Source organism: Colossoma macropomum, unplaced genomic scaffold (genome assembly GCF_904425465.1).
Source record: "Colossoma macropomum unplaced genomic scaffold, Colossoma_macropomum, whole genome shotgun sequence".
Lineage (NCBI taxonomy): Eukaryota > Metazoa > Chordata > Actinopteri > Characiformes > Serrasalmidae > Colossoma > Colossoma macropomum.
The window spans coordinates 17545550-17606497 of record NW_023494788.1 but is presented as its reverse complement, the minus strand read 5'-3'; the positions used below and the strand labels follow the sequence as shown (position 1 = coordinate 17606497).

The window sequence follows — 60948 nt, the reverse complement described above, 5'->3', positions numbered from 1 at the left end:
TAATCTCGCTTTTCCATCAGCAGAATCTTTCCTAAAGGTACAGGAATTACAACAGCCGTCTTTCTAGATATCCGTCGCTTCTTTCTCCAGTGAAATGTTTAAAAAGCGATTGACTGACGTTCAGGACTTACAAGAGCTTCAGAGATTAAACACATCACATAAAGGAGAACTGCAGTCTGCGTGATTTCCTTTCCCACCCGTATTCCGACAAGACCTGCCTCCAGCGCGAGCTTCGCTACTTTTGCGCCAGGATTGGCTAACATGACTTACTCTTGCGATGGGATTGGCTAGAAGGATTTACTCCTGCGCTCGGATTGGCTGGTGGTTCTCACATTCAAACGACGGATTATTTACTAGCCAGTCCTAACGCAGGAGGCAGTTCTTGTCGGAATACGGGTGCGGAAAAAATAACGCTGTGAGTCCACTGGTCCACGGAGAAACAGTGCGCGGGAGTGAAGACAGAGGAAAGACAGCAAAGCACTTACAGGGAATTTATACACTGGAACTGCTGGCTGTTTTGAGTCCTGAGTGAAAGTCTGGTTGGAATACAGTGTTGTCTTGGCTGATAAGGTGAGTTAAACCAAAATTCCACAAGCACGCTACAGTACGGCATTTTCAAATTGGGCATTTTTAAATAGAGTACCCGTGTTTTCTTTAACTTCATATTATTTGTGTGTTATTCCATCGTAAAGCACACTGTATGATGGGAATGTCTTGTAAATTGCCACAGCTGATTGTGAGACGGCGCCACCTGCACCTTCTTCTCATTATATGAGCTTTAAAGTTGTTCAGTTCAGTAAATGCTGTGGGAGCATGGGGGTGTCAGAGCATTAATGTTGCATAACCCACATCTGTGGAGTGAGTCACTGAAGATTGAAACTAGAAACAGATAAACTTAGGAGTCTTTCATGGCTCGTCTGGTCTGCATCAGTGCAGTGATCTAAGTGGAGGTGCTTGGACCCGCTGCAATACAGTATTGCTATTTAGGCTGCTGGAAAACTCTGACTCAAATATTTGTTGTTAGAATGAATGAGTGTCTCTATAAACATCTGATTGACAAAATAAGTTAACTTATCTGTGACAACAGAATGCATATAGGAAAAAAGTGTGTTCTGTGTAATTCATGGTGTCTTGGATATTTCTTTTACATTCCTTTGTTCTTTTTTAGTGCGTTCATGTCTTCCTGTGGCACAATGGGTAAATGCTGGAGTCATCATCTCCTAATCATGCTCCTTATTTGGACTTGCATAGTGAGCCAGCAAACGACGGACACATTCCCTTTAAAGTTTACGCACTCACTCTACAATGCAACAATATACGAGAATTCTGCTGCAAGAACCTTTGTTGAATGCCCAATTAAAATGGGCATTTTCATACAGGACCGATCTTGGGATATATGGTACAGAATAGAAGCTGGGGACCATGAAAAGCTATTCAAAGCAGAAAAGTATGTTTTGGGTGACTTCAGTTTCCTGCGAATAAGGACCAAAGGGGGCAGCTCAGCCACACTGAACAGGGAGGTAAAAGACAAGTATTTGCTTACTGTACAAGCAATTGAAAGACACTCAGGAGCAGAGGCACAAACCCAAGTGCAGCTTGAAGTTTTGGACGCAAATGATCTCAGACCGCTTTTTTCACCAACCTCCTATAGCATCTCCATTCCTGAAAACACTCCCATCAGAGCCAGCATAGGAAGAGTCTCAGCAACAGATGCTGACACTGGCACCAACGGAGAGTTCTACTTCAGCTTCAAAGATTGGACTGCTATATTCTCCATCCATCCAACAAGCGGTGTCATAACTCTCACAGGCAAACTGGATTACCTAGAGATGCCACGGTATGAGATTGATGTGCTAGCAGTGGACAGAGGCTTGAAGCTCTCTGGGAAAAGTGATGTCAGTAGTACAGCAAAGCTGACAGTGCAGGTACTGCAGTCCAACGACCATGCACCTGTTGTCAAAGCAGTTCCATTAACTCCAAGAAACACCACCAAGGATCCTATTTATGCGTTGGTGTCTGTGGAGGATGATGATGAAGGGCAAAATGGAGAGATAGCCTCTTTGAGCATAGTGGCTGGAGATCCACTCCAGCAGTTTAAGGCCATTAGAACAAGCCCTGGAGGCAAAGAGTACAAGATCAAGGCAAACAAAGAGGTGGTCTGGGAGGGATATGACTTTGGTTATAACCTTACCTTGCAGGCCAAAGATAAGGGAAACCCACCAAAGTTTTCTTCAGCAGTAGTAGTGAGGGTGAAACCTCCATATGAAAACATGGAGGCTCTGCAATTTGAAAAAATGATCTACAGAGTTACTCTTAGTGAGTTTGCACCACCACACTGTCCAGTGGTCATGGTCAGAGCTGTACCAAAACATCCAAATGTGAAGTATTTGCTACAGTATAAGATGCAACAGCACAGGAATCCATTCACTATTAACCCAAACACTGGCCTCATAACCACTGTGGAACCTGTGCAGGCAGAACGTGTTAGCCAGTATGAGTTTGATGTAAGTACTAGCAAAGGACGAGCTTCAGCTAAGGTAGTTGTTAATGTCATTGACATGAACAACAATGCTCCAAAATTTCAACAGTCTAAGTATGAAGCTAGCGTTGATGAGCATGTCCCTGTAGGGACTAGCATTTTAGCAGTCAGTGCAAGCGATGATGACGAAGGAGAGAATGGCTATGTCACCTACAGTATTGTTAGCATGAACAAAAAACCCTTTGCTATTGACTATTTCACTGGCATCATAAGCACATCTGAAGAGTTGGACTATGAAACGATGCCAAGCAAATTCTACCTAAGGGTTCGAGCTTCCGACTGGGGGTCCCCTTTCCGCCGCGAAGCAGAAGTTGTGGTCTTAATCACACTGAAAAACCTGAATGATAACCAGCCTCTCTTTGAGAACATTGACTGTGAAGTAGCCATACCAAGATCCTTTGGAGTTGGTGAGCAGATAATAGTGCTGTCTGCAATTGATGCAGATGATTTAGGAATTGTGAGGTATCGTATAAGTGCAGGTAATGAGAGGGACTTCTTCGAATTAGATCCAACTTCTGGTGTGCTAACGCTTAAAAGGCCATTAAGTGATGGTGGTGGCAAAGAACATCCTTTTCATGCTTTACATATAGAAGCAAGTGACGGGGAGATATCCAGTTCACCCATGCTTTTGAATATCACCGTTGTTAGCAGTTTGAAAGAAATGTACTCAAAGTGTGTGGAAACTGAAGCCCTGAGACGTTTAGCTGAGATGCTTCTCTTTGGCTCTAAACTGCACACTGAAATAGAAATGTTAGGGGAATTTGCAGACATGCATTCTGTTAACAACAGTGTACCACAGTTTGCAGAGTCCATTCCTAGTCAGTTAGAGGTTAGAGAGGACTTTCCAGTGGGGAATAGTGTAGTGCTTCTCAAAGCAACAGATGCAGATAATGGCTTCAATGGGAAACTGCTTTATGTGATATCAGGAGGAAACGTTGACAGTTGTTTCATGATAGAAACAGATACTGGATGGCTCAAAGTTGTTGAACCTCTTGATAGAGAAACAACTGACCACTACACACTTAACATAACCGTATATGATCTTGGTTTACCTCAAAAGTCCTCATCGCACATTTTAGAGATCAGTGTGCTGGATGTCAATGACAATAGCCCAGAGTTCCTAGAGCATGAGTATTCAGTGGACGTTAAAGAAGACAGTGCTGTGGGAACAGATATCATTCAGCTTGAGGCTACAGATAAGGATTTGGGGATCAATGGGGAGGTCAGCTACTCCTTTCTGACCAAAACAGACAAATTTGCCATAAATGAAGAGACAGGGATTGTAACAGTTAAAAGCCCATTGGACAGAGAAGCGAACCCATGCTTTGCTTTGAAGGTTGCCGCTTACGATAAGGCAAAACATGATCCTCAGTTGGTGTCCACTGTGATTCTGAATGTCATGTTAGAGGATGTAAATGACAACGCTCCTACTTTTTCTCCTTCACATTGCCGTGTGAGAGTACGGGAGGATATTCCAGTGGGCACCTTGATCTTATGGCTGGAGGCCCATGACCCTGACTTGGGTCAGTCTGGACAAGTGAGGTACAGCTTGACTGATGATGCAGATGGAAGCTTTCAGGTGGATAAAATGAGTGGAGCAGTGTACCTGTCACAGCCCCTTGACTTCGAGAGGAAACAGGCATATAATCTGACAGCAAAAGCTAAAGACAGAGGAAAACCAATCTCTTTGTCCTCAATGTGCTTCATTGAAGTGGAGATAGTGGACGTCAATGAAAATTTGTATCGCCCGTCTTTCCCCTTCTTTGTGGATTGGGGAAGTGTGAGCGAGGACGCCCCTGTTGGATCTTCTGTAATGAAAGTTACTGCGCATGATGAGGATGAGGGAAGAGATGGAGAGATACGCTATGCCATACATGATGGCTCAGGCCTTGGGGTTTTCACTATTGATGAAGTGACTGGTAAGTGGGTTGTTAGCTCACCCTGAGAAGTTCTGAATCACATATTATGAAAATGAGCCACACATTATGAAATGTGTGAGCTGACTATCGTAGTGCAATTTATATAGTCCATTCATTATGACATTTTGACACAATATAAAGGACAGCTTGCACTTTTGTAGTAATAAAAAAGTTTTGATATGACAGTGATGAAAATATGTGATAATATATTGCTGCTGTTGTAACAAAAACCTTTACTGTTGTATGGTCACTTAATATGAGAAGCAAAAAAGTTCTCAAATTTAATGTGTGTTAATGTAATGAGATGTTTTTTCAAGTACTTTTGGACCATTTCTATTGGTTTATTCATCATGAATTGTGAATTTAAAATCAGTTACAAAGTTTTGATATAGCAATGACAGTATGTTAGGCTCCATTAATCATGGAACTTTTAAAATACTATGAAAAGACCACCCTTTATCTAGTAATTTCATTTATGTAAAGCCAGTCAAAACAGCTATTAAGAGTAAGTTATTCATTTTTCAGCATTAGATAATGCTGAAAACATGTATACAACAGATAATTACACAAAAGTCTGTCCGTGTTTTCAGTATTTATTGTGTCCATCCTTTGCCTTTATTACAGTCTCCTTTCTTTTCAAGATATTTGCTTTTAGTGTTTCAAAGAAATCTAAAGAGATATTTTTCCACACCTGCAAAGTTCAATCTTAGAAATTAGTTACATTTTCTGCTTCTCACTATCCAGGTAATCCCAAACACATTCAGTGATGTTGAATTTTGGTCTCTGGGGTGATCAGTTCATTGCTCTGAGAACACCAGCAGCTTCTTTGTTTGATTTGCAAATGTTCTTTTTATATATTTATTTTTTCCATAACAGCTTTGGGACAGCTACACATCCTTTCAGACTCATAGTGTTGAGTTGTCTTCTCACAGTGGAAGGATGGACAGAAACACCTGTGGATTTTTTTCAGATTTGAAGCAAGAGTGTAGCTGATTTTCTCCTCTCTCTCAAAGATAAAAGCTTTAAGTACTGTTTATATGATAATGACAGTATTGGTGGTCTACCAGGTCTTGCATGCTTGTTTTTTTCGTTTTTTTTCTTTGATATTCCCCTTCCTTATGCAAATGGATTATCTTTTATCTAATCTTCTGAGACATATCTCCTGAAAAATGAGTAACTTGAGGCTGTTTTGACTGGAAATAGGAGTGGTCTCTGACTTTTGCGCAATACGGTATAGACTGATCAGTTATGAGGTATCACAGGAGAGAAGCTCATTTTTGATGTCTTCTAAGATGCATTTTTAGAACATGATATTGTTTCTCCCTGAGGTAAAGAATGATCACTCAAAGGCCAGCATGAGAGGTACTGTAACACCAGAACAATAGCAAAGCCCAATCTCCCTGTAAGCAGACACTGCAGTGAGACATAGCCAACTATAGAGTAATCTTCTGTTCAGCCTCTCAGACATGATAACTGTCCTTTTTACTCTTGTGCAAATTCTACTGATGCCAATTTTCAGTTTCACAGCAAGATACAGTATTGCCCTCACCTGTACATTAGTACTGATTGGAGCTGAAGTAATGCACTGTGCAAGTCTCTCCATGTCCCTGCACCAGTTCTTCAGCAACAGTTAGTCATATCTTAACTGCAAAGTTTGCTATGTAAAACACTCATGGTCATGTGATCAAGTTTATGACTGGGGAGTCAGCATAGTCTCTGGCTTAGTGCTTGATGAACATTTGCTAGCAGTACCTGAACAATGCTTAACATGTAGTTCAATATGTTTCTTTTTGTCTTTGTCATAGGTGTCATAAGGACACAGGAGATACTGGACCGCGAGACCACCAGTCATTACTGGTTGACGGTCTATGCCACCGACCAGGGGGTAGTACCACTCTCGTCTTCTGTGGAGGTCTACATAAATGTTCAGGATGTCAATGACAATGCTCCACAGACTTCAGAGCCTGTCTACTACTCCTCTGTGCTGGAGAACTCTCCAAAAGATGTGTCTATCATGCAGATCCAAGCCTTTGATCCTGACTCCAAAACCAGCGACAAACTGACCTACAAGATCACCAGTGGGAATCCACAGGGATTTTTTAACATTGATTCTCAAACAGGTAGGTTCATTTTTCCACCTATTGCATCTTAGACACAGGGTTAGTTTAAATGTACGAGACATTTATCTATACATTTAAGTGACTTTCACAGACTTTTAAGGTCAGAGCACACCAACCAAGCAAACAACAATAAACACAACTGTCTGATTACTGGGACAACTTAGAATGTTCTCTCTCCATTCACTCTGGTTCATTTGGCTCATCAGTCCTTTTTTGTGTCCTTCTAAAAACAACTCCAAACATTAGAACTTTGGTGTTTATTGCAGAATGTTCGGCCGGTCGGCTTTAACCATTAAGGTTTCTAATTTGATTGCAGGGTACAAACCTATGTACTACATTAGACCACTTAATTGTCAATGTTCAGCTTTCAAAAACTCTTTCCTGTTTTGTGGAGCATTTTCATTATGCAAATTTAAGTCCAGTCTTTTAAAGCCTAGAGACCTGGGAGAGTTGATAAAGTGAGGCAGCAGCTTCCAGCACTATTTTACTATCAGCATCTGCATTTCCATAAGCTGTAACTACAGAAACAAGCAGTTAGCGCTAAAACAAATGAGAAGTGTTAGTGATCCGACACAAAGGAGAGTACTTATTTAGGGTTTTTTTAAACTTCACTGCCCTTTTAATTTTCCACAAAGAGGTAAAAATGAGACCTTAATTGAATTTACTCCAGCTCTGGTACAGTTCACTGAGACAGCAGCTGGGTGATTAGTATTCTCTGAACAATATATAAAATAAATGCAGCTAATTAATTGGACTTGTACAAGCATTCTCAAAACTTCAAATTCAGTTGACATAAAATGCACAGCCTGTGAAGTGTGCTTTTACTTTGTTCCCCTGACAGCTTGTTTTGAGTTGCAGATATAGATCAGTTTATGGCTAGAAAAGTGAGGAATTGCAGCCCAGACTGGATAATACAACTGTAGAATACAGTATTAACGTACTGTGAGAGACCACTCTTCATTTATTTAAGTTCTGGTCAAAGTGGCCATTAAGTATAAGTTATCCATTTTTCAGGAGATATTTCTGAAGAGATCAGATATAAAATAATTCACTAACAAAAGGGAGGGCAACGTCAAAGGACAAAAAGCTATTGAGGGGTCCATGAGCTTGCCATAAAATATGATTTTTTGTATATGTTTCTCTAGCTTTGGGATGATACAGTATACCATGATAATAGATAATATAACAGATAATACCATGTGTAATTGGTGGCTTTGAGTGTCCATCTACATTTTGTGTGAAGCAGGCCAACAGACACTGAGGAAATCACAAAGGACTGACTCTTCACATCGGAAACCCTTCATACTTTATTCAGTCAACATCGGAGACACATGCGAAATGGCGTGCAAAGAGTTTACAGCCGCAGAAGTTGCTGCAGCAGTTTTGGAAAGTAGAGATGAAGATAATGGAGCATTTTGATGTGAAACATATGAGTATTATGTTATGTGCAAGTGCCTCTAAAGGAGAATTTAAAAAGATATGCAAAGGTCGAGAAAATTCCCTTAGATGCCAGAGGGTTAAAATTCAAAGTGAAAATGGGACTCATAGGAACCGTGCAAGACCTCGTAGACCACCAAAACTGTCACCATCAGATAAACAGTACTTAAAGCTTTCATCTTTGAGAGCAAATCAAGCTCCACTCTTGTTTGAGATCTGAAAAAATGCGCAGGTGTTTCTGTTCTTCCTTTCACTGTGAGAACACACTCAACACTATGACTCTGACAGAATGTATAGCTGTCAAGAGGCCCTTGCTGAGAAAAGACAATAGACAAAAAAAGAACATTTCCAAAAAAGAAAAAAAAGCACCTGGTGCTCTCAGAACAATGGACTGTCAGACCTCAGCATCACTGAGTGTGTTTGGGATTACCTGAGTCGTGAGAAGGAGAACATGCAACTTCTAAGACTGAGCTTTGGAGGTGTGGAAGGATATCCCTGCGGATTTCTTTGCAAAAATGGGAAGCAAGCTGAAAAGAAAGAAAGCTATAATAAAAGCAAAGGGTGGATATGGAAAATGCAAAATGGATAACTTGTACTTAAACAGGGGGCAGTCTCTGATTTTTATGACACATATTTATACATTTGCTGTGTGCACTTGCATGTTCATTTTTTGAGGATGCCTTATGTCTTTAAGCATGCTTTTTTGCAATTACACCAAAGATTAAGTACTTTACACTCTTCACACTGATTTACTTTGTTAGGTGCAAAGTGAAGCTGCAGCAAGGTGTAAAATAGGCAGCAGAATGATTTGACTTGAGTGACCAAATAAGCATTTGTACAACTGTTGTTATATAGAAAATGTTTCTGTCCTCATATAAAGGCATATAAAGTAAACTCCAACTTATACAACAACATTCCCAATAGGAGAACCATTATTTTCTCAGTTTTTGTGTATTTTCATTCACAACATGAACACAGTGGAATATTGATTAGTAAAATACAAAAGGTAACAAAAGGTAAAGTGTAGACTAAAATAATATACACTTGGTCTGTAGATCTGGGCTTTTTCAACACATATTTCAGGTTTTTTTTTATCAGTCGACACAACAGTGCTAGGACGGTGCAGCTTTATTATTACTGATTTACTTTGCTTCTGCTATATTATTGATTTCTTAATTCAGCTTACCTATAGTTCCAAAGAAGTCTAAAATCGATGTAAACTTTTTTCTTCGTGCACAGGTTTGATAACGACCACTTCTCGAAAACTGGACCGGGAAAAGCAAGAAGAGCATATACTTGAAGTAAGCCATTAAACTGGAGATGTTTAAAAGTCTATTCACACCGGAGCCAATGTGTTCCCCACTGAATCCCATTTCTCTCTTACCAAGCTGTATTAAGTGTTCTGCCGCATCTGCATAAGAAATAGCTGTTTTAAAAGGCACTTTTCTGCATTAAATCCAGTTCTGCTGATGTGCTGCTGGGGTGTAAATAGAAGAGCTGTAATTATGGGATGTCTTGGGCTGTGTTGATTGATTAAAGTTTTTGAACATCACATTCGATGTTCAGCCACATTTATACTATGCTGAGATGAAAGGCAGGCAGAACTTCGAAACTCAGGTAACATAATTATCTGACTAGTACTTTTGCTGGGAACATTCTCCAGATATTTGCTTGGCTTATATTGATGGACTAAACTAACGATCATATTTGGAGTCTCTGAGATTCATCTCAGCTTTTTCATGTCTTCCTTTCATCCAAAAAGGTGACCATTTCTGACGATGGCATTCCGACCATGTCTACAGTCATTCGTATGGTAGTGAAGGTGCAGGATGAAAATGACAACTCTCCTCAATTCCTCGAGAAGGTCTATAAAATCAAGCTAGTGGAGCGGCCAAAGGCGATCAGATGGGAGCCGGTTTATCGCGTCATTGCCCATGACAGAGATGAGAGTCCTTACTCTGAAATCTCATACAGCATAGAGGAGGGGGACGAGCATAGGAGATTCTTCATCGAGCCCAAAACTGGGCTGATCTCATCCAAAGAGGCTTTCTCAGCGGGAGACTATCACATTCTCACGGTATATTTCTTTCCTTCAATTCTCCATTTTGAAGTGCCAGGGCCAATACCTTTGAGACCTGCAATACTGTGCAAAAGTCTTAGGCATCTGAGAAAATGATATGTAGAACCATTTATTTGGACAAGAAGCATTTATTTATTCAGAAAAAGCTCTAACATTAGAAAAAACACAAATAAACAAATAAATAAACATTGCCTGTCAGTGTTATCTTAGCCATTTACAAAGCTCTTCTCAAGGAAGCATAGGATTTACAATCACCATCTAATACCTAGTTTATCTGATTAATCCTTCATTAAATCAATCAGGTGCTGCTGATGGAATTTAAAAGTTTTAGCATTTAGTGAATGCAGTGAGGTCAGGAACCAGACCTGTGTTCTTCTAACTGTATTCTTCTAACAATGATATTACTTTTTAAAAAACAACAAATCTTGCTACATTTTACTGGTTTTATGTTTATTTTAATGTTAAATAGTGTTTTTACTGACAAACTATTTACTGGGTTTTGCACAGTACTGAAAGTTCTCAAAAATAGAGCTGCCAAAAAGCATTCTTTATAGTGATGCCACATACTCTTAACAAAAAAGTTTCTATGTTGTCCCAAAATGGTTGTTTGACTTGGTGCTATATAGAACCTTTTTTTTAAACAAACCACATACAACAGGTTCTCCAGCATATAGAACAACCTTTTAACTGCGCAAAGAACTATTTAAGCATTCAAATTGTGCTTTGAGTTTTGAGTCATATATGCAGCCCTTGCCTATAATGAAGAACCTAGAAACGACTCCCTTTTTACTATTTTAGAAGATCCACTTTTAGTTTCCAAAACAACTGTTCAATGGATGTTTTAAAGAAACTTTTCTATAAATCAGGTGTATAAGCATGAAGAACTGTTGTAAAGTTTAAAGAACCTCAAAATAAGGTAACGCTTCTATACAAACTCTAGAACTATTCAGCTAAGCTGCTTTTGCTGCTTTCAAGTGGTCTCCGATTTATTGGAAAAATGAGTTTCCCACTTGGAGGCACCGCATGAACACTTATCAAAGTTGGATGATAAAGATGGGTTGTGACATCAACACTGTTTTAATCATGGTAAATTAATGGTAATGGTAAAGTAATTTGTGTAATTAAAGGTGCATGAGACAAAATTAAAGATACATGAACCTCTACCAGTTAAATATGTGAACTACATAACACTGGAACGATTTCTTTTACTCTTTGGATCCGCCTCCCATTCCCACCCCTCGTCAAAAGCACAGTGTAGAATCGATGGTGCTCAGTGTCAAGTTTATTTAGAGTTTGCTTGCCTTACCTGTCATTGCCATGACTTCAGGTTCTAGCAATGACGTCAGATGTTTACTAAGGGTATAGCTTTAGATTGAGATGATAAAAGTATGGCAATATGCTAACATTGATTGCGAGGAGATCAAAATATAACCTACATCTCAATAGACCACATGGAGTATGGTCCTTCTCATAGCTAAAACAACAATTTTACAAGATGCTGATAACAATGAATATCATGACTATCAGCTAGTTTACATCAAGGTGGTTGTGCTTGCTTTCAGAACCTAATTAATACATATAACCATCAAAACAGGGCTACAATACTGCTCTCCCCCGCAAAGTATTGATTTATTCTTCTTGGTAAATTATGATGACATACTGTAGGATTTTTTTTTTTGTCTAATTGAACTAATCAAGTACTCTCCAAATACTTCTTTGTACAGCAGTGCCGTTTGGCATAAGCGAGCTTCAGACTCCTGTGTCCCTTTAGTCCAGGAGGATTACAAAGTTGCAAGCATATAAACACTTGGCATTCGGTTCATACTGATTTGCTACTCAAGTTTGTTTTCTTAGCCATGCATACAGATATGGGAGTGGAGTAACGTGGCGTAGGGGAAGGTCTTCTAAAATGACTGACAGGAGGTCAGCGTAAAAATAGCCAAACCACATTTTATTTCTTACATTTATGTTCAAAGCAGCTACAAAAGAAGCTGTATGCCAGCTGATTGCTAGATTAAATGCAACAACCATTTCACAGTTTTTTTATTTGTAATTTATGTCAGACATGAAACACATGAATGTGAAATCTAGTAAACAACTTCAAAGTTAAAAGCATCTTTTTATTTTTAAGAGTGATTAACCAGTGATTGCAAACACACCATCTTCCACATTCAAAGACAACAACGCGCACCCTCACACACACTCCTCTCTCGCAGATTAAGGCGCTGGACAATGGCCGGCCTCAGAAGTCGTCCATCTGCCGGTTGCACATTGAGTGGATTGTGAAGCCTGAGCCGCCTAAACAGGCACTGGTGTTTGAGGAGACCTCGCTCCAATTCTCTGCCATGGAGAGTGATCCAGTGGGCCATATGGTGGGAGTCATCAGCGCTCAGCCTCTAGACTCTCCTGTCTGGTTCGATATCAAAGGTAATCAATATCATTCTCTCCACTCGTTTGAAAAAGGCGAAGGATAGGATGTAGAAGAACTTAATAATTCTAAATACTCCACTGCTGCAATTGATATGGGTCTTTAGTGGCATAAATGGACTTAACCGCTTGCTTCATTACCTTCATCTCTACCCTGCACTAATCAGCTTTCCTTAACTAAATCTCTCCTCTCTATAATCTCTGCTTTGCTGCTTCGTTTTTTTCCCCCTCTCTTGGCTTTGCGTACAAGAAGACACACACGCTAAAGAAGTGTTTCACATCGTTCAGATGGCTTGTGACCTGAACTGTAGAACAGAAGGTATTTGCTGACGAGTGAATGTCTCACCTCTGCTCTTTTGAGTGCTGTAATATTATTGCTTGTCACATATCCCTCGAAACAATAGTGCAACATTTGCTCTGTAAAAATATGAAAATGAATTCCACAAGATTACTGTGTTATTATGGCCTTCATTTATTGACCCAGTAACAGAATCCATATATCATATTATGCAAAAATGCCTCCTGTTTTTTGAAGAGTGCTAATTTTAGGTGGTGAATTTGTCCATATTGGGAATAACAGGTGGAAACGATGACAGCCGCTACAATGTGGAGAAGGGCAGTGGCACTATCATCATCGCCAAAGCGCTGGATGCAGAGCAGCAGTTAAATTATAACCTAACTGTGGAAGCAACAGATGGAACCAGATCCATCAGCACTCAGGTATTTCGTTCCCTTTGGCACATGCCGAAAAAAGGCGGAAATAATGTGTGCAGGTTTTTATCAGCTGAATAAATGACAGGGGCAGAAAGGGCGCATGGAAATGTTTATAATGACAGGATAATAGCTGTTTTTCAATCTCTGTGCTTATGCAATCCTAGTGCACTTTGTGCTTTTCAGCAAGAGCTGGTTGAGTACAAATCACCAGTGTAATGTAGAGCAGATGCTTGGCAGCAGAGTTTAGGGCTGGCATTGCTTAAACTTTAAAATCATAAGGCATTACAGTGCACAGAGATCACATATACCAGAAATCAATCTCATTTTACAGAGAGCGCTTCTGATTTGATTTACACTGCAGTTTCATGTAGTATTACATGCTTAATTCACGCCTGTGCCCAGCTATATTCCTGAAAGGCCGCAAATATCCACATACATATTCTCCGCAGTGGTTCTCAGTCCCAGTCATGGTGTCCCTGCGCACATATTTGTATATTTACTTTTTAACATTTCCTGATTCACTTAATCAGGTAATTATTGAGTCAGACATGCTAGAGCAGGGATCGGCTCTTTTACTGCCCTTTTGTGGCTTCACAGCAGAATTACATTTTAGGCAAAAATAAAATAATCCCTTTTTGCAGTAAAATAAAGCTCTGCTGAGCGTTCCTATACAGTTTAACAATAAATGGTCTTAAACGATGGAGTTCATGCAGCGTATAACTGCTAATTCACCAATTTTTAATCCTGAAGCTTGGCGCACAGACTGCTGGTCACAAAGCAATGCAGACAGCAATCTCGCCTAGCTAGTAGCTAAAGAAAAGGCAAAGAGAAAGATTTAAGACAAACATTGATAATTTGGAGATGAATGGACATATTTGCATTTATAAGCACTTCAGCTGGATTCCTTATACATTTAATCTGCAACAACAGACTGTCAAACACTAAAAAGTCACAAAGCTAAAGTTAACGTCTTGTTCGAATTGTCCTGTTACATCTTAAATAGTGCAGCAGTAGCATTCTGGCGACTCAAGCGTCATTTAAGGTGGAACGGGAAAATTTAAACGAGATGCTGGCAAATGGGAAGCTGACTTAAGCCTTGCGAAAAGTCCAACATCGAGAGATATTTTACAAGAAACTGTTCCACTTTCGAGGACGAGTTTCCTGCTAGTGATGCGAGAAAAGCGGCTATAGCTGAGCTAAAGCCTAAAGCAGAGTAAGTGGATTTTCACTTGTATTATATTTTCTAGTCTATACTAAGACATTCGCACATACTGAGACATATTTACAGCCACAATGGTAAAATGTTACTTCAGTAAAATGGACATGAAATGTTGTGGCTCCCAAGGTGGTTTGATTTTTGTTAAAAGGGCAAAATGGCTCTTAACATTTGAGTTGCCGACCCTTGTGCTAGAGCAAGGAAAGCTTAGAAATGTGTCTGACATGTTGGCCCCAGCACTGAGATTAAGGACAATTCGAATACTTTAAATTCATCTCAGTTCTTCTAAAGGAATAAGGTCAGTCATGAATACTAACAATAAGTGAAAGCAAAGGATTATTTATACGACCTCATGCTAGTTTACTGGCTGCTGGGTTCTGGTCATTGTTAACCAGATTGGCATGTATTGTTGAGATATTCTTTTAACGTCTTGAACTGCAACGGCCTGGATTCATCTGAAAACAATGGAGATGTTAACAGAACGGTTCAGTCAATAAAGCTAATGATGCTAACAGCGAATAATTGGATGCTAAGTTGTGGTAATTGATGGCTACTAGTTTGTTCCTTTTTTGAAACAACTGCATGGGCCTGTATGTGGGCCCACACTCAAATTCCTTACTCTCAAAACTGTAGAACTTGCATATTAGTTTTTTGTAGTTGAGATTGTGTAAATGATATAACAACCATGTAAATGGTTAGACTGGCTTGGGGGATGTAGCTTTTTGTACAGGCATGATGTCTTCCTGCAGCACCGATTATATTTAACCAGCACAGCTGCATTTCTAGCACAATCTCATCAACATTAAGAAAACAAACGTGGTTTTAATGTAGGATATCACATCACCCTGTATTACAAAGTCCAGGCATGAGAACAGGTGGGAATACTGCTATCTTGCTATGGTTTGCACAAAATAAATCAATAAATGAGCACTTTTTTAACTGGCTAATGAAATGAGTTTTACAGTTACTGGGGGCTATTAATTATCAATTGTCAATTAACCGTCACCAGGCACTGGCCTAATCAAACAATGTGTAGTTAGTTAACTGGGGTTTAACTGGGATTTCGGAGGTGGGAGAGTCCTGTTTTCTTCCATGCGTGGAACTATGTCAACTATGTTGGAACAGTATTGTTCAGTGTATGTGATATTATATGTTTTTAGCACTGATATCATAAAAATTTGTTTAAACAGAGGTTAAGCCTGGTCCTAGACTACACAGCATTCTCAATGGAGATTCTCCATTGAAAGGAAAATGTAGTCCAGGACTAGGCTTAACTCTGCCTTTCACCCAAGGCAAAGGTGCGCTTTGGCTCAGTTCAACCCTTGAACAGGCATGATGTCCACCAACAGCACTGATTGTGTTTATACAGCTGTGAAAGCAATCCTAGCCTTAACACAACATTACAGACTAGACTGAAAAGTGCTGGAGCACACTTTTAAGATTAGTAACTGACTAACAAGCCTGTAGTTTAAGGGGTTAATAATAATCTGATTACTGAAACAGGGTGTGCAAACAGCGAAAACTAAACTTTGAAGTGCTCTGGCCCTCCAGCCTTGATGTTCTGCTCTGCTCTGCTCTAGTTTCAGCCTCAGACGGTGGTTCCTGTATCACACTGGCTTTGTGTTGTGGTCTGTACTCCAGCGATGCAGGCCCTCTTTGTCCTTTAGTGTCACAGTGTGGAGGTAGTTCTCCTAGGGCTATACCTGTATATGTCAGCCGAGGCAGTCAGCCTTATCAGGTCACGGTGCGAGACTCATCTATCAGTGGAAGCAGGCTTGCCTGAGGGCACGAGAGTAATGCGAAGAGGAGTGATGTTTTCGAGGAGCTCGATGTTTAGGCTCTCAGCCTGCCTTTCCCCTTTCAGAGAGCTGTACCCTCCCGGGACCAGCCGCTGCAGTTTGTCATATTGTAATGGGCTCCTTGCATTTGGACATTTTCTAGGCCTGTGTAAATCTTATCTGCAATGTGCAGCTCAGCACAGACAATATTCACTTGGTACTGTTGCTTATCATAAGCAGCCATGCTTTATTTAGTATAATAGTGGATTTTTACAGTGTGCCTAAGGAGCTAAAACAACACAGCACAGTTTATGTCTCTCTTAAGCAGGGCGCCATGGGTTTTGCCACGATTATTCGCTTGAAGACAGAAAATACGAGCGTTGTATTGTTGATGTGACTCCGCAGCACTGTACACTCATACACTGATGTCACATCAAAACCTTGTGTTATTTTTTACTTTATATTGAACATTTCATGATGAATGGTCTAATAGAAATGATCCAAATTGGTCATATGAGATTATGTTACGATAATGACACTATAGTTGTCAAAAATATAGTACTGTGCAGAAATCAGAGACCACTTTTTGTTCATTTAAAATCCAATCAAAATGGCTGTTAAGTACAAGTTCTTCATTTTTCAGCATCAGACTGATAAGTACACAGAAGCTTCAACAACTAAATATAATATCAATTTTTCAGTATTTAGTGCAGTAAAGCTCCACTCTTGCTTCAGATCTGAAAAACAAGACATCTCAACACTATGGGTCTGAAAGAATGTGTAGCTGGTCATCTGAGATGTAGTTTTATGGACTGATGAGTCTAAGATTGGAATTGAAATTACTTCAATCAGGAAATGCAACCAGCTTCTAAGACTGAAAAATATCCCTGCAGATTTCTTTGAAAAACTGAAAGCAAGTCTCTTGAAAAGACCCCAAGCTTTAATAAAGGCAGAGTGGACACTGTAAACACTGAAAAAAATTATATTTATTTTTTGAGGCTTCTGTGTAATTGTCTGTTAAATATATGTTTTCTGCTTTTTTTTCCTGATGCTGAAAAATGATAAACTCATACTTAATGGCCATTTTGACTTTAAATTAAACAAATGAAAGGGTCTCAGACTTTTGCTCTGTACTTAACATTCTTTTACTGTTTATTCTGCCCCTCTAAATAGGTCTTAATCCAAGTTATTGACACCAATGAGCATCGACCCAAGTTTGTCCAAGCCAGGTATGAAATCAGTATTCCAGAGGAGACCCAGCCAGGGATGAAGATACTGGAGATCAGTGCTACAGATAAAGATGAGAAGAATAAACTATTCTACACACTATTGAGCAGCACAGACCCACATAGCCTGAAGAAGTTTCGTCTGGACCCTGGAACAGGCTTTCTCTACACTACTGAGGAACTGGATCATGAGACCATGCATAGACACACCCTCACCGTAATGGTAAGGCAAGAATTCTGCTTGTTTTTTTATTGAAAGAACATTTTTTTTCCATGTTTGTAATGGTTACATTGCCTACCTTGATATTTTACCTCTAACAACGCACAGTGGTTCAATCTCATTGAGTAAATGCCACATTTGAATATCATATCTAAACAGGTCCGAGATCAGGACGTCCCAGTGAAGCGTAACCTGGTGCGAGTGACTGTCAACGTTGAGGATGGCAATGACAATGCACCCTGGTTTACCAGCTCTCGGTACACTGGGCGCGTGTTTGAGACAGCTGCAGTTGGCTCAGCTGTATTACAGGTCACTGCTCTGGACAAAGACAAAGGTCAAAATGCAGAGATCCTCTACAGCATAGAGTCTGGTAAGAGTCAGTTCTCATTCAAAGGCAAATATGTCATCTTGATGCAACAATAAACGAATATCTACTTCGAAGAAGCACCTGAGCAGATTAAGACCTTCCAGACTGTTTTGTGTTGGATATGTGACAAGGAATTATGATCAGGAAATGGCCTAATGATTGCAAACAATGAGAGCAGTAATTACTGCCAAAAACTAATTATGCAGATGAATTACCAGCATTGGCTGTCCTCTCTGGAATATCTAATATAATTTGCTCATGACACAAGGCAGAAATTTGCAATAAGTAGGGGTGTAAAAATGCATAAATGCACTGTGATGCATTGATCTGAAGGTGGCTATTTGACTACATTAACTGGGATGTTAGAATCGATTATGACTGATTATAGTAATACTCAAAATGCACTCAGAGACATATTTACTCTCTTTCTGTGCCATAAAGCACAGTGCAAAAGTTTGAGAACTTCCTTTATTTATTTAATTTCCAGTCAAATGGCCATTAAGTACAAGTTATTCATTTTTCAGCATCAGGAGAAAAGCTGGGTAACATGTTATTTGAAGGCTACTTACATAGGGACTACATAACACATGCATAAGCACTGAATAATGTTTTTATGAAGCAATATTTGAGCATTTATGACCAGCTCATGCTAGTAACCACAAGATGACATGAGATGTTATATGATGTAAATGACACTGCAGTGACATAAGTGACATTTGTTCTATTATGAAGCATCATTTCCAAGTAATAGAAATTAGAAGGAAGGTGTAGTCGAAGTTTATGCCAACACAACTTACACACACAACACACGCAACACAACTTTACTTCAGCTTATGGCATCTTGTGATTACTGACATGACCTGTTCATAAATCTCAAGTAATGCTTTATAAATATGTTATTTAATGCTTATGCATGTGTTATGATGTCCTTATGTAGGTAGCCTTCAAAAGAAGAGTTACCAAAATCTGGAAACATATATTTAACAGAAAATTGCACAGAATCCCCAACAACTAAATATAATTTCAGATTGTTCAGCACTCGGCACATTCAGTTTTTCAAAGAAATCTGCAAACCTCCAAAGTTCAGTCTTAGAAGTTGGTTGCATTTTCTGCTTTTCATGATCATCCCAAATTTAGAGTTTTCAGTCCATACGACTTTACTTCTCAGATGACCAGTTTCATTGTCCTAGTGCAGATTATCTTTTTTGTCTGTTTCCTTTTCTCAGTATTGCTATACATTATTTCAGACTTATAACACTGAGTTGTCTTTTCACAGTGGAAGGATAGAAAGAAACAGATTTTTTTTCAGATCTGAAGCAAGAGTGGAACTTGATTTTCTCCTATGAAAGATGAAAGCTTTAAGTATTGTTTATCTGATAGTGATGGTTTTGGTGGTCTAGCAGGTATTGCACAGTGGTTAGGAGTCCCATATTCTCTATATTTTTAAAGAATCTTTTGAACTCCTGTTTTCTTATTTTCTTTTGACTTTCTTACCATGCCCTTTCTTATGCGATTATCTTGTATCCAGTTTTCCTAGAAAGATATCATTTAGGCATTTTAGATGCACATGATGGAAGAATTTTGTGAGGCAGCTAAGGTGTGTTGGAGTAGTTGCTTGTGTGAATGGTAGTATCTCTTTGATAACATAATATCAGTGGCATATTTGGGAACACTTTTTTTTTGGGAGGACAGTTGTAATTCGGCTTTAAAATTTGGAAGCATGGAAAGGTCAAAGAGTAGTGTGCACAAACAGAGTGGACATACTTATATATACTTATATTTTTTCCTTTAAATATATGTTCTTTTGCTTTTTCCTGAAACTGGAAAATAATTAAAGATGGTTTTGACTGGAATTTAAATCAACAAAGTGGTTGTCTTTGAATTTTGCACAGGACTGTAAAATTCTTTGGCTTTTTTCATAACATAAAACATAAAAAAGCTTGGTATATGTTTTTTTATTGTGAAAATTCCATCACAATGTAAATAGTTCCTGTAGTTGCATCCTGTAGTTCAGGTCAGAGATTTACATCTCTAGAAATAAGACATTTTTTCATCTGTGTTTTCAACACAGTAAATGAAATTTGTATGTTTATGCCAATTCACTAATGTACCATTGATTTCTCTTTGATGTGTCGCAGGAAATCATGGAAATTCTTTCAGTATAGATCCCTTTTTGGGCATAATAAAGGTTGCAGCAGAACTCAGCGGTGACCAGAAATGTCAGTATGAGCTGGAGGTGAAAGCATCAGATAAAGGAGAACCTCCTTTGAGCGCTTTTACAACTATCTCTATCACAGTCACCATTTCTGATAATGCCGAGCCAAAGTTTCATCACAGCCCGATCACAGCTGAGATCAGTGAGGCGGCTCCAGTTGGGAGTTTCGTGACCATAGCTGTAGCCTCCAGTCAGTCATCTGTCTTTTATCAAATCAAAGAAGGAAATGTGAATGGCGCGTTTGACGTCAATCCAAACTCCGGTGCCATTGTCACCCGAAGGAAGTTGGACTATGAGACTCTATCTTCGTATAAATTGACTGTGCAAGGTACGAACATGGCTGGAATGGCAAGCCAAGTCACAGTGCTCGTTCTCATAAAAGACGAGAACGACAATGCCCCTGTCTTCACTCAGACTGAATTTGTGGGGTTTGTCAGTGAGGGAGCTGCACCTAGGAGTGTGGTTCTGACTATTAAAAATACTCCGCTTGTTATTCATGCAACGGATGCTGATGAGGACGCAGATGCCAGGCTTGTCTATCAGATTGTGGAGCCATTTGCTCACAACTACTTTACCATTGATTCTGGCACAGGAGCAATTCAGACAATCAGTGGCCTTGATTATGAACAGCAGAGTGCGTTCCACTTCACCGTGCAGGCCCATGATACCGACTTACCACGCTTATTTACGCGGCATGTTGCCAACGTGACAGTCCACGTCACTGATGTCAACGACTGTGCCCCAAGATTCAGCCAGGATTCCTTTGAAACAACCCTGCTGGTGCCAACATACAAGGGAGTGAAAGTGATTTCCCTAAATGCCACAGATGATGACTCCCTGCCCAATGCCAAACTGCTGTTCTCCATTGTAGATGGCAACATTGGCAGCAAGTTTAGGATTGACCACATTTCAGGGGAGATCTTTGTTCAGAATGCCACACAACTGCGCAGCAGATACATTCTGACTGTCAGGGTTTCTGATGGACGGTTTACAACCACAGCAACTGTAAAAATAAAGGTTCGAGACAACAAAGACCATGGGCTGAAATTCACTCAGGAAGTATTCACTGCCTCCATACAGGAGAACTCATCAGGGAGGGAAACGTTGGCCATTATTGCTACGGTCGGGAAAAAAATGAACGAACCTTTATTTTACTCCATTGTCAATCCAGATGAGAGATTTGATATAGGTCATACATCTGGTGTTCTCTTTACTACCGGAGTGCCGTTTGATCGTGAGGAGCAGGATACATTTGATGTGATTGTGAAGGTTACAAAAGAGCGTAAAGATGCTGGAACTGCCCATGTCCTTGTAAAAGTCACTGTTGAAGATGTGAATGACAATGCACCCTTGTTTGTAGACCTACCCTACAATTCTGTTGCTCAGATGGATGCTGAAGTGGGAACAGTTTTGAGGCAGGTCACTGCAGTGGACAGTGATGTTGACAGAAATTCTGTGATTAAATACCATTTGAAGGGGCATGATGAATATTTTCAGATAAATCCCTCTGGTGAAATCTCTCTGAAGAGGCCATTTGAGCAGGAAAGTCTCAACACAAGATATGTGCTAAATATTATTGCTGAAGATGGAGGTGACCAGGCCCTCTCCTCAACAGCAGAAGTGACTATTACTGTGGTCAACAAAGCCACTCCCGTGTTTGAACGACCTTTTTATAAGGCTGAAGTTCCAGAGGATGTGCAGTTACACGCTTCTGTATTGCAGGTCCTGGCTAATGAGTCTGTTGGACCTCGTACTGTCTACAGGATCTATGAGGGAGACCCATTTGGTCACTTTTCTATTGATTTCAACACTGGAGTCATAGAAGTTATCCAGCCACTGGACTATGAGACTCACCCTGCCCACAGGTTAAGCGTACAAGCAATGGACTCTCTAACTGGGGCACACTCTGAAGTTTTTGTTGATATCATTTTAGAGGACGTCAATGACAATGCGCCTATATTTCATATGCAGTATTATAACGTCAGTGTTCCTGAGTCTGCTATGATTGGTACTTCTGTATTACAAGTGTCAGCTAGAGATTTGGACAGTGGCAGCAACAAAGAAATATTCTATCAGTTGTATGCAAAAAACGGGACCATTTCGGATCACTTCAGAATAGACGGTCAAAGTGGAGTCATCTGGACTACTGCTCTCTTGGACTTTGAAACAGAGCCAAAGCATGAGCTAACTGTGAAAGCTTTGGATGGAGGAGCTTCCCAGCTGTACAGTGAGGTCATGGTGGTAGTACATGTCGTTGATGTAAATGATAACCCACCTGTATTTACACAGCAACTTTACAACGCCACTATCAGTGAGCATTCTCCTCCAGGTCATTTTGTTGCCTGTGTTCAAGCATCTGATGCTGATAGCACTGATACTGGAAAACTAGAGTTCTCTTTTTTATCAGGAAATGAGGACAACGTCTTTGGCATTGATAAGAGCAGTGGGGAAATCGTCATTTCAAGCCATCAAAAGCCAATTGGGGCACAATATAACTTAATTGTGTTCACCACTGATGGCGTTTTCACAGCTTTTTCTGCAGTAAAAGTCAAGGTGATCGGAGCAAATCTGCACAGCCCATCATTTACACAGGATGAATACATTGTTGAACTTCTAGAGAACTCTGCTGTAGGCACACTCGTGACTCAGGTGAAGGTACGTGATAGAGATTCTGGGATATATGGTCAAGTTACACTATTTATTGTAAACGATGCTGCCAGAGACAAATTCACTTTGAATGCTGATGGTCAGATTCATACCGCTGAAAGTTTTGATCGAGAGAACCCAACGGAAAAAGTGATCCATATAAACATACTGGCTAAGGATGGTGGTGGAAAAGTAGACTTTTGCACAGTCACTGTGATTCTCTCAGATGTCAATGACAATGCACCTCAGTTCAGGCTTTCCGAGTATAAAGCTGCTGTTCAGAATGATGTTCCAAGAGGAACGACTGTGATCAAAATATCAGCTGTAGATGAAGATGAGGGGAGTAATGCTGACATCATTTACGCAATCGAGTCAGATATTGGACACTTTGAAATCCATCCCCTTAGTGGGGCAGTTGTCACAAAGGGAAATCTAATCGAGCTAGAAAATGGACTGTACTCTTTCTATGTGAAGGCTAAAGATTCTGGAAGCCCTCCAAGACAGTCCGTTATCCCAGTTTCAATTAAAGTACTTCCTTCTGATTTGCCAATGCCGAAGTTTGCTGAAGAATCGCTTCGGCTGGAACTTGCGGAGGATCTCCCTGTCGGGACCGAGATAAATGTCTTTCAGTCTGAAAGAACACGGCCTGTGATCTATAGCCTTGTAAGAGGAAACACTCCTGAGAGCAACAAAGATGATGTGTTTGTCATCAACAGCAACACTGGAAAGCTAAAACTGGCCAAACGACTGGACTATGAAGCTATCAAATGGTTTCATCTCTCCATCCAGGTCCAGTGCACTGAAGCTCCCTTGGAAGTAATCTCGGTCATAGATGTGAACATACATTTGAAGGATATAAATGATAACAGCCCACAGTTTGACTCCTTCCCCTACCAGTCCTTTCTTGTTGAGAACTTACCAGGAGGGACCTCAGTGGTCCAAGTGAGAGCTACTGATCTGGACTCTGGAGTGAACGGTCTGGTCACTTACAGCCTAGATGAGAATCAAGAGAGCCCCGAGGTTCTGGAGTTGTTTGCTGTGGACAGTGAGACAGGCTGGGTCACGACTGTCACAGAGATAGACAGAGAAAAGAGAAACAGGTACAGAATAGCGATCATTGCAAAAGACAGAGCGCCAGAGATACACATGACTGGCACCACCGTGGTGGAGGTGACAGTGGTGGATTTAAATGACAACCCTCCAGTCTTCACTAAGGCAGTGTACAAAGCCACAGTGAGGGAGGATGAATCTACACCCGGCACCATCATAACTGTTTTAAGCACCACTGACTCTGACAGTGAGGAGGTCAACAGGAGGTTCAGCTGCTTCATCACAGGTAAGGCATGAAATACTGGGTAACAACTTATTGTAGGGCAGTGTTCATAAGCCCTTCATGACAACTGACTTAGATCTACATAAATATTGATCAGCACTTGTTCCAATAGATGTCAGTTGTCATAAATGTTGCATGTTTTTTTTTTACATTAGGTTGTGTCATGACACTTTCTGGGATGAAATAACGCCCAGCACAGTGTATGTCACAGTGACAGTCTTGATAATGAGCTTGTTGAGTCAGGCTGGTAACACAAACGTGAATATTTTCTGTGGCTCTTGGGTAAAGTGAGCTTCATTTGACCATTTATCATTTAAGCTATGTTACATCATAAGCATTCACCCCCTTGGGCATTTCCATGTTTTGTTATCATAGAATGTTGAGTCAAAGTGGATTTAATTTAAAAGAAAAAATAGCCTCTTTCATGTCAATAAGAAAACAGATCTCTGCAAAATGATTTAAATTGATTACAAATTTAAAATACTATACCTAATTGCATTCACCCCCTTTAATATCAGTCTCCTAAAACATCACTGGTGCAGCCAGTTGGTGTTAAAAGTCACATAAGTAGTTAAATGGAGATCACCTGTGTGCAGTCAAGAAGTTCTGAGAGATTGAATTATAAATACACCTACATCTGGAAGGTCCAACTTCTGGAAAGTTAGTATTATGGCTAAACCTACACCAAGAAGAGAAAAGAACATTGCCAGAAATTCTGTGACAAGGTGAATGAAAAGCACAACTCAGAAGGTGGATACAAGAACGTTTCTGAGCCCCTGAAAATCCCTTGGACACTAAATCTGTCATTAAGAAATGGAAAGATTGTGCCACATCTGCAAATCTGCCAAGAACAGGTCGTCCAGAAAAACTCAGTGACCATGCAAGAAGGAGACTAGTGCAAATAACTGCAGTGTCCAAATGAGCAAAGCTTAAAGGAACCTTTCCACTCAGACTTAAGGCTGTGATTGCTGCAGGCACATCTGCTAACTACTATCTACTGACTTGAATAAACTTGAATGACTTATGCAATCAGATATTTTTTGTTTTATATTTGTAATTAATTAAACCACTTTGCAGAGATCTGTTTTAATTCTAGCATGAGTCTGTTTGTGTTGTTCAGTGTAAAAAAAATAAGTAAATACATTGGATTCAAAAATAACATATGAAAACTTCCACGGGGCTGAATACTTTTCAAAGGCACTGTATAGTAAGCTTCAAAGTCAGTTGTTAAATTGTGCTATGTGACTGTATTCAAAAAAACGTCATGACAAAAATCAGTGTTACCTGCTATATGTGTTACATCAACCTGACATCAAAGTTGCCAAAAGCATGATGGTGATGCCTATTGCAGGAAGCTTTCATAAGTGTTTAGGTAGGTTTGTGTCACAATGAGTTTATATGGACTGTTCTACTGAATTAGTTCAAGCTACTAAAAAAACACTTAAGTACACAGACCCTAGATATTTAAAATATTGTGTTATGATCTATTTAAACACATTAATTGAGATAGTAATAAATTAATTGAGATGGTAATAAGTAATAAGTTAAAAAAAAAGTTATGTTTAACAAGCGAAATATAAATTATCATTTATAGAGTACTTTCTATTGGAAGGTGTTTGTCCCAAACCCTAGCCTTTAAATTTCAACCTGTAAAAAATAATGATTAAATATTTTTTCAATGTTGTTTTAAAGAATCTTTTTTATTTCTTTTAAAGTGAAGTTGAAAGATTTAAATTTGTCACAAGTTAAATTTTTAAATTAAAAAAAATGCTGTCCCACATTTAATATGACTACCAAAACACAGAGTTTTAGTCCATAGGCGGAGACTTATTTTAGCTACACCCCTGCATTTTAGAGCAGGAAGTGAGACTGCATCCCTGATGGCCACATGGTGACCATTATTTTAAAGTAAATGTGTCCCAAAATCTGAAAATCAGTGTCTAACATTAAAAATTGTCACTACCGAAACACATTTTCTGCATCTAAGTAAACTTTTTTTGTTCTAATGAAAAACATGAACTTCTCTGTGTATAACTGTTCAAAGCTGTTTGCTTGTCATGTATTTACTAGTGTTTTGGGTTGTGTTCAACATTAGCTAAAATTGTCACTACCAAAACTGTCACTACTGAAACATTTGTTAAAGTTCGGTGGTGTTATGATTGTTTTGTTAGTAGAAGGTTCAATCATTCATTAAAAAATAAACACAATAACTATAGAGGGTCCCTCAAAGCAACAGGATTTTAGTCTAAAGTCCAAGTCAGTAAAAATTTGAAATGTGTTTTGACCTTGAACCAGTTTGGTAGAATGATCCATATAGATGATCCACATGTAGCTTCATGAATACTGCTCTACAGTAAAGTGTTATTGTTATTATGTATTGTATTATTGTGGATGTAATAATGTAGCAGTGCATTCTGACGCATCAATCTAAGGGTGTCAGCTCAGATTTATTAAATTTGGAATGTTTGAATTGATTACAATAAATCAGCTCTATTCATATTGTTGCTGTAGGAATTCCAAAATAGTAACTTTTCGAAAAAAAGGAAAAATATTCTTAAGTTTAACGTTGGATGATGCAGCAATATTTTATTGTAAGTAATTTTGGGCTATTTCTTATCGTCTATTCATTACGAGAGTTTTGCATGATGTAAAAGGGCACTGATGCAAATGGAGTAAATGAATAAAAACAAGCAAACAAACCAACAAATAAATTAATAAACGTAATAGAGAGTATATGTTATATTGTAAAAAGTACGTTCTCAATTTTTGGCCAAAATAAAATTCTTGGGCTATTTTTGAATGTAAAAATGCATGAACAGTTTGGTGTACTGATTGTGTAGATGTGTCATCCTGTATATAAAAAACTAAAACAAAAAATCTAATGAAATCTTATTGAATTGTGATGAAATTTTGGATTTCATTGTGCATTGAATCATTTTGTAAAGAATCATAGTTGAATCGAATGGGGTCAGAGATTTAAACCTGTCTTTTAGGAAGGTTTAAGAAGACTGAAAAGCACTTGACTTTGAACTGGTCCACAGGGAAATAATTCCCCATGCCAAGCACCTTGCATTGTTGCTGGACGTTTGATGCTGCACATAATGAATAAACAGTAATAAAAGAGATGTATGGGGTGAAGTTCAGTAGAGAGAACTTGATTAGAGAAATTCTGAGTCCACTGAGGAATGCCTCATTTCATTACTTTCCCTGTTGATAACTGTTTATCTTGTTGGCTGCAAGAAAAAAGAGCTGTGTCCCAGACCTATTTAGAGCAGTGGTAAATGTTACGCTGTTAGACTTTTAATATCTCTCATTTTCATTTCCCTTTAGCCTGAGGTACTATAAATGTTAAAACTTTTTTTCTGTGTGTGTTCAGGTGGAGACCCTCAGGGCCAGTTTAATCTGGAATATGAGGATGGTGCTTGCATAGTCGTGACTGCCAAGACACTGGACAGAGAGGACAGAGGGCACTACCTTTTAAACATAACAGCCACAGATGGAACCTATATGGCCAGGACTGCTGTAGAGCTCACAGTTCTTGATGCAAATGACAACAGCCCTGTATGTGAGAAGGTATCATTTATAGTCCTCACTTATGAAAATGGTCCTGTGTTGGGCCTGCTGCCAGGACAGCTGTGAGTCATAGCCAAATAAGATAGCATTTCATTTGAGCAGCATGCAAAAGCTGGCCTAACACATGCAGCTGTCAGCGGAGGAGTATTATTTTTTATGCGTTTTCCGATATGTCTCTGGTATTAGCCTCAGCTGTATTGTGTCATAGGATCTGTACGCTGGAACGGTTCCAGAAAATGCCCGGGCAGGAAAATTCATCCTACTCGTTTCAGCCTCTGATCCAGATATCCAGTCAAATGCTGAAATTACATACCGACTTGCAGGAGATGGGGCTGAATCATTCAGAATGGACTCTGCCACAGGTAAAACAGCCTCTTAGCATGCATGATATGTTCTAAAGTACACCGTCGAAAGTCAAAGAGTAGCACTGTCAAATGTTGAAGTGCGCCATGAAGTGCAGAGAAATATGCTAGTATGCTACTGGCATACAGATGTAGAGCCACACAGTTTGATGTTACCTGTACAGTTTTCCTGTAACATTGGTTTAATGGCATAGTATAACCTTCATTATCACATCTTTCAGCAATTAATAACTTTACCATTAACAAACTACATATTATTCAACAGTTACTTCTACTAGTGTTTCTATAGAATTATAGTAGTTTTGTTAATGCTAAGCTAATTCACATGCACACTTTCGGACAAGGCTGAAGTTAGCCTCTTATTTGAATTTTCAGTTCCACCTTAAACAGTGCAGCAGTGCAGCAGAACAGAAAGTTTGTTGCCAACAGAAAGTAACTGCCTCACCTTTAAGGTGGGATGGAAAAAACTGAAAAAAGGCAGTTCCAGATTTAACACAGACATTTAAATCATCTAAAAGACATTACTTTTTACTTTTTGCTGCTTTACGTGAAGCTTGTGACTGACGTATTAGCATACAGTTTACCATGTAGCAGTTTCACAGTGACTCTTTCAGTAGAGAGGCCTGATATAGAGCTGCTGCCACTGTTTTCCATTTTTAACAGCCCACTGATTGGGCTGCCGCTCGTATTCAGTCAGTGACGCATCTAGGACATCCAGAAGGCTTAGAGTGATGTTTTTTCTTCCAAAATTGGTCCTGCATATTAGAAATCAAAGAGTGGTGGTTGATTCTGCTGTCACTTTGTAATTATGCTGATAGTTAATCTAAGGCGTTAGAACTTTAGCTCCAGTAGGCGAGCTTGCTTAGCCATATCTACCTAGATACGTCAGAGAAAAACAATTTCTAATTCACCGTTTTCCACTTTCAAGTGACATTTCAAGAATTCAACCATTTTGTTTCCATCCAAAACTTAACAATGAAACTAAAATAGTTCTAATACTTGCAGAGTCTAAATACAAGCATTATTCTGTTTAATAAAAATTAACTAAAAGTTACAGATGCACATTTCTTTTTTTTAAATCCCAGAAGTCATTAGGCCTTCTCTGCAGGCCTAGTAGGCCCTGAGGGTTCCCCTCCAGTTTACAGCAAACTATTTATGACCAATATTGTCAAGTCACAGCTATTTTTCTGTTGTGATTGTATTGAGTATTTTTATATGTTCTATAATGAATTTGACATATTTTCATATTTCTCTACCAGGCACTCTAAAGACACTGCTGCCTCTTGACCGAGAGGAGAGAGATGTATATAACCTTACAGTGCAAGCAGTGGATGGGGGAAATCGCTCCTGTCAGGTTGACGTTGTCATCACTGTAGAAGATGTTAATGACAATGCTCCTGTGTTCACCTCTGACCTGTACTACATTAGCGTATTTGACAACACGCAGCCTGGGGCATATTTGGCACGTCTACAGGCATCTGATGCTGATACTGGTAAGAATGCATGTTTGACATGATGAATCTCCTAGGTGTTCTCAGGAAACCCTCTTCTTACTTTTTGTTTCATTATTTCTCATTCATAGCTTATAAAAATAAGCAGAGAAATGTACTTTCAAAAATGTACTTTTATTTATTTGAAGTTGATGAAAGGTTAATTTTATGCATGCAGTCATTTAAGGAAAGAAAATCCACATCCATAGATTTTTGCCTTTATGCCATGTTGACAAGGAAATAAATGAAAGACAGAAGTGTCCACTGAAGCTTAAACAGAATATAAATCAAATGAAACAGTACAGTTGTATGTGGACATTTCACACCTAAAAGGTAACACACCATTTGCATGGAACGAACTTAAATATGATACATTTTTATGAGCGATTAACATTTTCTTGTTGAATTTAATATACTGAAAAAACATTCAATGTGACGTGCAAAAGTTTGACCACCCTTTTGAATAGTCACACTCGACTAGTGTTGTTCTTCTGCAAGGTCTCAGAGCTTATTTGACTCATTAGGCCATTAATCAAGACAGGTGTAGACAATTCCAGAGTTTAATAATTATGTGACCCTTCAAACCTCTTTGGATGCTGTGCTTACACTCAACAGCCATGGGCTCATCTAAGCAGCTGACTGAGGATCTGAATTGATCCTTACAAAGCAGGAGGCTGCTATACAATATATCTAAACACTTTCTGCTTGAAATTTTCACTGCCCAAATGTCATTAAACACTAAAGATTAAGGAGAACTGCTAAGGTCAAGACAAGATTTAGAAGACTAAAAAACAAAAAAACAAAAAACAGAAACACTACTCACATACTGGTCAGGTATGCAAAGCAAAACCCCTACATAACTGCCAATGACAGGAAGATTTGGCTGGTGCAGGAATTTAAGAATATGGTAATAACTATAGTCTTCTCAGACAGGTGTTTTTTGGAAGTGGAATTTGTTCTGTTGGTTTCTTATAATCGTAGAGAAAGAAATTGGTGTGCTTGCAGTGCACATATTTGCTTGCTGTGGAGGGTGATTGATTGGAGCAGTTTCTGCTCATATGGTGCTTGTTGTGTGCTGTCTTTTGTTAGGAGAGACACTCTGCTCACAACAGCATTCACGTCCAGCCTCGTCCTGAAAAATAATCTCCCACCGTGTTTGCTTATTTCCTGCATAGTGAGCAATTATGCTCTTATTGCAGTTCAGGTTCAAGCTGAGATTGAGAGGATCACACAAACAGCTCTTTGTCATTTAAGTCTGACATCAGTGTCCAGTCTCACTTGTATAGTTTGTCAAGCACTGAAATTACACCTGGTATTGGTATCAGGCCGATAGCAGCAGAAAATATTTGAATATCAGAGGGAAATAAAAGGAATGTATCAGATCCAATCCTGTAACAAATCTATGCTGAAAAAGCACGCTCACATTATGTGATGTGATGTTGTATGATGTGATGTCTTTTGAATATTAACAGGCCCATATCTTAAATGTTCTTTTTAGTTTAATATTTTCCTACTTATGACATCGGTGGGGGTTGTTGGTTCAAAAACAGTCATAATTAAACTTTACTTGACCATTTTCCAGCCTCTCTTTATCCTTTATAGTTAAACATGCTTTTCTATGACTTTAAGACTGCTATATGAAAAAAACAATAGAGCTGATTGGCTGCCCGCCTTCCACCCAATGACTGCTGGGATAGGCTCCAGCTCCCCCCGCGGCCCAGAAGGATAAGCGACTTAGAAGATCTCTACATCTACACTGGAGATCAAAATTAGAGAACAACACACAATTTCCTAAATGTCAAGGTCACTGTGTAGTCCTATGTGAATTTGTCCTAACAGGAGTAAAAGAGCAGTATTCTAAGCTTATTTAATGAGCTGTATATATTCTAAAGCACAGTATGAAAAACTTAAATGAGATAATTGAAAAAGAACACTGATCAAATTTAGAGAACACTTTCAGATACCTGCAAGTTATTGGTGTTAATCTGGCACCTGGTGCTAATGTCCTTAATTATCTGACAATCCCTGTTTCACTGGCAGCCTAACTTTCCAGTTCTCACTGACTTTGCAAGACGGTGAGCCGTTCCAAAGTGACTGAAACCCTCCGGCAGTAGATTGTACAGATGAAGGCCAAAGGGTGACCCTATCAGCCACAGCAAGAGAAGTGGGTCATTCCAAGTCTGTGATTTCTAGAGTATTGCATCTTTACAACATCACAAACTCATTCAAGTCCCCCAAGAAGGCTGGTCGCCCATGAAAGACAAATGCAAGAGAGGACACGATAATGCAGAGAATCTCCATGGGTAATCGGTTCAACACTGCAGCTGGAATTGCTCGCCAGTTCAGCACTGAACAGGGTAAGGAACTGTCTCGTCATACAGTGGCTCGACGTTTAAGAGCATTTGGACTGAAAGCCCACTCTGCAGTGACCAAACCTCTCATTAGCAGAAAGAATCAAAAGGCTAGACTAACCTTTGCTGAGGAGCATGTTGTGTGGTCAGAGGAGAAGTGGTCCAGAGTTCACTTTAGTGATGAAAGCAAGTTTAATTTATTTGGGTCTGTTGGGAAACATTTTGTTCGTCGACAAACTGGGGAAAGACTGAACCCAAAGTGTGTAAAGAAGTCAGTGAAAGGTGGAGGAGGAAGTGTCACGGTTTGGGGAATGTTTTTGGCAGCAGGAGTTGGACCTCTCATACAGCTACATGGCAGAGTGAATGCAAGTGTGTATCAGAACCTTCTTCAACAACACGTGGTTCCTTCCTTGCGTTCATCACTCAATCAGCCAGCAATTTTCATGCAGGACTATGCCCCCTGTCACACAGCAAAATGGGTAAAGCAGTTCCTTGAAACTGAAAACATTGAAACAATGAAATGGCCAGCCCAGAGTCCTGATCTAAACCCAATAGAAAACCTCTGGAAAATCCTTGGTGACAAAGTTATGGCCAAGAAACCCACAACAGTCACCGAACTGTAGAAGAGACTGCAAGAAGAATGGACCAAAATCACACCAGAGCAGTGTGAGAGACTAGTGATGTCCTGTGGCTGCAGATGTGCTGAAGTCATTCAAAGCAACGGCCTGTACGCTTCCTACTGATTGGTGATTGTTGTAACCTTCAGAAAATTTAGCTGTAATCTTTCTTTGTGCTACAGTCATTGCTGTTCTCTAATTTTGATCATTGTGTTTTCTGCAAATAATGGTTTTATGTTGAAGTACCTTGGTTATTTAGTAAAACGCTGTTCTAGTGGCATGATATACCCCTAACAAAAAATCCTTCAAATGTTGACCAATGACCAAGTGTTCATAAATTGTTCTCTAATTTTGATCTCCAGTGTACATACTACAGCAAATTCTTTAACTTCAGAAAAATTGACCCTTTAATTAAATACAAGCATTTTGTTGCTATTGAAGCTAGCATCAAAACCACTATGGATGGTGATTAAGTTAGCGGCCAGCCAACATTGCACCCCCCCCCCCAAAATACCATGAGGTATTTTTTACACTGCTTTAAGTGAAGTGCATCAATTGGTGCAAACCACCACTCTTATGAAGAACCAAAAGCCACTGGAGTGCTAAAAACTCCCTCTTTGGAGAATCTTCAGCCTGCTGAATGTGAATGAGTGAATGAGTGAGCTACAAACCAAGTCAGTGATTTACTTTGTACCTAAAATAACACTTTTTCTAAGCTTAGTAGTTTTTAAAGAAAATATTGGTAGATACTCAAAGTTTCAATATTGGAATTGGTCTAAAAATGGTACTGTGGCATCTTTAGTTAATACTACTTTATATTTTGAATTGTTAATATTACTTCATTTTTTGTTAACACTGTTTTAAACTTTTAGCTTTCCCATCATTTAAGTTCCTTTGTGATGTCTAAGAATCTTTAGCTCACAGGAAGATGGATTGATATGTGTTGTCTGTGCTAAGAGGAAGTTATGTGCTCACATTCCATCCCCCATTACACCCATTCTCTCCAAAGCCTGCAATCATTTTGTCTCTTTCACAAACACTATTGTGTGCACTAATCATTGGTGTAAACAACTGCCCGGGCGGATATCTCTAATCACGGCCTTATTCTTCTTGCTCATTTATGCCAGTTTAGAGTGGATTAAAATGAACAGCGTTTATTTATGAATGTTGCTTGATGGAACTGGAGATTGCTAAGTGATTAGGCTCAATTCATTCAGCTGTCAACAGAGAAATTTCAGCAGAAGAAACCAGTCAGACAAAATTGAGCTGGACAGCTGAGCAACACTAACAACTTGGACTGCAGTGAAGAAATAAACGTATGGCCAGAAGTGTGTACTTGACCATAAACTGTTAATTAGAAGAAAACAGACCACTATTTTTTATCCCAACTACACTAACTGACCACTTCATTTGAAACTCCTACCTTTACTGGTGTACAGTTAGAAACTATCTGTTGAGGCACAATTTGTGTTTGCCAACCTCTTGTCCTCTAGTCTAGTGGCTATTTGTGAGTGCTGGACCACCCTCAAACTAGCAGTGTCACTGATATGTTTAAAAAGAACAGCAACACAGAAGAACAGCAGGGGTTCGTAAACTTTTTGGGCAAATGACCTATGAAAAAAGATTTTCCATACGAGTGGTCTATAAATGCCTTTTAAAGAGGAATTCCACCAGCTTTTCAAAATTTCTGTATAACTCAATCATCGAAAGTCATTTAGAGTGCTTTGATACAAAATGCTGCATTATATGGAAACATACTGATGATTTCTTTACAGTGGTGGTAATTGGAACCAGGGGTTGCAATGCTACAACACTAATATTGTGTTGTAGCATTACATGTGCACATACATGTGACTTCTGAGTTTTGAAAATGGTAAAGAAAGAAAAAAACAGGAGAATGTCAGTTTCTCCCATGACCCCATTTGTAAAAATAGCAACCCCTAGTTTGGGAACCCCTGCAGTACCATGTCAATGTCACTGCTCTGCTGAGAATGATCCACCACCCAAATAAAATCTGTACAAGTGAAAACAAAGTCCTGTGGTCATAAACTGACCAATGATGGATGGAGTTGACAAATTGTGCATGACAACAGGGCTACAGTCTGTAATTGTCTGTATATATAGTTGACCAATAAGGTAGTCATTCCTAATAAAGTGGCCAGTAAGTTTAGTTAGCAAAAAAATAGCAGTGTGATCTGTTTTGCATCTAATTAAGTTTATGGTAGAGTACACATTTTTGGCCGTATGTTCATTACTTCACTGCACACCAAGTTGTTAGTGCTGGTCAGCTGTCCAGCCCAATTTCTGATTTGTCCTGCTGAAATTTCTCAGTTGACAGCTGAATGAATTGAGCCTAATGACTTTGCAGTCAAGGTAGGTGTTTCTAAAAATGTGGATACTATTAAATGAACGCCAGCATAAATATTACAGGCCCTTAATTATAGTACCTTTTTTAACCTTATAAGATGTGTGTTATTACTTTTGTTTTTCAAGGGTAAGGTATGCAGTGAATTCCATTCATATTTGATTTACATTCTGTATAGACAGGTTCGAGCCTACACTTAAGTCTTTTTTCTGTTTGTTTTGATCACAAGCAAAAATAACAACTTTTCATCAAATTCAAATCAGGATAAAATATCTCCTCTCCTACACAAACGTATCAATTGAAAGTTGACAATCTGCACTTTCAACAACAAGCTACAAGTGATGTATTGATGTCATATAACATCATGCTGTTGTTATCAGTGACGATAACTGCAAATTCTTATAAAGATTCTTATTGACGTTTGTTTTTTAGGCTTGAACAGTAAGATCAGTTATTCGCTTGAAGACTCTGCTGGAGGCCTGTTTTCTATTGAGGAGCAGTCTGGAATCATCAGCTTGGTGAAGCCTCTGAGCAGGCAGGTGATGGCTGTGTATAGGTTGCGAGTGCGTGCCGCAGACCACGGCTCCCCACGGACGCTCTCCACTCTTAGCTCTGTGGAGGTGACTGTACTGGACGCTAATCACCGCCCTCCGGTGTTCGAGCACAGGGACTACGTTTCCATGGTTCCTGAAGATGTTGCCGTGGGGACCCTGCTTCTGAGTGTCTTTGCTGCTAGCAGTGATGCACAGGCTAAAGCCCAGACCAGATACTCCATCACCAGTGGCAACGAGCAGGGAGCCTTCAGCATCGATTCCCAAACAGGTACCAACACACTGGTTTATACATGCACATACAGTGGCCTCAAAAAGTGTTTGAGCATGTGTGTCATAATGTATTGAGTTCATTGTGTTAGGAAGAAAAAGTCAAACAAAGTTTTAATCATTTTAAATCGACTGTTCTAGGACTGTCAGTGTAATTCTGACAGAGTGTTCTGTGAAAAGGCAGCCGGTGTGTCTCAGATCATTATTGTTAGGTCTGATTCTTTGCAGACTTCTGCAGGTTTGCATCCAAAATGCCTTTATACACCTCTGAGGTAATGATCCCATCAATGAGCAAAAGCTCACTGACATCACTGTAAGAAAAACAGCCCCAGACTTTTGGTCTTTCTGTGTAGTCTGGTTGGAATTCTTCTCCAATTTTACCAATTTTTACCAATTGTTAAATCATTAAAGTGTCCAAATATTAGTAATATATACTGCTGGTCACAAGCCTAGGAACACTGAGGTATTTTAAGAAATGTTTTCCTTGTCAGTTTGCAATAATTTATTACAACCCTATTTCCAAAACAGTTGTGATGCTGTGCAAAATATAGATAAAAACAGAATACAATGATGTGCAAATTATTTAAACCCTATATTTAATTGAAAATAGTACAAAGACAACAAACCAAATGTTTAAACTGAGAATTTTTTGAGTATTGAGCCCATTTTGAGTTTGATGCCAGCAACACGTTTTAAAAAAAGACTCATAAAGTTTTGGGTCACCCTTTATTTGGACGGTCCCCTATAGATGATCTACAGATACTTATGTCATTAAAAAACTTTCTGGTGCTGTTACTCAGTTGATTATCAACAACATTAAGGTTAGGGTTTGGTCTAGGAATAGGTGTAGGTTTTGCTTTGAGGTTAGGGTTAGGTTTAGGGTTAGATTTAATATAACAGCCCATTTAATCACACACATCTTCAAGTTCAGTCTCATTCAATAGATTTTCAATGGAGTGTTAGTTAAAGGATGGCTCTCTTGTTGAATAATTGATAGAAAAAATTGTCATGAGGACTAGACAGATGTCCTTGCAGTGTCAGTTTTTTCACGTTTCTCTGTTATTGTGGGGACATCTTGTGGGGAAATCAGTACTCACACACCCACGTCTTCCTGCCTGTCCCACAAACTTCACACACTCATCATATTTATCGTCACAAGAGGAGTCAAGTGTCTGGAATTATGGCCAGTACCCTCTCTCTGTCTCCAGGCAACATCTTTGTGATTGCTCCGCTGGATTACGAGGCAGCCCGAGAGCACTACCTGACAGTGAAGGCCATTGCTGGAGGCCAGGAGAGTCTGAGCGACACAGCCACTGTTACCGTCCACCTCACAGACGTCAATGACAACAGTCCTGTATTCAGCCAGGAGCTCTACTCAGCTGTAGTCAGTGAAGACTCCCAGCCTGGCTGCTCTGTGCTAACTGTGAGTGCTCTTAACTCATCATGTGACAGTGATATAATAGAACCTAATAGGGGTGCTGGTGTTACAATGCGCATATTAACACCTCAACGGGTCACTACTGTTTCTCATTATTGATATTTATTTTCTTTTATGAGCAATACAGGTTTGTATTACTTTTATCTGTTGAATATCTTTATTTTTTACTTTTTACTTAATGTTTTTCTTCTATACACCTTGTAAAGTAAGTGAATGAAAACTGCGTGATGCAGCACAATTAAAGAGAAAACCTCAAATGTTATCACTGTGTTGCGATAATGAGATAAAATTGTGAATTATGATACTTTGTGAAATATATGTTTCAATTATTAGCTTTAAATATGACAACAGTTTCTTGATTATGATAAAAAAAGACAAACACACAAAAAAAAACATTATTTACAGATTTAACATCAAATCGTACTGTCTTCTTGTAATGAGAACTTGGTAATATAAACTGGAAAATGTTACTAAACATCAGTTTACATGAGTTCAGATGTATCATTCAGGTTTATTTTTAATTATTCAACCAGACATCATATTTTTCAAGCTAGGTCCTAGAATTTGTCATGTTTGTGAAGATTACCCTTTTTGCCTTCTGTATCGAAAATGTGTCGTGTCATGATGCGAAAATAGAAATACATACTGTATTGTGAAATCGGTGTACCTAAACTGATTTGTTCTGCACTTCTGACCAGTTAAAATGTGTGGTCAGAACTACATAATTACAGCAGCTTTATATAGTGTTGTTTATATGCACTGTAATGATGTTCACTAATCTTTTTTAGGTAATGGCGAATGACTTTGATGGGCCTTCAAACAACCGCATCCATTATTCCATTGTGGATGGAAACCAGGACAGTCCGTTCATCATAGACGTGGTCAGCGGTGTACTGAAAGTGGCTCGTCAATTAGACAGAGAAAAGGTAAAGCTTTCCAAACTCTCTGGAGAGTAACTTTCCTTTCTCCTTGCCTTCTAATAAAGACAAGCACTGACTCACTTTGAGACAGACTAGTCTTTGAACTGTTTGAAGTCTTAACTGTGTTTTACTTAGCTGAGGATGAGTCCAGTTAAGTTCTTTTTTCCGTCTTTGTTTAAATTAGGTTGGTGGGTACAAGCTCACCGTTCTGGCCTCCGACAGCGGAAATCCCCCCAAATCCAGCAGCGCAGCAATCAACATGACAGTGGCTGATGTGAACGATAATCCACCTGTCTTCTCGCAAGCTAACTACAGCCTCATCATCCAGGTACAGCCATGCTGTCATAGCGAATGGGCCAAATTGAAGCTGACAAACTGCTCTATTCTCCGCAGTCCATGAGTGACTGAGCTTTCAGCAAGAGTGGATGTGACGATCCCTCCTGGCTTATTTGAATGAGTTTTTCTTTCTTTCTATCTCTCTTTCTCAGGAGAGCCTGCCTGCAGGGGCCTCTGTCCTCCAGCTGAGTGTGACGGACAGAGATGCCCCCCAAAATGGCCCCCCTTTCTCCTACAGCATCTTGAAGGGCAACGAGGGAAAATCCTTCAGCATAGACCGGCAGGGAATCATTAGGACCACAACATCGCTGAGGAGTTCAGAAAAGGATCAGTACGTCCTCCACGTCCAGGTGAGGACACGTCTGTTTGCTGTTTAACAGTGCAGAATGTGATTTTTTGGGGGGGTGAGATTTTCAGCCTGATATTTTTATTTGAGATTGCATATATTTCAACATTAAAACAAGCACAGAATCATCTGGAGTTACAAAAATCTCTTGTAAGTGGCACAAAATACATAACATTGCTTCATTCTAGCCTTTAATCCTTTGTCCAAACCACCACCACCAACAACAACAATGCCATTTATTGGACCAAGGGAGTATTTCACAAAGCAGTGAGCCAGATAAATTAAGCCCAAAGTTGAGGATTGTCCAATAAGAATGTCTCTCAGCTCAGACAGACTTGCCTTTAGGCTTAAAGGGGAATTCCACTGATTTTTCAAAATTTCTGCATAGTTAAATTATTGCAGTGTAAACAAAGGCATTCAGAGAAACTCCATTCTGGAGAAAATCACCAAGTCAGAATTGTTTACAGTGGTGGTGACAGGAACCAGAAGTCAAAGCTTTTAATGCCTCTGAAAGCTACTACACTGTCAGAAAAAAGGGTAGTGTACAGGTACCTTTTCATACACTAATGTTGTAAAACAGAACAATAAAATAAAAAGCCTGGAGACAAGACTGTATGTGGAGTCAATACAGCTTCATAAATTATGTTCCCTAGATTCAGGTACTGAAAATGTAACCTTGAGGGTACCACCCCAGTGACAAGTTTAGTACCTTTTTTCTGTGAGTGCACACAGAATGTGAGAAATTCTGCTTTATGAAATGCTGAGTGGGTTTCTTTTCAAACTAAGATTTACATCTCCAGAGCGCCCTCTCCTGTTGAAAAAATACAATGACCTGCAAGTTTAAGAATCCCAACATTACGCTGCTTAATAAAGAAAATAAAGTGATGCATTAACTTTTTTTTTTATTCAAATGTGTGCATAATTTCACATATAAAATAGAATACATGAACACTTTTATTACAACTTTTAGATAACTCACTTTTAGACAGTGTTCAAATTACACATTGGAGGGGGTCTCATTAAGATGGGTCTTGTCTGTTTTAATGTTAAAACACATACACAGAGCCTTACAGTACAATGCATTGTTCTGTGTTGTAAAGTGGAACATACAGTACGGTTTTAGGTTGTGTCCAAACTTTGGCACTGCTTTCAAGGTTGGAAAACGCTGGAAAAAACAGTGAGCCTTCTAATGATGCACTGGTGCCTATAGATATGTTGTTTTGTTTGCTGTATGCTCTGAACCTGACAAATATTCCTGATATATCCTACAGGCTCTCCCAATCTTTAATTTACCCTTAACCCATCTAATCAAGGACCTTCATTTAATTTTCACAATATAACATAATCTGTCCATGATTACACCTCACAAGATCCACAAGTCCAGCCAAAATACACCTACAGTGGGGTCCAAATGTATGAGACCACTTGTGAAAATGTGAAAATACAAAAGTTGTTCATTGTAAATTATGTTATCAGCATAACAATGTGAGTGAAAAGTAGAATCTTGGAAATATTGACATGCATTTCAGGTTTTCTTAGGATTTGGTATGCCCCTGTTTTGCTTGAGCTGGCATGGACAAGTCCAGACATCCACAAGTTTGTGCAAAAGATCAAACTCACCTGAGAGGAGACTGAACATGTGCTTCAAACAAACAGTCTGACCTTTTTGTACAAAGGCCTTTCATATAAAGTTTAATAGTGACCTAGAAATAGTGCAGAATCTTAAATATTTCTTCATCAGTTATCTGTCATGTATTTTTTTTCATTCCAAACTTTTGGACCCCACTGTACATGTGCTTACAGTAGCACAAACACACAAAAACAGAGGCATGTTTTAGGCATGTAGGGTGGTCATTGATCTGTGTCATATTTGCATTTGCCCTGCATGTTGATGTTATTATTTACAGTCATATGCAAAACTTTGAACACCGGCAGTCAAATTATATGTTTTGTTGATTTTCTAAGTAAAAATAATACATACCCACTTAAATATGACATTTTTCTGCAGATCTTAGAGTACAGCTCCTATTTATTTGATGCACTGTTTTTACCTGATTTGAATTTGTGCATAATTTCTACATGAATAAAATATATTACATCAACACAATGTGTTTCCATCAGTTTACTTTTAGACACTGTTTGAATTACACTCTGACTGGGTCTCATAAAGACGTGTCCAGTCTGTCATTCTGTATAAACACATATGCAGAGCCATAAGTTTTGTGCTATAAATTTTGCATAGGCCACATTTTATGTTTTCTTTTTTCCAATGTGTCAAATTCACCAATTAAACAGTGATTGTGCATTAAAATGTGTTTTACAAAGCTTTGGAATTTGAACAGGGGTGTCCATCATTTTGCTTGTGACTGTATATAGAGCACTGGTTTATATGTTTTATATACCAGTATTTTCTGTTTATTGTCAGGTCTCTGACAGTGGGAAACCTCCTCTCCAGTCATCCACCCTTCTTAGCATTCGTGTGGCACAGACCAGTTTGTATCCTCCATCTGTACTTCCTCAGGAAGTGTTCATTCTGGTCCCAGGAGAGGAGTACCCTGCAGGAGGCATTCTGGGAAGAGTCCACGCCACTGATCCGGACAAGTATGATACGCTCACATACACCCTGCAGCCTCCAGGCCATGACCTGATCTCTGTATCTGGCTCTGATGGCCGGCTGCTGGCCCGGCGGGGGCTGGACGTGGGCCGCTACCCGCTCAATGTGTCGGTCAGCGATGGGCGCTTCTCTTCCTCAGCCAGTATCACGGTGCATGTGTGGCAGGTCACTCAGCAGATGCTAGACGGTTCCGTGTCTGTGCGCTTTGCTGGCATCACTGCTGAGGATTTCATCCAGGAGCACTGGAGGAACTTCCAGAGAGCAATCCGAAGCGTCCACAGCAGGGCTGGACCTTACACTAGACAGAGGTAGGCAGCCACCTAGGACCCCAAAGAACCCAGGGTCTCATACAAATACAACCAAGATAAAAAGAAAATTGATGTTAAATAGCATATGACAAAATGTAAAACCCTAAAAAATACTATTAGGCCTGCAACTGACGACTCCATAGTTGATTAATCTATCAGCTATTAGTTATCTATAAACAATTAATCTATGGACTATTAGTTGATTAACTGACCAAACCATCCTGCTGTTTTGTTTAACCTTGGCCCGTCACAGCGCCCATTTTTTCCATCTGTGTGACCAGTGTTTCTTTAATAGACAGCACAATATCGCCCCCAACACTTCTTTTAGTGTATTGCAGTCTGTCACAGCGCTCCTGTGTATCATATAAACATTCTGAATGATTATAGAACACTTGTTTTTAATTAAACAACACATCAATGCACATTTTTCTATAATCAACACTTTTTTATACAAACGACTGCTAATTAACTTTGTTAACTAAATGTTTTAGTCCTGTTTGCTTCTCTCTTAAATAAAGGGCCACAAAGTGTTCTTTGATGGATGGCAGAGAAGAACCACTTTTACTGCCCTAAAGAAACATGTTTGAAAATGAGATTTGTGTCTTCACATGATATAAAGCTTCTTTACCTTTAAACGGAAATTCCTCTGATTTTTCAAAATATCTACAATTCAGTGGTTGAGATTCATTCAGAGCCATTCAGAGTGGTTTGATATGGTTTGAAATGGTTTATTGTAAAGAAACTTACCAACTTAGATTTCTTTACAGTGGTGGTGATAGGAACCAGGGGTCATGACTACAATGCAAATATAGCCATTTTATTTTCTACCCAAAACCTCTACAGGTGTCTGAGCTTTTATATGCAATATTGTTGATGGTGAAACAATGGTAAACCTGAAAAAATATGATTTCTATGGCAAAATATTTTGCCTTACACTGTCCTGCATGTAATTCTCCACTGTAAATAAAACAGTAAAGTTTCTCTAGGCTAGAGCGTTTGACATCAAACTGCTCTGAGTGACTTGGTTTACATCAACCATTTAATCATGCTGACATTTTTACAAATCAGTGTAATTCCTCTTGAAGGCTTCTTCCTAGAACCTTTACATCATGTGGAGGCTCTTTAAACTTTAAAAATGTTATTCATATTCACATCTGAATCACAAAAAATGGTTCTCCAAAGAACCTAAAGTGGTTCTTTGATGGCATTGCGCCAAGATGAATATAGGGAATATTTTCAGTACTGTTAAAGCAGTGACAAAATTATATTCTATGACTAATATTCTGAGAACTGATATAAAACATAAACTAATAAAGGATTAAATGCACTGTATTGCCTTAATAGCCACCACTACAGTGCGTACATGTTATGAAATGAATAAAGGACCATAAAACAGTAGTTTCTTTCAAATTAAAGGGATGACTGTGACAACAGGCATTGAGAGACCTGTGGTACCAGACACCCGAACCCTACTTAGTCTGAGGATCCTGCAGAATTAGACTACGGTTGGCATTGTCTCTCTGATGGCTTTCATACCATCTACAACTCTTCTATTTATGAAGCAAATTATTTTTCATCTTATATGTATGTGCATTACTGTATTAGTTGTTCTTGTTCTTATCTTTGCCTTGAGCCTCAAAATGATGAAATCTGCCTACAGAAGCGACATGCAGATCCTCAGCCTGCAACCCGTGGAGCCTGATGGTGATCTGGATGTGCTGATGTTATTGGAGAAATCGGGAATTGCTGGCTCTTCCCTGGAGCTCCTCCTGCAGAACCTCAACACCTCCAGGGCAGCTCTACAGGAGCTGAGTGGCCTAAGAGTGCTGAGGGTTATGACCCGTCACTGCTCTAAAGCAGAGTGTCCAGACCACTTGTGCAGGCAAGTGGTGACCCTGGACTCCAGCAGCATGGTGGTGTACAGCACGGCCAGAGTGAGCTACATCACTCCTCATCACCACATCACTCCCAGCTGCCTCTGCAAAGGTACAGGTTATTGTTGTATGTTATTGTATCTGTATTAGGGGTGCAAAGGTCCAACCTCACCTATGCTGTGTCTGTATTGCTGTATTTTCTTTCTCTCTTGTTTGTTTTAGATGGAAAATGCCCTGAACAGATTCAAGGTTGTGCCAGTAACCCTTGTCCCGATGGTTATCGTTGTGTGTCTCTTCAAGGAGAGAAGAAATATCGCTGCGTTTGTCCATGGGGCAAAAATGAAAAATGCTCAGGTAAATTAAAGCATCTTTATTCATGAGTACCATGAAAAAAAGGCTCCTTGATCCAGATACTGCAGGTGCAGAGTTATAGAGAGAAATTAACTAATCAATAACAATTTGCAGACACTTACGAAGTGAGTGCAGTGTCCCAGTGACTCATTAAGTGAAATAATACGCCACTCGTTTGATCATACATGATTTGCAGCTTTACTTGTTACGCAGTACAGCTCTTACATGAGTAATTAAGCTAAGTAGGTATTTAAATAATGGGTGTCAAACATGACAGCTTTGGCTTAAATAGAATGCATGAGGTGTTTAAGTGTTAATCACTGAGGAGATGACTGAAGTTCATTCAGTGGAACTCATTCAGTCTTTCACTCACCTGCAGCTGTCATTTAAGTCTGTGGCAGGATGTGTGCATGTCCTCTACAACAGGGTGCACAAACTTTCTGTCTCAGGTGGCCAAAGTGTGATGACAATGTTGGGCGGAGGGCCAAACAGACAAAAGCTTGTTAGCCTTACATTTTTCACACTTGGTCAGTATTCCACTACACTGTTAGAAATAAAGATTCTCTGCAGGTACATTTTTCATTTATCAAGGTACAAACAATGTAAATGTACCTTCCATTGTACACAAGTGGTTTTAAGGTCCAATTGTGCACCTTAAATAAGTTTTTCCAATAATCCAATGGATTATGGTACAATTATGTTCCCTGACTGCAGGTACTGAGACGTACCTTTGTTTATACCACCCCAGGGACAACAGGGGTACTGCCCCAGTGACAGTTTCATGCCTTTTTTCTAAGAGTGTATGTGAAAACATTTGAAGCGTGTGTGCTTTTAATACTGTTGATGAATGTTGTATTCTTTAAATACTGCGATGGCTTCTTTACAAATCATCTGTTTCTGTCATTAGCTTAAAACTGGCAGCTACATATGTGTTGTTACATCTGCATTGTGGTTAGTGATGCGTGGTGTTAGACTGTGGTGTTAAGAGTCATAGACTTCTAGAATTTTACAAGTTTTGTTTTATAACATTGGACTCTGTGTTTTGTTGCGAAATGCATATGGAAATCAAATCTTGAAAGAAAAAAAACAGAAGTGTTTATTCTCTTAATGCGTGAGGGGGTAGGGGGAGTTAGGGCAACTTTTTGGCCTTCTCCAATTCAAACTTTCTTGAAGGCCATCTCTGGCCCACTGGTCTCACTTTGGGCAACGCTGATTGAAATAATCTTTAGAATCTTATAATATCTATTAATCTTGGCATAAGTAAAATGTGTATTCATGTGAATAATTAAAGCTGCAAAATGTCCTAAATGTGTTAATTATCTGTAGATATTTGCTGAATTATGCATTATAAATGATGTAGAATGAATTTACTTAACAGTAGATAAAATGTATTGTTAAATGTAGCTGAAAGAGCATTATTTTGAAAAAAAATAGAAAAAAACAAACTGATTTTCAGCATTTATCTTAATCCAGTTGTTTTCACCTCCATGCCTAAATTAAAAAAGGACAACAGAAAAGAGATACTTTTCCTACTTTTTCACTGACATATGAAAGCATGTATGTATCATTTTAAACTAGTTGTATTGGTAAAGGTTTTGGACAAGCTTACCAAGAATACAGAGTATCACTCCGCTTTTGTCTCATGTGGTTTGTGTTGTAGGAGGAGCAATAATGACATTCAGTGAGAACAGCTATATCAAGTATCATCTGAGGAGGAGCACTAGAGTAGAAATGAAGTTTTCTCTGAGGTTAAAAACTTTTTCCAGCCATGGAACAGTGATGTTTATGAAAGGAAGAGGTTACATCCTTCTGGAGGTATGAAAAAACACAGACAATCAACAACACACAAAGCCTGCTTTTTGGACATCAACAACACACAAACCCTGCTTTCTAGACATCAGGAACACACAAGGCCTGCTTTCTAGACATCAACAACAGACAAAGCCTGCTTTCTAGACTTTGGTCAAATGTAGTAAACCTTTTCCAATATTAAAGAGCTCATATAAGAAAAAGGTAAACTTACCATGCTTTTTTCAATAAAATATTGATCTCCCAGTCCATGGAGTCCATATAAAGTAAGCTTCCAAAAGATACTGTTTTAAATTCACCATGGTTGTGATGTCGCAACCATGAGCACAGTTATATAAAACAGGATATTCAGCCGACAGCAGTTTAGCCAGTTATTCATGGTGAAATGACAAAAAGTGTCTGCAAAGGTATTGGAGTAAAATACATGGGGAAAACAATTAAACCTTGTGCTGTTCCTGGCTGTCGGGAAGCACATTCACAGTCTTCAAAAGGATCCACATATCCAAGATTTTTTCTAGTGTCCCTGAAAATTTCAATTTAATACTGAATTCAAATTGAATTTAATACTTTTTTGTACATTTCAGCCTGGATTACTTTTTGAATGAGGCACAACATAGGGCAGCCAATCAGAACCAAGCTAATTTACATACAGTTGTTTGCAAAGGTTTGAAAACCTGTGGTCAGATTACATGATTTGTTGATCGTCTACAGGGCACAAACTTAAATATGGCATTTTTCTTCAAATTTTAGTGCACAGTCTCTACGCATTTGCTGACTTTAACATATTGGAAAAAAGATATGTGTATATGAAATGTGCTGTAACTTTTTCTGCTTTAATTTTTCCCAGTATTTCCCAAATGCCCATGCTGTGCTGATTTCTCTCTGGCCTGCAGGTGATAGGAGGCAGGCTGCAGTGTCAGTTTGACTGTGGGAGTGGGCTTGCCACCATGTCCGTCCACAGCGTTGAGGTGAATGATGGTGAGTGGCACTCAGTGAAACTGGAGTTAAAGGATAACCGTGCCAGGCTGGTCCTGGACCACCTCCACTCTGCATCGGGTGTTTCACCTGGCGCGCTGCCCTGCCTTGGCATGGATAAGCAGGTGATCCTGGGCGGACGCGCAGGCCTGTTGGGCTCCAGGCCGAGGCGCAGCCTGCCTCTCTCTGGCAGCCTGCAGGGTTGTATGGACACAGTGCTGTTTAATGGACAGAGTCTGTTCCTGCAGTCAGAAAGCCTCTCAGGGGTTGTGGTTGAGGACACGGTAGGAGTGACTCCGGGCTGTGGCATGAGCTCAACCCCAGGCCAGGACTGCACAAGCAACCCCTGCCTCAATGGAGGAAGCTGCTCTCAGAGGCCCAGTGGAGGTAGACTGAGCTCCACAAACATTGATCAAAATAGTAGTGTAAGAGTAAACCACTATACAACATTGAATTCTCAAATGCATCTAGGAGCATTAACAATCAAACTCATGCACTTTTCACTTTTCACTTTTCACATCTCACACTATCTAACTTTCTTTAAAAAGACAAGATTTAAAAAAGAATCGTGTCGCTTTTTATTGCATTAGTGTTTATTTGTATTCATTCTAATGTTACAGTAAGCCCATATATTCAATATAGTATTGTATAATATAATACTGTGCAAAGACTGTCTTTCATGTATTTCATTTCCAGCCAAAATAAAAAAAGGAAACATGTACATGGAAATCACGCTGATTAAATCTGATTAAATATAATATCACTAAATATAACAGCAATTTTTTTAGTATTTTGTCCACTCTTTTTCCTTTGATGACTGGACTCCAGGGTGGTCAGTCCATTTGCATTTGCAGATTTTCTCCTTTTTTTTCATTTCTCAGTAATGGCTTCTTGACAGCTACACATTATTTCACATTCATGGCATTGAGTTCTTCTCACAGTAGAAGGATGGACAGAAACACCTGTGGATTTTTTCAGATGTGAAGCAAGAGTGCAGTTTGATTTTCTTCTCTCTCTCAGAGATGAATGTTTTAAGTGCTGTTCAACAGAGTTTTGGTGGTCTACCAGGTAGTGTTGTAGTACTTGAATCCGACTCAGTCTTGACACCAATCTCAAGAACATAAACTAGTGGTTTGGTCTTGTCTTAGTCTTGACCTCATTTGCACTCATAAACAGAATAAAACAGTCCTTTCTCGGCATCAGGGATACCCAAACTTTTGCAATTCACAGCCCACACAAACAGCCACGGATTTAATCGATCAGATTGTCTTTTTCTGATTTACTTAATGAGAAGGCTGATTTGGCAGCTACCGAATGCTGAATGTCAGGCTGAAGTGAGGTAAAGCTACAAACACAGTTCTGCCTAAAATCTCCAGGTTCAGATACCTATTTGCTATGTTGTAAATTGGTGTAAGTTGTTGGTTTTTAAGGTTCATTTGAAAAGACCCCTGAGCAAACAGCTGTAGTTACTCGTTTTCAGTTCTCATGCAGGTGAAGCTCAGTGTTACATATTCACTGCTGTATTTCTTTCGTTTCAGTTTGTACGCCCTAAAAATATAAACATAATTAGCTAACATTTTTCCAGAATAATCAGTGAGCTCTATATAATGTTTTATTTTTGCAAATATAATCAACAATATTTGTCATATTTATGATGTTTGGTTAAATATTAGTTTTGTAATTAATTTTACATAAAAATGCAGTACCATCACAGCCCACTGGGGGCAGTAGCCCACAGGTTGAAAAACACTGTTGTATATGTTTAAATAAAATTTATTGTTTGAGGACCTAATAAATCCTTTCCAGGATGACTTAACTCTTGTTCTTGACTCAGAGTCACATTTTCTCTTTATTATTATATTTTTAGAAACAAATGTATTTTTCACTTATTTTCTTTTGACTTTCCTCTTCCACGTGCAAGTGGATTATCTTATATCTAATCCTCAGAAATATGTCCTGAAAAATGAATAACTTATGATTTACTGGCTGTCTTCACTGGAAATTAAATAAATGAAGGGTGGTCTCTGGACGTTTGGCAGTGCTCTTATGTAGTGCTTTTACAAGCAAAAACTCACATATTCCTCATAAACCATGTTAAACAGTTTTCTTAGCCTGAGACTCTTCATGTATACTGTCTGTTGAAGCCATTGCTAAGACGACTAAATGCTTCTCTTTTTGCAGGCTATTATTGCAGATGTAATAGTTTATTTGTGGGAGATCACTGTGAGCTCAGTATCAGCCCCTGTTTTTCCAACCCCTGTCTGTATGGAGGAACCTGTATACAAAATAATGAGGACTACTACTGCCGCTGCAGAGGACAGTACACTGGTCAGAGGTACAGTACATTTCTGAGTAAATGAATTATACACACTGAGCATCATTGTGTGCCTGATTACACTACAGGTTTTTGATCAATAATGTCTGTGTCACTAAAGATGCGAGGTAGGTCCATACTGCAAGGAGAACCCCTGCAGAAATGGTGGGCATTGTATTGACAGCCTGGATGGGCCTGTCTGTGAATGTGAACCTGGGTTCAAAGGAGAAAGGTCTGTATCAATATCTCATTTACATTTCATTACACTCCCCCTTCACTGTGTCTTTAGATCTTTGGATTTTAGATGTTATTTAAATGTCTGCAAATTATGTGTTTGACAGAATAAGATGCACTGTATTTTGAAATTAAATTCCCAGGGAACCTATATCAATTTTCATTCTAATTATATTATCTTGCTCTGTTGCACTTTCTGTGAATAGAGTTCATGTCAAGCCTCAAAACCCTTTAAAAATGAACTTTTTTCTTTGGTGGTTTTCAACAAAATATTAATCAAAGTAAGTACTTAGCATTCAGAGAATGTTATTCTCCCACCCCAGGCCGTCAATACAGTTAGCTGTATATAACTAGATAACCTAAATGACAAATAAATAACAAAAATGACTGAATAAAAGGGATGAAACCCAGGTAACAGGGCTGAAGCATGTAATGTTGAACACGGAGATCATATTCCCCATTAGTCATCACATTAGTGCAGTTAAAAAAATATATAAAGTATACAACATAGAGCAGTAGAGAAGGTTGAAAAACTGTTTTAATCAAAAATCTTTTCATTGAAATATTAATTTTAAGTCATTTTCATTTTATTTTCATTTAAAAATATTTGAAAAAGGTCTGATATAAAATTTAAATTAAAAAATGGCTAACAGTGTTGATCATTTAAGTGGTTAGCATCACAGGGTACACATGTTGCATGCTAACTACTAATAACCATATAGTTTACGTACATTAAAAGATATAAATATTTATCCTTTTTTCTAAGAATAAGTTTTCTAACAAGTTTGTATGAACCAGCTTTACTCATGCAGCCAAAACAATTTTGTGTGTGTAATTTGAGAAATAAGACTGAGTATATTTACTTGTCTCATGGTCATTCTGCAGAAAACAACAAGATGATGCAACTTTTTGCACATATCACAATAAATAGAATGTTCCTTTTTACAAGGGGGAACAGGTTTTGGTAACAGGGTTGTGCACAAAATGTGAGGTTAAAATCTTTTTTTTTTTTGTTAAATTAAATAAATTAATGGAGAAAATATTTCTTTCAACATTAAATTGCTTGGAAATGAACCAAATAACATTGTAATTATTATGTTACTGGAAAATATTAATTAATATATTTCACATATTTCATAATCCAATGTCAGTGAGGTTGGACAGCCCAAAATCATCATATTAAAGCTGAATACACTTTACGTGGGTCATGTAAATTCAAATTTTAATAATGTTATTTCAAGTTAAAGTTCAGACCCCTTTACTTTTCACAGGAATAAAAAAAAACCTCACAAAAGTCACTTTATTGCTTTTAAAAAGGTAATGGGACATAAATTGAACTCTATTCATGGAAAGTTCCAAGGAAAAAGTTTGTCATATGAATAACTTTTCAGTGTTCAGTATATGACCTATTTGTCGTGCCTAAGTGCTACCCTTTCGGTATAAACTGAGCGGTTCTAATCTTAAGTAAAACTTGCATAAGCATTGCCCTTTCCAATCACAAGGCTGATGTATGTGTTCCCCATGGACTCTCTCTATCCGAGTCAGATAAACTTAGCAAGAAAAGCTAATGACCAAGCTAAAGCTAACCTAGCATGCATAACTGAACTATCAAGCTAGCAAGTAAGTTCTGACTATCTCCAAGTCTAAAGATTGCTTTTTTTCATTTGTTAGTTACAAGGCAAATTTACCTGACATGCATGCCTAAATCATATTACACCTGCCTAAAACTGTATCGAGTGGTTAGGTATTGGTGCAAAGACAATTGCTTCTATGGTTTCTGACACTGAATGTCTTTCTGCTACACATATATAAAAATGGACAAAAATTTGTTGCATAGCAAAAACATGCAGCAAACTTACAGCCCCATTTTGAAAAAAGTTGGGACGCTGTGCAAAATGTAAATAAAAACAATTTTTGCGTTTTGAATTTGATGCCAACATCACGTTCCAAAAAAGTTGGGACTGGGGCAACGAAAGGCCCAAAAGGCAACAAAAGTTGAGTAATGCTAAATAAAACACCTGGTGTTTAATTGGCAACAGGTCAGTAACATGACTGTGTATGTAAAGAGCATCCCAGAGAGGCTGAGTCTTTCAGAAGTAAAGATATGGATGGGTTCATCACTCTGTGAAAGACTCCATGATCAAATAGTGCAACAATTGAAGAATAACGTTTCTCAATGTAAAATAGCAAAGGACTTTTGCTTTTCATCATCTACGTTACATAATAACATTAAAAGATTCAGAGAATTTGGAGAAATCTCTGTATGCAACAGACAAGGCCAAAAAACAGTATTTGCTGGCCGTAATCTTTGGGCCCTCAGGCGGCACTGCATTAAAAGAAGAAATGATTCTCTAGTGGAAATCACTACATGGGCTCAGGTACACTTCTGAAAAATATTGTCTGTGAACGCAGTTTGTCGCTCCATCCACAAATGCAAGTTAAAACTCTAAAATGCAAAGAAGAATTCATATATAAACAGGATCCAGAAATGCCACCACCTTCTCTGGGCCCAAGCTCATTTAAAATGGACTGAGGTGAAGGGGAAAAGTGTCCTGTGGTCCAACAAATCAACATCTGAAATTGTTGGAAATCATGGACACTCTCCAAACTAAAGACCACTCAGCTTGTTGTCAGTGCACAGTTCAAAAGCCAGTATCCATGATGGTATAGGGGTGCATTAGTACACATGGCATGGGTGACATGCACATCTGTGAAGGCACCATTAATGCTGAGCAATATATACATGTTTTGGCAACATATGCTGCCATCCAGATGATGTCTTTTTCAGGGAAGGCCTTGCTTATTTCAGGCATTGCCAGACCACATTCTGCATGCATTACAACAGCATTGCTCCATATTAAAAGAGTCCAGGTGCTAAACTGGCCTGTCTGCAGTCCAGACCTGTTACCCACTGATAACATTTGGAGGGTTATGAAATGAAAATACAACAAATGAGCCCCCGAACTGTTGAGCAGCTGAAATCCTATATGAAACAAGCTCACTTTTTCAAAACTACAGCAATTGGTCTCCTCAGTTCCCAAACGCTTACAGAGTGTTGTTAAAAGAAGAGGTGATGAAACACAATGGTAAAGATGCCCCTGTCCCAATTTTTGCGGAACATGTTGTTGGCATCAAATTCAAAATGGGCACATATTTTTCAAAAAACAATAAAATTTCTCAGTTTCAACGTTTGATATGTTGTCTTTGTAGTATTTTTATTTAAATGTATTTATTTGGTTTACATGATTTGCATATCATTGCATTCTATTTTTATTTACATTCTGCATAGCATCCTAACTTTTTTGGAAATGGGGTTATAAATACTGAATTAAATATATTTCTTTAACTTTATTGTCTTGATCAGATGCCAGACTGATGTGGATGAATGCCTGCGTCTGCCTTGCTTAAATGGTGGCTGGTGTGTAAACACCTATGGCTCCTTCAACTGCAGTTGCAGTCCGGGCTTCAGCGGGAGGCTGTGTGAGATGGAGAATGAGGTCCACAATGTGTTTATCTCCACTTCTTGGAACATCGGCCTGGCTGAGCTGGTGGGGATTCTCATTTTTTTGGTGGCCATCTTTATTTTGGCCTTGCTCTTTGTCCTCATCCGTGCAGGAGCATGTGATCTTAGTAAGGACGAGCAAGAGAAAGAAAAATACAGAGCTGTAGATGCTTACATCCAGAGGACATATCTGGACTGCCAGCCCCGCAGGGACACTTTTCCGGATACTCCATCACAGATCCCTGTGAAACCCCTCTCTTATAATCCCAGCATCCATACAGACTCCCATAAGGACATAGATGGAAGCTCCTTTACTCCAGATGTGACGTTTGGCCTAAAAAAGTCTGTCGCTGTATGCAGTGTAGCACCCAACCTGCCCCAGCGCCGAGGCTCATGGTCCCCTACAAACAGTGACTCCACACAAAAGCCAGACTGGGATGAAGAAGGTGGTAAGCCAACGTTGATTCAGGCCAAAACAGCAAAAATTAACTTATTTTGCTAAGTAAAGGGGAATTCCACATATTTTTCGAAATTTCTTTATAATCCAGTGGTCGAGACACATTCAGAGTGGTTTAATATGAAATGTTTCATTGTAGAGAAGTTTACTGACTCAGATTTCTGTACAGTGGTGGTGATAGAAACCAGGGGTCACAGTGTCTACAACACAAACATAGACATTTTATTTACTATCAAAAACCACCAGTGAACCGGCACGTGTCTTCTGAGTTTTTGTATTTAATGTTGATGATAGTAAAATAGTGGTAAATCTGGAAAAAAAAGTTTTATTTTTGACTAAATCTTATTTTAGGTCAAAATCGTTTCACAAAATTATCATAAAACAGTGTCTCAGGCATCAGGCAGCATATAACCATTTTGTGTAATAACTTTCTGTGAGGAAGCTTTTCGAGGCATTTAACTCTTCAGATGTCTGGTTCCCATCACCACTACTGTAAAACTGTAATTTAGTAAGAGTCTCTAGAACAGAACATTTCACATCAAACCACTCTGAATAACTTTGTTTATATCTTAACCATTTTATTTTGCAGAAATAAAAAAAAAATGATGGAATTGCCCTTTAGGCCTTTAACCTTCATGGACAGCCACAATCGTACAATCCTACACAAAAAAACAATGCAAAGTTATTATCAACTATTTTTAAGTTATAAAATGTAAGTAATAGAAGCAGTTAGTGTTGTGTAGTGGGCATCACCACCACCCAACACATGATGAACTGAGGTTTGATTCCCTGGTCAAGCACGCCATGCTTTACCAATAAGAGTCCTTGGGCAAGACTCCTAACGCTGCATTTGCCTACCTCTGTAACACCTCAGTGTTAAGTTGCCCTAGATAAGGGAATTCGTCAAATAACATAAAGGTAAAAAGTAAGTCTACATTCTTTGGTGAGTCTGTGAACGTTTACTAAGTTATTAAAAAAGACTAATATTAATGCTCTCAGTTCTAAACTTTTTCTTTTCTTTTCCAGAAAATGCAAGGGACACAAACTCGTCCTTGTCAAAAGAAGACACGGCCAACGAAAGAGGAAGTACCCAAGGCCTTGCTTATTCTTTCCAATATATGGATGATAACAGTAAGTAGCCTCTTAGTTCTTTTGTTTACACTCACAGACTGTTTTTTTAATAATGATTTGAATAGAGAAGAAAATCTAACCAGTGATGCTTAGTGTGAGAAATAAAAATGGTTCTGTGTAAGTGAAAACTTTTACAAGACTGCAGTTCAGAGGAATTATTGTAAGATAAATTTTTTGCTCTCTTGGTGATCACTTCAGCTCCCATATGGATTAAATCTGGGCACAAGCCCAGATCACACTCAGACAAGGGCCGAATGTAAGTGTGATTTATAGACATGAGAAAAAAAAGTGGCGAAAAGGTTTCGGAGATTCGTGCCATAAAGATCGTCTAGTTAAATAGTCCGTAATGTGTGTATGAGATTTGTGACCTCGTGACCTCAATGATGTGATCAAGTCACTTTAATAATTTGTTAGTGCCATGTGTAAGAGAAGTCCTTCCCTTTGTCTTGTGCTCTGTAGAGCTGTTCATGTGCACAGTCCTTGTTTAAATGTTTTAAATATATAGAAGCAACTTTGGTCCCTTACAGTAGCTTTCTTTTTATTAGGGATGCACCAATACCTCTTTTTTCCTTCCAGTACTGATACTTGATGATCAAGTATCTGCCAAAACTGAGTACTGATACCAATACTCTGACTACTCGATAGGTGCCTAGAAATACAGATATTTTTGAAAATATTTTATTTTAGTAAAATCAGTGTTCAGTGTTCACAAACAAAAAACACTCAGCTTGAATTAACGGCATTGGGAAATAAACTGAAGTGGAAGCAGCAAATGTTATTGCTGCTAGTACGTCCCCTCAGAATACTGTTACAGATGTTTGCAGATCATTGCCAATACGGTATTGGTGCAACACTGCTTGTTCTAGCAATTTAGTAGCAATGCCATGTGTATTTTAACAGCACAACAATTTATTGACTCATCATATCCATTTTGTACACAACAGTCTGTTTTTTCTGTTGTTGTTAATAAAACATTCATTCTAATTTCTTCGTTTCTTACTTTTACAAGCTTCCACAAGGATGGACTTTGTTAATAAGTAGGTTGAGAAGTTATTCATTTCATATGATGGGTAGTGCATTAGGCATAAACATAAAAAGTGTGTTTCCTGGCTTTGCCTGTTTGTAAGTGGTTTCAAATCCTGCATTGTAAACACTGTAAAAAAGGAATCTTTTTTCCTACCTTTTCCTTGCTCTCCGTCAAAAGACTATCATGAGGCTTGTGACCTCCAGAATCCCAGAGGTGATTTCTGCACGAGTTCTAATTTCCTTGCATGCTTCATTGGCTTAGCACAGCAAGCTCACTAAGCCTTGACAACAAAAATTAAATGGTTCCTTGTGAATGAACTCCATTGTTCCACATTCTAACTACCTCAGACCCCAAGAGTGCCTTGATGTCTAAACATGGGATTTAACAAGATTTTAAAAGTCATTGCATGGAAATGTCAGAGCAGTCTCCATAGTCCATAGGCAATAAGCCCTAACTATCAAGACCCCATTGGTTTTCTTAAACATCTATTAAGTTATTTATCAAATTTTTCAAGAATATTTATGTCTTTTTTGTTTACCCCTTAACAATCCAGAAATATTACATACTAAGCTTTATTACTCAGTAGCTACAGGGACTTTAATGCAGACCAATGGAGCTATTGTTAGGTTATAGAAGTGTGTAATAAAAATTTGGGCCCGCGGATGGAGCCATGGCTTGTTTACAGGTTAAAACAATGCATTCTTTTGCTTGAATCATTTTAACTTTGCATGCATATCTTAACTACTGGTTAACTAATCCTAACTGATGAAGTTCACAATATCATGTTTCAATGTTCATTGCATATTACTTGTTTCATAGTGTGATATTTTGCCTTAATTCTGTGTCAAACGTTTTAACAGACTACCACTGGGACACCTCAGACTGGATGCATGGTGTTCAGGTTCCTGGATTTCAGAGCCTCCTTCAGTATGAATTTGTGCAAATGCCCTCCATGTACTCTGACATTAATGACGTGTACTCTAGAACTCATGTTCCTGATTTGGATTACCTTGCTGAAGGTGATGATGTTGAAGCCAACTTTCTACCACCTCCAGGACATTTTCCTCATGATGAGCCTCTTTCCAGTCTAGACTGCAGGGACTAATCCGCCTGGCCACAGGCCCACACAGCCATCGCTCGGACACCAGGGCCGTGCTTGACCACATGCAGCCTGCAGCAGCACAGCCTGGGTCATTGGCAGCCTAATCAAACAGCCCAAGTAGTGCCTCAGGGTTCAGTTGAAGGACCATTTGAACTTAGGCCAGGCAGTATTTACTCTGGAAGTGCCAGGCAAGAGGGCCAGGGCACATTTCCCGGTTTGTTGCATACCTTCGCTCACCTGTCAAATAATGGTGAGGAACTGGATCCAGTGATGTGTGACTTAAAGAGTTTTGACCAGAGTGTTTCCAGTGGCATCTCAACACCAATGATGAAGAAAGACGTTGCACACAAAAGGCTATAATGTGCTTAGTGTGTATGGTTTTGTGTGTGCTCAAATGTGTTCGTAGTCTCTCTCTATTTTTTACTTCTAATACGTTCAGAGAAATAATGAGTTATTGGATTGGTCAGTGCAGGCTATGGATAACATGCTGTTGTCTTTGTGTTTAGATGGAAAATTACATCCACAATGTGCCATTTTCGTGACTACTTTTTTGGAAGAAGTAAAGCATACATCAAAAATGAATGTAAAATTATTGTAAGATTGTAAATGTTTGCTGAAGTCATGTGAAAAGTGTTTCATTTGTGCAGAGTAAATTAAGATTATCCATTTGCTTATATTTAGTTATTACTTAGCACTTTCTTACACAAGAGGCGATTTCTTATTGCCAATAAATAGTTGATATAAATTGTCCTATTTTTTGACTCACAAGCCAAATGTTTTGATAATACTAGGGGTGCCAAAACGAGGGATATATCTGTTCAATTTAAGCTAAACAGATTGAAGGGAAAGAAGTATTCGGGCACTCTTGTTCCTGTTATTTCATATACTTCCAGTGCATATATCCACTTCAAATTTACACACATAATGTCTTTAGACTTCATAGTTGTAAATATTAACAAAAATATGTATTCATACACATAAACAATCTCACCATGTTACATCTCACCAGAGTACACAGTTCCAAAACAGCTCTGATTGTGTGGAAATTTTAGATCTCTATATAAACTATATTAAATAACAAAAATAAAAGTGTCTGAATACTTTTCCTCCCTCATTGTGTACCTATACACACGTATAGTTTAAGATGATGTACTGTAATCTCCAGTGTCTTTTGTCTGGTATTAGAACCTTTGAGAAAAGTGTACTACTCGATCTTATCAGATATATGCTGTTAGAAGCTTTCTTGGTGTTTTTAAGGGTGTGGGTCAGAATGAATAATACCAGAAGTCCCCTGAGAACAATTAATACACATATCAGACAGCAGATAGAGCTGTCTCCAGCTCTGATTCAGACTTTCCTTCAAAGTTTGGCCACTTCTGTTTGGGTACTTGATCAAACAGTCTTATTAGGGCTGTTTGGATTTTTGTGAAATTCTATGCTCACTAAGCTTGGTGAGCAATGTTTATTATCAGACATCCTCAATAGGGCCATTAGAGAGATTACTACTGGAGGATAATTTCTGACAAGTAGACCCTTTAATTTCAAGGAAAAACACATGAAAGTACTTGTGCACTTTCATAACTTCGCCGTCGCGCTGTGTATAGCCCTTTCAAGTACGTTCTCTTTATGAAATGGAGACAGCATCGCAGAAAACCCCAGGCAGATGTTGTACCTTTCTACTCAGTTAATTAAAGGAGTAGTCTGAGCAGAGAACGCACTGACTGACTGCCATATTGACAAACAGCCCTCATTAAAAATAATGCCAGTGTAATGGGGTGTGTGTGCATGTATGTGTATATGACCTGCTCTTTTGTTTTGTGCTTATTAGAGACATCATTTCACCCATGATTCTGTTTTCATAAAACAGTTTTAATGGAAAAACATATCCATAAAATGAACAAATTGCTTTTGTAATTTCATGTTTTATGACTGGTGTTCATTTGAAGGTGACAGGCTGCTTCATGTCAGGCAAAGGTCTCAGGCCTGTATTTAAAAACAAGCCTGTTCATTTTAATAATGAACTTATATGTTCATACTAAGGGATCATCTGGGTGTCGAGGGCTCAGGGGAATGAAGAAGATTGGCAGAATAATAAAGGACATGGCACAGCAAATAATATTGTGCACAAACAAGCATGATTAGACACAAGGGGGCAGTATACTCTTATAATAGTAAATAAACTCTGAATGTACTGCTGTCACTGGTTATGACTTCTACCTAATTAGTAAATACGAATAATAGTAATATATTTCACCTGAAACATATTGGATCATTTGCTCTATTACATATCTTTGATGAGTGAAGAATTATGAGGTGTTCAATGTGGCAACATGTAATTCTACTATAAAGTAATGAATACATCACTACTATGGCTGCTTCCACTTTCAGTTCTATGCATTGAAATCAGGGTGAGAGATTAAGAAAATGCCCTTGGTGTTAGCCCCGGTTTGCAGGACGACACTTGGACGAGTCTTACAAATCGCAGGGCGAGCCAGTGACAGCACTTAAATGCTTTGACATGTTTTGACAGTGGCCCAGGGGAGGGGAGAGGATGGGTGTGTGTAACACAATGTGACAGGATGTCGCTGTGTCATCTTATGGGGGGGGGGAGGTTGGTCAGGCTCCTTTAGCACCCAGACTTCTCCTAATGCACACCTCACTGCTTTAGCAGGCCTCGGAGAGACAGCAAGGCCATCATGCAGGGCCATCTATCAAACAGGCAAGCACAGCGCTCAATCATTCACTCTACAAAAGGTGCAGACGTGAATTTTGTGTGCCCTCACAATAATCTGGGCTGGCATTCAAAACTTATGGAATAAGGGGACATGAAAGCAAATGAAGACATGAGCAGGAGTGGGTTTCTAGATTCATGGTGCAATTTAAAGGAATAGTTTTGCAAAAATTAATTCGAACAACAGTTAACTTGGTGTAATTTAACAGTTAACTTGGTGTAGTTAATCAGCTGAGACTTGTTTGATGTCTGAAGTTTCTTTCTTTACTTTCACACTGAAGCCACAAGGCTAACAAGTAATGAAAGCTTGTAACACAACAACCCAGATAGCAGACGGTTTTGGGCCAATTTTGGCTGTCCTACGTGAGTGGTGGTTGACTAACAGTCAGATGTTAGGCAAGCAGGCCAGAATAGGACCAGATACCTGACATATCATATGCTTTTGTCTCGTGTCTATATTTGTGGGCCAATTCTGGTTTGAGTGTTGTGGATTAACAATAAAGCTGGGCCAGATTTGAGCCATATTCATTAGTTCTACTCACTTTACAGAGTGTGGGCAAGATCTGGGCCAAAAACCCAGCCATATACAAGGCAAGAAGAAACCCAAGGATATGGCCCACATAAGGGCCAGACAAATTATGCTAATTGAGAATAAGCATCATGTTAACTGCATTCCTAAATCATCATACACTAGCCTCAAACTGTGCTGAGTTGTTAAGTAATCTCAAATAGATTTGCTTATGTGGTTTCAGACACTGTACGACATACTGTTATCAATAAAAATGGGCAAAAGAATACCCCATAGCCTAAAATACGTCTGTATCAGCATACCGGTGAGCGTTGTATACAGATGTGAACGTGTACACAGGAGACACAGGGGACATTCCAAACCAGAGTGTGCAGAAAACTAACAGGAAAGTCATGCATTTTTCATCTCTCTCCAAGAATGAATACTTACTTCACAGTTTTTGTAGTATTTTCAGGAAAATGTTTGTATGGTCATGCAACTTCTGCCAGCTGATCCTCAAACTGCTCCATTTTATTTTGTACTAGTTCAGGTTTGTGACTTATCCCAGCCCCAGTGCTACCATAGAGCCAATCAGTGTTGGTTTGATGCACAGCTCCACAGATTAGCCCGATGAATGGCTGAGATTTTGGAGGTGTGCATGTTGTGGCCTCTGCAAGCCTCTGTGTGCTATGCTTAATCATTAATCTGTTCTCTGCATCTCGACGAGGCCTTTAGGCATGCATGTTTGCACAATGCTAACTGGTTAGGTTCCATCAGCTTCCATTACTTGTTAGCCACATAAGCATCCACTACTTGCTAGCTGCAAAACTGTATTGCAAAACTAAAGAAGCAAACTTCACTAAACTTTTTGGTCTTGTTGATTCAGTTTCTGCTGAGGAAGTTTTTCTATCAAGTCATTGCTTTAAAGGGGAATTCCACTATTTTTTTTCAACATAGTAATTCAGATTGTTTCAATGTGACATGGTACATTGTAGAGAAACTGATACTGATTACTGATTCAGATTTCTTTACAGTGGTGGTGATAGGATCACAACACAAGTATAACCATTTCATTCCCTATCTAAAATGACAAGTGAACCTACATGTGTCTTCTGAGCTTTTTATGCAATGTTCAAAACAGCAGTATAGTGCAAA

The 60948-nt window shown here is 38.9% G+C and overlaps 1 protein-coding gene across 1 annotated transcript; it reads left to right on the top strand.

Annotated features, from left to right (window-relative positions):
* The first annotated feature begins 412 nt into the window (after positions 1-412).
* On the top strand, positions 413-56940 carry fat1b (FAT atypical cadherin 1b). The gene is made up of 28 exons (XM_036568668.1): positions 413-570; positions 1169-4458; positions 6264-6578; positions 9255-9316; positions 9778-10092; positions 12312-12522; positions 13103-13242; positions 17404-17679; positions 17836-18046; positions 20182-24240; positions 27614-27810; positions 28019-28172; positions 29432-29665; positions 35428-35817; positions 37025-37239; positions 38043-38180; positions 38359-38502; positions 38663-38860; positions 41282-41778; positions 43439-43764; positions 43875-44006; positions 45664-45818; positions 46706-47174; positions 48969-49122; positions 49223-49333; positions 52700-53286; positions 54321-54425; positions 56313-56940. Exons 2-28 carry the CDS (start codon positions 1176-1178, stop codon positions 56555-56557), a joined length of 13323 nt encoding a protein of 4440 aa, XP_036424561.1. The 5' UTR covers positions 413-570; positions 1169-1175; the 3' UTR covers positions 56558-56940.
* Positions 56941-60948: the final 4008 nt, after the last annotated feature.

Bases quoted from the DNA above. Each gene is read 5' to 3' on its own strand.
- fat1b (XM_036568668.1), top strand. From the start codon at position 1,176: ATGTCTTCCTGTGGCACAATGGGTAAATGCTGGAGTCATCATCTCCTA. The intron at 45,819-46,705 runs GTATGAAAAAAC...TCTGGCCTGCAG, and splicing joins GAGGTTACATCCTTCTGGAG to GTGATAGGAGGCAGGCTGCA. The intron at 49,334-52,699 runs GTCTGTATCAAT...TGTCTTGATCAG, and splicing joins CCTGGGTTCAAAGGAGAAAG to ATGCCAGACTGATGTGGATG.